We start from the raw sequence: 72,089 nt of genomic DNA on the forward strand, positions 1-72,089 counted from the left end.
AGACAAGTATATTACTAATAAAATGAATATTACAACAACAATACACTTCTTTTGTAGACCTCTGTAAAATCTGGCAACACTTCGTTATCTTGGAAATTGAACAAGATTGAATGAATAACTCTAGCTCAAGGCCCCAATTTGTAGAGATTTGTGAGGATGAATACCACCATAGTATCACCAAACAATAGGCTACAAAAAACACATTGAAAAAATCACATGTATCTCCTTGAAATGAGTAAAAAACACCCCAAAGTAGCCTCTGATAGATTCTCTTACAACTATCATAAGGCATATCTCATGCATGGACACCTACGTAAGGATTCTATCATAAATATCAATAATGAATGTCATAACTATCATATATGCTCTTACAACCCCTTACAAGTGTCCAACCACCTCAAAATAGAAGCTTCCATAAGGTGTCACCTAGCTATTTTGTCCTTTTTCCTGAAGACAAATGGTAAAAGTAACTTTGTTGTTACATGGTCTCTTTCACCACCATTGGTTAAATGGTTTAATATCTTATAGGTAGATTACAAAAGATATTAAAAAATAATAAATTAGAGAATTTACAAGGTTGAAAACACCTAAATCCTAACAATAATTTTATTAAGTTGTGCTACATTTGCAAGTTCAACGATTCGCAGTCAGTTCATTTTTTTTGTTGCAACTCTTTCTTTCTCACATCATATATGTCTCTAATGTTTTGAGGAACATATTAATTAAAGGTATAATGATAATTTATTAAGGGTAGTGATTCGTTATTATTTGACCAAACGACTTCACTCTTTTAATTTTTTGAGGCAGTGATTTATTTCCAGTAATACCTACAATATAAAGGTGATAGATTACATGTGATGCGATATATTTAGTTGAGTAGTATTTTTCTTATGTACAATCCAAGTTGGTAGTGATCATACATTATTATAATCCAATACTCTATTTGTGTCACATAATTGAGACCTTTCTTTTGGGTTGCATCACATATGTAGGGTGGTGCAAATTTTTTTTAACTTCGATTTGTGATTAGTTGCCATCATTGGGTAGTTTGCCAGTGTTGGTCAACAAAGTTACCACCTAACTCTATATTCTCTCAACCATGAAGGTGACAACTAAAACTAAGAGTTGAGCTAGGTGTAATTATATTTTACACCTACACTGCTTATTTTACAAGGTGTCATTACCTTCTAATAATATACAAAGGATAAATTTCATGCGTTCTTAAAACCAGAAAACAAAGAAGGAAGAGCTTTCAACCAGAAAGATTTAAAAGGTGAAAATCACAACAGGAATGTAACAAAATATAATACAAAATCTCAAAATACTATGGTTTATAATATCCCGAAAAATATCAACGGTCCATTTTTTCAAAGCCAAAAAATTCACAACAATGTGCACATAAAATTTTCATAAATCATCTAACAAATATCGAGAAAAGATAGTCCAAATAGTAGAGTTTTCAACATTGGAAGAATAATCAATCCATTAAATATAACTCAAAGTTTACGATCCATGAATCTACAATCAAATTTTCTTTCATCAACATTATTGGTGTAATTTATGTCTCATTTAATTACACTTTACTTGAGTTGACTTAGGACAATGTATTTCATAGTATTTTGCATATGAGACACTTAGGGAATTGCATATCTAGGGATATGGTTGTGGGAGAAATTCCATCTTTGGTGGGTGATCCACCTTTAGTGGAATTATCTATTGTTTCTCCTACTTACCCTTGCATCTCACTGGACCACATGTCATGATTGTGTGTTCTATGTTCCCTATGGCCTTGCCTTTATAAGCAGGCACATGTACATTGTACTTAGTTGGGTATTTTGCATCTTGATTAGAATAGAGTTTGTTCTTGTCTATTTTGTTCTCTCTTGATTTTGTGCTATTCATTGGCCTCTATATCTTGGGATGCTAAAGGCAAATTATTACATAAATCAAATAAAAAATAGTTAAGTATATGGAAAAACAACCAAAAGAAAAAAGAATCTTCTTCATAAGCATCTATCTAACATATATAGATATCTAATTCGTAGTTGTCTTGAAACTAATGGCCTCTTAAAGATGACCATTTCTAAAGCAACTAAAAAGTCATAACATAAATTAAAATAAGATAATGGTCCTCCAGAGCCAATAGTTTTTGGTGCCCAATCAGGAAAGAAATATAAAAGCATCAATAAAATAAGATTTAATTAATGTTGATATCTCCTCCATCTTCAACTCCACGTGGTGCCTCTTTCACAACACCATTCACGGGTGTTTCTTGTGTTGCTAAAGCCAAGATCTTTTCTCTATACACCCTATACTTTGAGATGATCGGTGTTACTAGCACTGGGATAACCTATGATATTAACCTCATATTATATTTACTTAACTTCTGATTCACTTCTCTAATTTTTGAATGAATAACATCAACTTCATTTTTAAATCTTGGGAGGTAAGATTTTAGGTTTTTAAGGTCTCCATTGTCTTTTAATTTACCCTCTCTACAGATAGTTCCTCATTTAAAAATGTCTTGAAACTCTGGGCTACATCGAAGCTCTTATGGAGCTTATTTCCATCTTCTTCAAATATGTTTATATCTAGAGTAGATAGGTTATGCTTTAAATCCTTGATATCTTGTCGAGACTATGCCAGGGCTGACTTTGTTTGGGTGTCTAGTTCATTGATTATAGATAGTTTCCACTCCAAAATATCCACCCATGTGGAAGATTCATTCTCATTCTAAAAGATGATTATTCTTTCATCAATTAAAAGAGATGGAAGAAACTTTCAAACTTCTTGTAATTCATGAAGGATCATAGATAGATAATTTTTCTCCCTTTTCACATTTTGCAATTCATTTTTCCAAATTTTCATATTCTCTGATAGTAGAGCATATTATCTCATAGATTTCTCTATGCACATTATTTCATGAACCATAAGCTTACTGACCCAATTATCACTGCCAAGGTGATAAATTGACTCCTTTTGATTTGTTCCATTTATTAAGGTCCAATCCTTTGATGGGAACACTTACAATTTGATTCACGGACTAATCATTTATTTACAAAATGGACTAAACAAAGAAAGTTAAAGTGCTCACCTATCTTTGCAACACCAAGTTCCTTTACAACTTGAGTTTGAATCTTTTTGACAATGCACCCACAAATACTTTTGCATGATAGATGTCCCCTTCAATAGTATTTGGCCCTATATCCACCCTACTTAAGATAAATTCTAGCTTTGTGACTTCATGTTCATGCTTATCTCTCATAGGGTTGAAATTTCCAGAGTTTGTGACTAGAGATAGGGTTGAAAATCATTCTAGACATTCTTATGGCCTTCTTAGGCTTGGGGCTATCCTACAATAGCTTATCCACCATGTCCACATCTATATCTAACATTTACATATACCTCTTTTTCTTCTCTACAACCTTCTTTAGGCGCGGGGGTGAAGTAACAATGAATGAACTGGGGACATTGGCTATTACATTATTGCATGGTAGAGTTGAATAACCAATAGAATAAAAATCACCAAAGTATGGAAAAATCAAAGATATCAAATAATGTGTTGGCAATATTATTTCCACCAATTTGGTTGAAGATAAAATAATCATTTTCTTGGGAGTGCCCACAATAGTTATCAGGTTATCAGGTGTTGGAGAAATAGGAACAAAAGCTTCTTTGTCTGCCTTTCCCTTAGAGGACGTCGGTGCATCTTCCTTGCACATGGATTTAAACTTCACATTGTCTCTTGGTTTCTCTCCATCTCCTCTAGACTGAGAATTACTTCTTTGAGAAATAGGAGTTAAGGCAATTGGAGCCTTAAAGACAACATGATTTTGAGATGCACTTTGTTCAGGGCTTGGTGCCCTCTTTGATATAGAGGAACCAACACATTCTTTTGTTTTATTCTCAATCCGCCTCTTCATTCTTTCCACCACATGTGAGGTTATGTCTTCTCTATCCATGGTCGCTTTATCTGGACAAGAGAGCCATGTGAGGATCCCAAGAGCAATATTCTGATAAATTTCATCAACCATTTCTGAACCATCATTGACAAAAATTTTAGGAATGTGAAGAGGCAAATTAAAATCCCTAACTTGATCTAGGGTCAATCTCATGTAGTCTCTTTTTTGGACCTCCTTGACATGTAGGAAATCTTCCTAGTAGTCTTATAATCGTGGATGATGCAGGTATGTCTATGCTTAATGAAAATAAGCTCGAACATAACCCTTACTATCATAGTAAGGCCTCTACAATAGAAACTAAAAATTCAATTTCAATAAAAAAAATTATACCACCTTGGCAACCTCATTGCTTCTACAAGTGAAATCCAACAAGGAAATGGGAAATCAGTATCCTTTTTTCTTCATGTGTTCCACATATTTGACATTTATCTTTGTCATCCGGTAGCATAGTTCTAGGAGCACAATATAATTAGAAGCATATTTAGGCAACTTACACGGGGCATTTTCAAAACCCTCAATTCTCAAATAGGAGAAACTGTCAAATTGAATGAAATAGCTGCCATACTAAGCCACCAGGGTTGCAGGTTCTGAAGAAAATCTCTTTTCCGATGACCCTTCAATCTTCTTAATTACTACCCACTAAAGGTGTTATTGAAACAAAGATAATCCTCCATCCCTGCCCTCTTCTATAACTATGGGAAGTACTCATACGCATGTGTATCTACCGTTGAAGTCTAGGATTTGTAAGCCAAGCTAGGATACTTTTCTACTAGCAAGGATATATATCAATAACGAGTATATATGAAAAGACTCCTCCTGGCAATAGATGACTAGCTATTCCTGCAAATTATGACTTATTAGCCTTGTCCAGTTGATGTATAGATTATCACCACAAATAACTATCATGAATTGGCACATCTAGTAAGGGAAATCATCTGACTTTGTGATTCACACAAAACGGTGCAAAAGGGCTATTGCATTAGAAATTTCATCTTTAAAATGGTTCCTTTTGAGAAGTGAAAGGAGATTAGACTTGCCCTTCCTCTTAACTTTTAGCCAATGAGTTGCAATTCAACTCATGCACCATTCTCTTTTGCCAGAAAAACAATCCCACCCAGACTTTATAGATACATCCACAAATTGCTCTCATTCAGGAAGCTTGAGCACTTGGGACACAACTTTAGGATTAATTTTGGCAAATATTGAGCTCTGGAAGTTCAAATTTTATGGTACTCAAAGTGGTAATGGTTAACATAGGAAATAATTAATTTAGGACAGGGAACAATATGTGGAAAAGCATCGGCTTCAAGGAGACCACTTTCTACGACTTTCTTTGCAACAAGAGAGGTAGACTCTTCCCTCATTCTCTTAAGAATATCATGAAGAATGACATCACTTAAATTTGTGTCTGACACATCATCTAGATCATTCTTGATATTGGGTGAAATTGAGGGGGTTAGGGTTCAAAATTGGTGGTATAAAAAGTAACTTATTAAAGATTATAATTTCAGTTGGCAAAGGGTAGCTATATACCAGAATTCCACCAAATAGACTCACGAGGAAAATCCTAATTAGCTACACAAACTAGCTTCTTGAAAGAGATCCACTTCTAATACAAAAGAGAGAGGAAAAGGAAATATAAATTTTGCCTAACTTGTTCTAGTGAGTGCTTGAAACTTCTCTCTGCTAGCTACTCAAAATGAAATGATTTTTTTAAAAGTGAAATCACCCTTGTTTAAAGAGAAGCATCAAATTCATTTAATTTTAGTGGAAAGAGTACATCTCATTCTCTTTCAAAAATGGTGTTACATACTTGCATATCTTTTGCTACTTTACTAATCATTAATTCATCGTACTTGATGGGAAGTTGGAATGATTGCTCAGAGGATGAGCAAAATCTTAAGTTGGGATGTTGGTAACTATTTGAAATTTTGAACCATGACTATCAGAGGGGTATTGGGGTTCAAACATCTTTTTATTGGTTGACTACAAGTATAACACCAATATGGGTGATCAATTAACAAGACATATGAAAGAGTAGTTAGATGATCAACAAATTTAGGAACTTATGAACCAAGTGTGAACGAAATACGAAAGTTAAAAACTTGTACATGTGGCTGATATAAAGACTTCTTTAACACACATGACTAACAATAAGGAATTAAGTGCATAGAATGGTTGGGAAATCAAAGGTTCTATGAACTTTGGCATAGTAAACACTAGGTTCAAAATATTAAAGGTTTGTCGATAGGGTACAAAACTTGGGTTCCAAAGAGGACATAAAAAATTTAAAAAATATTGGGTAACAACCACCTCAATATCGTTGGTGACTTATGGTGGAGCATTTTTTTGTCTTGCATCTTCTCTTGGCTATGACTCTAGAAAATTTGAACCTACTTATTTTTTACTTGCAATACCATACCCTACTAGTTGAGAATTACATTAGATATCTAGTTGCAACATTATTTTTCCTTGGCAGTATATATTTTGTTTATGGCTGGGAATTCATGGTGGACTAGTTTTGATGACATCCTAATGGGTGGAGAGATTTAACATCAATAACTTACAACATTGGTCAATCGACATCGACCTCACTTGCAAGCCTTGCTTATGAGCCATTATCGTCATATCAGGTTGCTTCATTATCTAGGATGGACATCTTTAGTATTTTAGATTTTTGGTTTGAGGATGGCTTCATTATAGGTATATTAGATTTGGTTTGTTAGTCTTTTCCTTCAAATTTGGAGGCTACATTTGAGGGGTTCTCTCTCATCCTTGATGACAACCATTGCACTTATGTTGACTCATCATCTTCACCTTTGTCTTTGGAGCTTGTTCTATATCAATTTATGTATTGTTCTAGTTTATCACTTTCTTTTTTGTTTGGCCATGTACTTGATTGGATTGTAGCATCATCATCTTTCATGGACAAGAAGACACATGAGCAGTTTTCATAGACATCATCATACATTTGGATTTCACTTCCTACCAATTCCTATCTAGAATGGAAAGTATACCTACATCTATACATGGTTTTGTTTCTTGCTAAGGGGAGACAAGTGATGTTGAACACGCACCAGATGCTGAGAGGGGGGTGAATTAGCATAAATAAAAATTCCAAATAGTAAACTTATATTAACCAGTTGATCTCAGATTCATATAACAAAGAGTTTAAATAGGAACATAAATCATCCACACAAGAACACCAGAATTTTGTATATGGAAAAACTGAATTGGAGAAAACCATAGTGGGAGTTAACCCAAAAGATAATCCACTATATAAAAAATGATTACAAATAGTAGAGCTCACTACACCAAACTTGCACACCAAGGATAACTACTCATGGGGAAATATACAAAAAGGGACTTGCAAACTTGAAGCTAATTGCACTTAGGGAAAGATACATAATTACAATATCAAATAAAACTGTATGAACAAGAGCATCTTTGTATGCAAACTACTGCTACTGTTTAAAGCATAAAATCTATTCTAGCCGAAATATTTAGACCACCAAATTTTTTGGATCACTGCAACTATATTCACTCTTACTTCTGAACTAAAATACCTTTATATAGACTTCCTTGCATCAAGTCGCAATCATATTCATATTCACATCTTCATCATATTTTTATCACACACAAACATATATATTCTTTTCAACAAATTATCATATATATACCAAGTCAAAACAATTATCTTCACAAAGTTGGCCATAAGAATATTATAATGTGTATGCATGCTCCTAACCCAAAATATACAACTAGACTAAAAAATATGAAACATATTGCAGTTGATCCAAAAACAAAAAGCTCTGAACTAAAAGTATATAGCTAGGCCAATAGTCGGTACATGGAAAATCCTTCCGGTAAACTCTGACTATGTAATCAAAACATAAAACACTTTTAGATCAACACACAAACATTTCAGACACAACTTTGGACCCCAAATACTGCTTCACCCAAAACATGATGCTTCTGGTAAACTTCTGGATTTCGAACTACTTTCAGAACAAAAGGGTTGACATCAATGACAAGACAAAGGTACATGTGCAACAATCTCTTGTTGGTAATTGACACTCATTTTGTGGATTCTAGTGTGTGGATAATGGATTAGGGTTGTTATTGATGACAACTCTCCTTGGAAATTCTATCCGGTAGTTATGGATTTTGGTAACCGATAGTGGAAGTGGTCCGGTAATCTATCACTAATATTTTAGGACAAGCAGAGAACTTTTTGGTCTGGAATATTTCTGGTGATTGCATTGGTGAGATTTGTGCATGGGATGATCGGGTCGACATGTAGAAATCATTTTGACTTTATTTGGTTGATCCGCATATGTTTTAGAGATCCAGTCTAAGCCAACACTTGGTTACACGCTGCATTGCATATTATGGTTGGCTGACTTGATGAATGTTGTATGTTGTATGTTGTGGTTGCGGATATATAGGACTGATGTGGGAGATCATTTTGTAGTATGGTATGAGTGAGTAGTGATCGAGAAACCTTTTTGGCACGGTTTCATGTGCACATTCTTGATCCAGCAGCTGATTGAGAAGAAGAACAAAGCATAGTTGCAGAGGTGTTATAGTCAGAATTTTTGCACTTAACTGGAACTTATCCAGGCATTGTTTGATGCTATTTTGGAGTTAAATCATTGTAGTTATCATTTTATATGATCTGTAAGTCAGTGAGACTTCCATATTGTAATTGAACCTTTGGTTCTAGGTAGTGTGCCGGAATGCATGTGCATTCCCCTTTTCTAATATTTATGTACTTCTAATCACAGTATATGAATATTGTGGGTTCCAATCCCACCGTAGTTTTTCTCTTTCCAAGTTTCCACGTAAAAATCCTGGTGTTATGATTCTATGGTTGATTATCTTGTGTTTTTGCATTTGCTTCTGGTGGTTTGAGAATAAGTTTTAAAGTTTATTAATTGGTAGAATACTGATTCATGCCCCCCCTCTCAGTGTTCCTTGATTCCAATAATTGTTGAGATATATTCTTATGTTTTCAGTTCTTTCATCATAGTTTTGGACAACTTGAAGAATGGGTGGGATACCCACTTAGGATTTTTGAAGATCGTTTTTGTAGATATCTTCAAGTATGTATAATATCTGGTATATATCCTTGTATATAAGTTTTTGAGTAGCACCCCATCTTTGGAATTGTTGTCAAAGGGGGAGCCTTATAAATTTTTGATCTGGCATGTTGACTCAACACTAAGTCATTTTTATGAGTGTTGTCATCAATGCCAAAGGGGGAGATTGTTGGCAATTGACACTCATCCGATGGATTCTAGTGCATGGATAATGGATTAGGGTTGTCATTGATGGTAACTCTCCTCAAAAATTCTATCTTGTAGTTATGGATTTTGGTAATCGGTAGTGGAAGTGGTCCAATAATCTACAAGCGGTATTTCAGGATAAGCAGAGCACTTTTTGGTCTAGAATCTTAACGGTGATTGCGGTGGTGAGATTTGTGCATGGGATTATAGGGCCAACATGTAAAAATCATTTTGACTTTATTTGGTTGATCCACATATGTTTTAGAGATCCAATCTAAGCCAACACCCAATTACACGCTACATTGCATACTATGGTTGGTCGACTTGATGAATGTCGTATGTTGTGATTGTAGATATATGACCAATGTAGGAGATCATTTTGTAGTATAGTTTGAGTGAGTAGTGATCGAGAAAAAATTTTGGTGCAGTTTCACATGCACATTCTTGATCCGGTAGCTGACTAAGAAGAAGATCAGAGCAGAGTTGCAGAGGTGTTACAGTCAAACTTTTTACACATAACTAGAACTCATGCAAGCATTCTTTGATGCTATTTTGGAGTTCAATCATTGTAGTTATCATTGTATATGATCTGTAAGTTAGTGAGACTTCCATGTTGTAATTGAATCTTTAGTTCTAGGAAGTATGCTTGAATGCATGTGCATTCCCCTTTTATAATATTTATGTACTCCTAATCGTAGTATATGAATATTGTGGGTTCCAATCCCACTGTGGTTTTTCCCTTTTCGGGTTTCCACGTAAAAATCCCAGTGTTATGATTTGTTGTTGATTATCTTGTGTTTCTACATTTAACTTTCTTGCATTTGCTTCTAGTGGTCTGAGAATAAGTTTGAAAGTTTATTAACTGGTAGAACACTGATTCACCCCCCCTCTCAGTGTTCCTTGATTCCAACATCTCCCCCTTTGTCCTTGATGACAACACATGCCAAAACAGTCTTTCCAAAATGGTTACAAAAAATAAAACTTAAACTTGCCTTTCTGTACAACCCATTTATCTCTTCCCCTTTGCCATCAAAGACAAAGGATGCAAGAAAATATCCCTAATAAAATAACTCATATATGCAAGAAAAGTTGAAAGCAGAAGAAATCAAGCACCTTGAAACACCGGAGCAATGACTCCACCATGAAATGATTGTAATTGTTGTAAAACAATATTCCAATCTATATCAATGGAGTCAATAACTATGATTTGACTTTCCAATTCTAAAATACATTTTTAGTTTCTTCACGGCTCAGAGGAGAGGACACGGTATCATACAATTTCTCACATTCTTCATCACCTTTAGCATGCCAGATATGTGAATCTCTATAGTATCACACAAACTATCAAAATCTTTCTTCATAGATTCATCCTTAACATTCCAAATCTCTAAGTCCTTGTTCAAATGGGAAATCTTCATTCTTTCAAACGCATCCTCATGTGACCAGGGGTCAAAACTCTTTGAGATGTCTAGGATAACACCTTCAATATCTGAAATTGTTTTATGAACATCTGCAGTGGCCTTCAACCAAGACAAATAGAATCTAAAAAGTCTCAATATCATGGTCAATACTCACATCAAGAGAGATTACCTTTCCTTTCAACTGAAGATGAGATTCAATACACTTAGCTTGTAAATATTGCAACCTATCAAACATAAATTTTTTCTCAACTGACTCAGAAAATCCTCTTTCAAAATCTACAACACATGATTTTAGCTTGTTAAAGGCATTTCTTATATGTTCTTCATCATTCCAAGGTTCAACTTTGACTTTTGGAAGTTTCTTATGGAGAAACATCAACATACCTTCAACTAAGTCTCTTGAATCATAACTCTTTTTCCTAGTCTCAGACAATAAAGAATTTCCAAGTAACAACATTTGTTGTAGGGATAACAAATTAATATCCAACTTACCTTGCAAAACAGGAAATTGTCACAACTCAGATGAAATATTGAAAATAGGAGCAGATAGTACAACCGTAGTCTTTACAAACTCAACTCTTCTAACTTCTTCTTCATGCTTATCTTCACCATCTACTTTAACATTTTCTCCTTCAGACACACTCCCATAAGATTGCAACAAGGAATCTAACACATTGCTTCCTTGCAAATCTTCCAAGTCTTCAAATACATTTTCGGGTTCTTGCTCAAACTTCTTCTCTTTTGCCTTTTCAACTTCCGAATTAGAAAAATCAACAATATTTGGAACTGATTTTTGTTCATCCACAAGCACATTTGCCACAGGCAGATTTTCTCTAGATACCAAAGCAACACAACTACTACTAGGTTCACTCAAATCCATTTGCTTAGAGGTCTTCTCTGACTAAGAAAAAAGAGAGAGAACAACCTTTTCTGCAAATTCCTCTGCAATATCATCTGTGTGTTTCCTTATCCTTTTAATATCATCTGGATCATCAGCCATAATCAGGTTGACTCTTTCCTTGGTGTGGAACCAAATGTTCAGCGCTTGCTAAACTTGCAATCTGGCTTTCTTGCTCAAGGGACTACATACTCTATCCATTGCAACAATTCTGATATCTGACTCTCTGTTTATTGCATCTTGTCTCTTTTTCACTAAGATTTCATAAATCTTATACGAGATTTCATCTTTGATCTCATTTAATGTTTTATCAAACAAAATATTATATCTGATTATAACTTTTTGCCTGATGTCTTTATTTACAGGATCAACTTCATCATAATTTTCTAAAATATAATTCAAAGAATGACTGCCAACAATGGCACTAAGAAAAATTTCTAACTTCAGAACTTCTACCTTAGGATTCTCCTTTCGCTACAAACTTCCCTTTCTCTTCACCGAAGGAAGATTATTTCTTCTTCTTCTTGAATGAAGGCTTCTTCACAGGGGCTACTTCGAGCTTTGATTTTCTAAGTCTCATAATAAACTTTTCTTTTTCAACTTCTTCATCGGTGCTTTCAACATATTCTTCTTCTTTTCTCTAGGCTCTAGTCTTTCTGTTGGGCTTCCTCTTCTTTTCTATAGTAACAACTTCACTCTGCACACTTCCACAATAGACTTAACCAGAGAAGGTAATGGTGCACACTTAGATGACCAGGGTGCATATTTTTGTGCAGGTTTTGTAAGCCCCATCTTTATAAATATTGCAAACATTCTCTTATTCAAATTCTTTGTGAATCTCTTTTCTCTCATTTTCTTCAATTTCTTCTACTGTCCCAAATCATTCTTCATTCAGATCTCTATCCAAATTCTTTACCTGTTCAATTTTTGCTATAGCCTCCTCATCTGAAACTTCATAAGGTAGTTCCGAAATCCACCCAACTCATGGTTCCACTACAAATATATAACAATTATCTTTTCTAACAATGAAAGTGAATGTATCTTTGCAACTATTCACTAGGTTTGATGAAAACCTGTATCTTTGTTGCATAGAAGATTGAAATTATTTAAACCAACCATATAAATCTCTTTGATATTTCTTGTTTTCCCACATGCATTGCCTTAGATAAGAACGCATTTGCATTCCTATTGGGGATGACTTCTCCCAAACAACATTGTCTCTATCAAGAAGTTTATTTAAGAACATGAAGGCTAAACAAATTATCAAAGACCCAAATTTGAATAGATATTTGTTCTTCCTTGTCTTGTCTAGATTGTCTATTAATTAATTCAAAATAAGTTCACACAAATCAAAAGACTCGTTACATACCTATGTAAGGGAAAAAGTGAGATTAAGTATGAAAACCCTAATCCCACTCTCATACACACTCATGGAATATGAAAGAGCCTAGGGAGATAATGCACGTCAGCTACTTCTTATGAGAAAGAGAGAGTCATGGATTACCCCTTAGGTTTTCTATTCTTTTGTTGTAAATGAGAGAGATGAATGATGCAAAATGCAATCTAACCTAGAAAGCAAGTAAGCAAACAAACACTAATCTAAGAATGCAGATCAAAGAACAACTGATACATTGCTGCAAAGTATAGATTAGAAGGAAAAATTAGAGGTGCACCTATTTCTAGAATCTAAGCAAAAATGTCTAGGACCAGGGTGCCATGCCACTGTCCTGATTCTGCAATTCTAGAGCTGAAACTGACAGGAGGGATTCTAAAGCTTGCAAACTGATGTTCTGCCAAGTCCTACTGATAGAGGGCAGAAAAATGGTGCCACACCATTGTCCTGGGTAGGACCAGGGTGCCATGCCCCTATCCCTAGGGTTTCTGCCAAGATCTGCAATCCAAAACTGTCCCTGTGTGCTCTTCTGGTCCTGAAACTTCCAGCGATGCTTGAATCTTAACCTGTACTTGGAGCTAAAAAGGAAGGTTTGGGGTGGCTATATAGTGTTTTACCTTAGTCAAACCCCCATGCTGATGATTCCCACCTCCATGAATTGCCAATAATATACTAAAAATGTGTGTGCAAGAAGCTTGTGTGTGTGCAAGATCCTAAGACTGAAAGTAAACAACCTAGAACAACCCTAAAGAGTAAACCCTAATTACTTATGATTGAGAAAGTAAATGCTCTAAATCCACAATGAAAAGGAATCTAAAGCATGAATATGAATCAAATTGAAGCTTATGCAAAGACATGAAAACAACATGAAACCATACCCAACCCCAAGGGAGAGGTACAAGCCAATCGTCAGTCAGTGATCTCCTATTGTTCTTCTACATCTTCAAAAGCCCCCAATTCATAAAATTATACTTGATGAATGTTTGATGGATGAGTGTTGAATTTTTTTGAAGACTTCAAAGATCTGCTCTTTCACTAAAAAGAAGGCTCCTTATGCTCCAAAAACCTACTCCTAGATTCTTAGAAGAAGACCCCTTCAAATGAAGAAAGAGAGCTCTTAAGTATGAAACCCTAGATCTTAATTTCATGTTTAGGACAACCTAGGATTTGAATTTACTGCTGATATTTTAGGGTTAAGCATTATTATATCGTAGGATTGTGCTCCCGAAATTTCAGGGAAAAAGCTGCGGACCATGTGCATTCCTACCACAGTCTGACCAAATTTTTAGGGCCGTTACATATGATGATATTAGAGTGCATCCCAAAGTTACAGCTGATTTAGAGATGTTTTGATATATGAAATCGGACCTAAATGGTCAAAATAGGACATAATTAGGGTTTATGATCAAATGATTCATTAGAGGAATAAAATGAAAAGGGGCACACTTAGGGTAAAGGGCCCAACTTTATGATATGTAAAGTGATGAGATATGACCTTAGATTTAATTTAATTAATTAATTAAATGCTTAAAGAGGAATTAGAAATACAAGATGCAAGACACACTAAGGGGGGTGCTAACCTAAGTGTGAAATTGTACCATCCTAGAGAGGGTGTACAATTTACGACACTACATTTAGCCCCCACTTTAGCAGTCATATGACACTACATGCATATGCAAGCTAAAGCATAGAAAAGTAAACATTATTTCAAAAAGGATATCCATAAGTTGTCAGACAAAGATCCCGACGGTATCTGTAGTACATGGTTAGGAACCACACCCTACAAAACCACATGTTAGATCACAAAATCACCTAATTCTTACTAAGGAAGGTGATGAAATTGTTAGGATTGATGATAGTCCCAAAGATATTGAGAGGGGGGGTGAATTAGTATCTAACCGGTTAACAAAATTTTTGACCTTATTAAATATTTTGCATTCCAAAACAGTGTACCGGTAAACAAGAATTAATGCAGTAAATAAGAATAGTAAAGACAACATAGAAAGCACACCATAACACAAGATGTTTAATGAGGAAACCCGGTGTGGGAAAAACCTCGGTGGGATTTGTGACCCACAATATTCACTCACTGACCAATGAATGGATATTACTTACAAGAGGAGCCTGCACATGCAGGAAGGCCAACTACCTAAAGCTCACTGCTCAATTACAAAAGGAAGTCCCACTGACTTACAAAATGGATTATGAAAATCCAATATAATGTACTACTACAAAACAACATTTGCAATGCCAGATTCAGTATCGGTGTAAGCTCATACAATAACCATAAATCCTTCTGCAAAATCTACCTTAATATTCGCTCTACATATCCATCATATCTATCCTCTATGTTGTCGCACAAAATGATCTACGAGATCTCATACTTATATATGAGTCTTATTACAATATACCATGTCGGCTTACAAAAGATATTACATTAAAATACAATATACAATAATCAAAATCCTGTCGGCTGAGATGTTGGTAAATATTATTGTTGATGTCAGTGAACTATATGCCAGTGTAGAGTCTATCGGTGCTGGTGCTTGTCGATGCCATAGGATTGCAAGGTTGCCATCAATGACAACACCTTCAATCACCTTTAACTACCATTAGAGTGTGCAATGCCAACAATCTCCCCCTTTGGCATTGATGGCAACACTCATGAGAAAAATCCAAAAAGTGTCCCCAAAATTGAAGTCCAAAAATCTTACCAAAACTGTGTGCTCCCCCTGAGCAGATGATCTCTTCTGATGACCATTTTTCTCTTTCCTACTACTCCCCCTTTGACATAAATGACAAAGGTTGTCAAAATTGTCAAATGAGTGCAGTTATCAGCTAAAACCTTGTAATCGGTTGGTTACAATTTGGAATAGGTCTGCTAATACCAAATTCAGGCTTTGAGTGAACCCTTTGCTATCCTTTAATGTTTCCTCTATTCTATGAATAGTACTGGTGAGGTGATGCATTTTCTCTTCTGGTGTCTTCTGTCCTTGAATAAGTGCCTTAGAGATCACTTTCCTTAGAGAAATGAGGATATCCAATTTTGGACTGAGTCATCATTTAAGATCTTTTGCTTTGCCCTTTAACCTTTCCTTTTCCTTCTCTAACTTCTCAAGTTTCTCTTCAAATTCAGCAATTTCCTGCTCAATAACTAATATTAGTTCAGGTGAGCCAATGATATTATTAGCTATGTTATCAATTTCCTTTTGCACTTTATGGATTTCTTTATCGATATCCACTGTCAAAAGATTAGTCTTACAAGTGTCTATGTACAGTTCCTTGAACTCCATAATTGTTTTGTTCAGTGCCTGTAAGAGGGTGTCAATATGTTTCATGCACTTCTTTATCGTTTCTCCAAACAATTTCTCCTTTTCCTTGTCCATTTTCTCCTTAAATGTCACTTCATTTATTTGGTCCACAGTCAGTATATTGTTGGTGATGTATTTAGACAATGTGTCTAATTGACTCAAATAATCCTTATTATCTACATTACACTTGGGTGCAATCAATTTAAGAATAGGAATGGTATCATCTATAGCCTTATAAGCCAATGCATTACAATCTGTAATTTTCTTAATAGAATCTAAAAGCACTTCAGTCACATTTGTTGGTCTGAATTCTGTCATGGAAGTACCAGATGACTATCCAACTACCTTAACAATCTCCATGTTTCTGGTGGTAGTAACAACTTTGCTTGTCTTGACCTCTGGTAGGTCAGTTTCTGTTTGCATTTCAACTAGCAAATGTTTAGGTTTCTCAGTATTTGTCAGTGGCACTGTCTCTGTATGAACCTATTTCTCAGCTTGTGTCTCGGTTTGTTTCAATGTGCTCTCTTTTGCCAGTTTTTTTTATTGTTCTTTAATGGTATCCACTGTCGGTTTCTCTGTCTGTACCTTTGCACTGTCCACTACCACTATCTCAATTGGTTTCTCTGAATTCTCTGCAGCCAGTTTCTCTATCTCTGATGGTTTTTTAGTGCTTGCATTGACAATACTGTTAGTAACCATTTCACTAACCCCAATCTGAATGTTATCAGCTAGTGTTTCAACTTCAACATTTTCAGCTTGTGTTCCATCATTGTCATCCAGTTGCTCAGTACCAACATCTTTCTTTTTTTCCTCAGTACTTTCTTTATCAACTACAATATTGACCTCTTTAGTGTCTATGTTCATTGTGTACAAAATTTTAGACTCGGGATTTGTATCCTCATGTGGAGTCTCCACATTCTCAGTAGTTGGTGTACTGTCAGTTAGTATTGGTGGAGTAACTAAAGGTGGTGGAAGGTTATCTGCCACTTTTATATTAGGTAGTCCACCTACCTTGCCTTTTCCTTTGTCCTTATCCTTTTGGTATACCTTGAATGTTTTAGGTATGTTCAGTTCTTCTTGTTTCTCTTTCTCAACAAAGAAAATATCCTATTTGTATGTTGTCTCTTCTGAGATTTCATTAACCCTTCCGACCATTAGACTTACATGCCAGTGTCCACTTGAAAAGATTGTTATGTTAGCTTCATTGATCAATTCATCAATTTCCTCAACTAATTTTATATGGTGAACAACTAGAAGTTTCTCAATCTTGATTTTCTTGTCTAGCTCGATAATGGCTAACCTTTTAGCATCTAGTTGCATATATAGATCACTAGGCAAATCATCTACAACCTCTATTAAAACTTTCTTATAAATATCAAAGTGTAAGATGATACTGTTTTCTATGCTTTCTTTCTCCTCATTTGTAAAAGTATCATACAATTTACTTACATTTGATAAGTTACCATCATCTGTTATCTCATTCAGTAGGTTGTCAAGTGGTGGAATGACCTGTTTTTGCTTTCTCTTTCTAGGTGTCATCTTCTTAGTTGGTGGCCTCACTGCTTGTTGCTTCTACCTTGTTGTCATGGTTTTCTTGGGAGGAGGAGAGGGTACCAGTGAGGGTTTTCTCTTCCTATCAACTCTTTTAAACTCAGTAGGAATTTCACTGTCAGAGGATGTACCAACTGGTGAGAGATGAGCCTCTGGTTGTAATCCTTCTAAGTCACTTTCCTTGATACTAGTGATATTCATTACATTTTCTTTTATTTCTTTAACCTGCTTAGATACACTCCTTATATATTTTTCTCTTCTCTTCCTTTGTTTCAATGTTTGTACATCACTTTCTATTGATTGTGCATTTCCAAAAACCTTTTCTTTCGGTTCTCTAGGGGTTGCTAATAGGGCTTTGGCATATGTTTCAATTATGTTCACATCAGCATCATATCCGTCACCCAAACAGTTCTAGGAAGAACTGCCTCCATCCAAATTTCATCCTTCTTAATCACAAAACAAATTTCTTTCTCATACTTGTCGACAATACTTTGAGGTAACCTTTCCCTAGTCTTCATTTTTGCTTTAAATGCATGGAAATACTCTGTTATTTTGTTTTCCTTATCTGTCCCCATACTAGTGAATATATCTAATAGTGGCTTTCCTACAGGTATATCATAACCAAAGTCTTTCTTGCCTATTCTGGGAACCTCTTTTGTAAGATATAGCATTAACCATACAAGAAGATTGCCAAATCTGAAAGTACCTTTCTTATCTCCTTTTATTTTCTTCAGATTGTCAATCAACTCATCTTTCAACCATTCACATATATCTATCTTAGCATCATTGCTGACCATATCATATGCACTTTTAATAAATAGACTAGAAACTGAGTTCAGTCGGTTAGCATGTGTGGTTTTATATCCTAAGATCACGCTTATGAATCTAACATTCTCATCCTTTACATCATTAACTCTTAGGGATCTGCTGTCATAGGTTGCACCAGTTAAAGTCATCACTGTGTTATTAGGAACCTTCTTAGTTTTATCTAGCCTGCTACCAGTAGATGGTAAGCCAGTCACTACCCTAACTACTTCTCTAGTGATTTTATGAATAGAGTCAAGCCAAAATAATTCACCATGAACTCTGCTAAGGACAATCCTTACAGCTTCCTTAGGAAATTCCAGGATGTCAAGGATTTCCACAAAACCTAGGGTCTCTATAACCTTATGCTTGGGTTTAACAGTTCCATTCTCATCACAGATAACATTCGAGGTGAAACATGGTATCATGTTTTCCACATCAAATTGGGATACAGATTTTGATGAAGCAAGTTCACGATAAGGCTTTATTACTCATCTAAGCATGTTATGGAATTAATGTGGAGCAAGAGGGTGAACTCATGATTCCAATAGTACCGACGGTGCGAGAATCAGAGCTTTCTAGCTCAAGATATGATAGATTGAAGAAAAAGTGCAAAAATTAGGGTTTTAACTTAAAAACATAAAGTCAAAAAAGTGCATAACACATAAATATGAAAGTAACACCTTCATTTGTCACTTTCTAACTTTTTGGCACTATTCACTGCAGAGGATCCCACATAAAAGTCATCATGACTTGACGCTAACCTGAGCGACCTACACTGATGGAGATCCTGCACCAGTCCGTACTCGTCGACTAACCGCTCGATGAGGTGAGTTGACCTTTCGTTGACCGCATTTGAATTTTTCATGTTTTCATAGTTTTTAGAATTGATGATGGCATCGCCAAGTCTGGGTCGAGGCCCCCTCTTTGGGCACCTAGGGGTCCTAGGGCACCATGGTCCTCTTAAGGCACCATGGTCCCCTTAGGGCGCCATGGTCCCCTTAGGGCTCCATGGTCCCCTCTAGGCACCATGGTCCCAGTAAGGCGCCCTGGTCCCTGCTCGAGGTAACCAACAACAACACAGGATCAGGCGATGAATGTTAGAACTGATAGAATGATTGCATTGAATAGATGATAATGATGATTGATCAATTACTTATGATAGATTGCTTTGTGTTTTGCAGACACTATCGTACATCCGTGAGCATACCACCGATCTCACCTTTTAGAGCCTTCAGGAGTATATCCCAAGGCTAACAGTGGGAGAGAGGGATTTGTTACATTCAGTGGGCTTGTGGGATGCGACGACCATATCAGCCATCTGACTCCATTCCGCGATGCTGATGGAACTGATGGAGAGGTGGGATGTAGACACCTCGACATTCTCATTACATGTGGGGGAGATGACAGTCACCCTTGAGGATGTTTATCACATTTCGTGCCCTCCCATTAGGGGAGAGACTATGAGATATCAATCCGATCGGACAAATGAGGATAATAGGAAAGAGTAGGTATATGTTGTGAGGAGAGTGATACGCAATGAGACAAGGGGTCGTATCATGGTCAGCTAGCTCCTACACCCGACCGAAGAGGTTCCATTAGTGAGGCAACTCATGATTGCAACCCTTGCACTAGTCGTGTGCCCTAATGGGTACGACACACATATGCATGGAGGACTCATCTACGCTATTAGAGTGATGGAGAGAAATAGGAGAGTATACTCTTGGGGTGGGATCATTCTTGCGTATCTCTATCATGACCTTGAGGAGTATGTGTTCGGATAGGGATGCAACCTTATGACATGCACACTACTACAAGTGTGGATGTCTGAGCATATTACTTGCACTAGGCCTGGTGGAGCCCCCATAGAGCTAGTCCCAGAGTAGCCTAGGTATTTGCTTATCATCTTACCCACAAGTGGCGATTCAGTGATCTCCTACATTGGAGATTTAGCTTAGATAGATTGATAGCGGGTGGAGTCGTATGGAGACCCAACCTTAGGATGTACATGTGGGTGGGGATACACAGACAGATGTTCAACATGTAGAGGAACCATTTACTAGAGGGACGGTACAACCACATAGTTGTTCCCTTCTACTTCGGCTAAGTTTGGCGACACTTTGGGTTCGAGCAGTGTGTGCCTACTGATGTGCCTGTTTACATCTAGCACTCATGTGTGATGTCAAGGGTAGGAGCCATTCCTAGACCTACGAGTGATGAGATTGACATCATAGATTCAGACGGGTCAGATCAGGACATAGCGACAAATTATAGAGGACTCTGACACCCATCAGTGGTACATCACATGGTGGGGGAGGACATACCCTGGAGACATCTTCCTGGAAGACTTCCCTAGAGGGAACCCCAAACCATGGAGATAGTCAAGCGACAGAGAGGGATCTCATACATCTAAGGAGGGCTCAGACGATTAGGTTGACGACATAGGAGATCAGGAGGTAGGTGAAAATGGAGATGATCCTGATACCAGAGAGGGAGATAAAAATAGAGATGATGAGGAGGAGGGAGAGGAGGAGAAGGATGAGGAGGAGGAGGAGGAGGAGGAGGACAAGTTTGATGCAGTTCCTCATCACTTTGGGGAGGATACCATATCCCTAGATCCACTGAGTCTCCCACTGCAAGCGGAGAGGGGCCCTATAAGGGGTCTCGATCCTAGTCCCCATCAACCCACACCTACTATACAGAGATAGTATGAGCACGAAGAGCCTAGTGGGTCCTAGTCTCAGGCGGTTGGTGTCCACGATCCCTACTGGTGGGAGGGAGATCCAGGTAAGGTATCATGTTATTGATTAACTTATGTATCTTACTTTCTTTAGATTTGATGATATAGAATGTTACTGATGAAAAATTTCTCTCAATCTTGCAGCTACCGTCCAGGAGTGGCATTCTCTCATTTAGAATGCAGTGATAGACCTTATGGTGACTACGCACATTCCTAGTTCTTCACAAATGTTGCACAGATCCCAGAGGAGTGCAGAGTGACACAAGGCATTTTTCTCTCCTATTCGAATGGAGGTGGAGGTCCTACGAGATAGATTACGACAGATAGAGCGTGACCTGGCAGCGTCACAGACAGAGGCATCCACATACTGTGGGTTCATGATGGAGAGGGATCACAGGAGCTCATCACAAAGTCACTAACGGTCTGTATCACGATACACCCCCATAGGGCCACTTCCACAACCAGATCAGGAGGGGGCATCTAGCAATCATCCTCTCACTACTAGTCCTAGGATATGATCTCGATGTATTGATGTATATATGATACTCATGGATATGATTTTAATGCTTCAACAATTTATATATTGCTTAGATTAGAAGTAACATATTGAGTGATGAATATGTATGTCTAATTTAATTTCCATGTGATTAATTTCTCAATTCTTCATGATTAAATTGATACATGTGTGATTTAATTAAATAACTAAGTATTTAATCAAATGCTACTTTGATGATATAAAAGAAGAATGTATTAAGCCTAAGAACTATATGACCAATATGATTTAATTAACTTTAACTAAACACAACATGATATAATTCTACTTAACACATAAGAAATTGTATAATATGCTAGCATATATGAAATGTAAATCTATTACAATTTACATAAAAGAATCAAAGACAAACAATAAAGTAATGAATACATGCTTGCCAAGAATGAAGTAATGTAGACCAAAAAATATAATATCATTTAACCTAACATACTTTAATGAAGACATGCTAACATATTAGTCCATTTGGAAGAAAAAGATATAGAGAGAGACCAGAAAGTAAACTACAAAGAGAGAGAGAGAGAGAGAGAGAGAGAGAGAGAGAGAGAGAGAGCTAGGTATAGTATCTATTAAGGTGTATAGCATTTATGGGTTCCTTGAGAGGTGTACCTTCCACATCTGCTATCCTATAAGGACCTGATCCATAGACCGTGACAACAATGTATGGTCCAAGACAATTAGGGTTGAATTTTCCATTCTCCTTAGGTAAGGCATCCACGTTGCACAGATTCTCGTAAAGGACTAAATCACCTATCAAGAAGGAATGATGAATAACCTTATCATTGTAGCTTCGTTGCACTTTTATGATATGCTTGAATATGATAGGGAAATTACACACCATTCATCGAGCATCTCAAGTTGTTGAAGTCTTTGCTCTCTATAGGAATCATCGTCTACTATACCCCTAAGAGAAACTCTCAAAGAAGGAATTTCTAATTCCAAAGGCATAATGGCATCAGCACCATAAACAAGATTATAAGGAGTACAACCCATAGCAACATGTACACTAGTGTGTTAAGCCCACAGAGAATAGGTTAATTGAGTATGCCAATCCTTACCATGCTTGTTTACAGTCTTTCAAAGAATTTGTTCATTTATCATATTAGAAGACTCGTCTTGACCATTTGATTGAGGATAATAACGTGTAGAAAATTTATGAAGAATATGATATTTCTCGAGAAACTTCTTCACATCCTTATTTTTAAATGACATTCCATTATATGAAACTAAGGCGGAAGGTATCTCAGATCGAGAAATAATGTTTTCCAAAATGAATTGACAAATTACTTCAGTGGTAGTGGATTAAAGAGGAATGGCTTCCACCCACTTCGTAAAGTAATCAGCAGTAGTTGTGATGAAGTTATGTCCTTGAGACGAAGGAGGAGATATTTTACCAACAAGATCCAAACCCCATGTAGAAAAGGGCCGAGATGCTACTTGTGATCGAAGTTCTTGGGTAGGGGTATGGATCAAATTGCTATGTTGCTAATACTAATGACATCATTTAACAAACACAAAGGAATCATTTTCCATGGTTTTCCAATAATATCCCATTTAGAGCAATCTCTGAACTAAAGATCTACCCCCAAAATACCCCCCACAAGCACCTGAATGTGCTTCCTCAAGAGTAATAGGAATCTCAGCCTTGTTTAAGCATTGAAGGAGATGACCATTATAACCCCTCCTATAAAGAACACTAGAAAGGATAATGTATCTAGCAGCCAATTTGCGAATCCTGTCCCTAGTATTTTTATTCACAGAGTCAGGAAAGGTACCATCACTCAAATATCTCATGATATGTGAGTACCATTCATCAGAACCTATAATGCAACAATATGCTACATCACTAGGATTATTACAAATAGCTGGGGTAGTGAGGTTGTAAATAGTGAATTAAATATTTACCAAGGGGTTCTCTAGAGACACAAGAGAGGCAACACATGCCATCGCATCAGTATGTCGATTATCTCTTCGAGGAACAGGCTCCACAATATAAGAATCAAATTTCTGTAACAAGGATAAAGCTAGATCTTTATATTGTGATAATTTGTCTTGCTTATCTTGATAAACTCCTATCACTTGTCTTATGATTAGTTGAGAATCTCCATAAATATATAGATGTTTTACATTCAACACCAAGGCTTCTTTAATTCCAGCTATAAGAGCCTCATACTCAACAATGTTGTTGGTAAATAAGAAATTGAGTCGATATGATAAAGAAATAGGCTTCTTTTTAGGAGAAATTAAGACCACCCCTGCCCCTGATCTTGTATGACACTTAAAGCCATCAAAGTACAATTCCCAAGTCTCATCAACCTCAATGGAAAGAATGTATTCATCGGGAAAGGACTCTGTATTAGGTAGGGAGAAGGGAGAAGGAGCATCAACTAAGTGATCAGTCAACGTTTGACCCTTTATTGCCTTTTGTGAGACAAACTTAAGGTCAAACTTGGTCAACATCATAACCCACTTAGCTAAGCGTTCAGAAAGGTTAGTTTTGGAGAAAAGATGTTTAAGAGGATTTAATTTAATGATATCATGGATCTCATCATTCAAGAGATAATGCCTCAACTTTTGGGTTGCAAAGACTAAAGCAAGGCATTGTCTTTCTATTGCAGAATATTGGACTTTGTAATAGAGTAGAGTGCGGCTTATGTAATAAACTGGGCATTCTCTACCATCCTTATCACATTGCTCCAATAAGGTTGCAAGAGCTTGAGTGGAAGCAATGGTGTACAGAAGAAAAGGCTTAGTAGGATCAACAAACTGAAGAATAGGAGGATTGGCCAAATAGGTTTTTAGGTCTTCAAATGCTTGATGATAATCCTCATTCCATTGGAAAGTGATATTCTTTTTAAGCAATTTTGTGAAGGGGAAGGTGTGATCCGTAAGTTGAGAGATGAACCTATGAATAGTTTGGATCTTTCCTTGTAAAATTTTTAGTTGGGAAGCATTCTTAGGAGGTGGCATGTTAACAATAGCATCTATCTTCTTTGTATCCACCTCAACACCACGATGTGAAACTAGGAATCCTAATAGCTTTCCACTATCCACACCAAAAACATATTTTTGGGGATTCAAACGCGTGTTATACTTACGAATTCTCTCAAATATTTGACGAAGGATCTTAACATGATCTGTACGAAGAATGGATTTGGCTAAGATGTCATCAACGTAATCTTCTAAGGTTTTTTGCATATAGTCATGGAAGATGAGAGTCATAGCATGCTGACAAGTTGCGCCTGCATTTTTCAATCCCAAAGGCATCACAATCCAACATAACGTACCCCAAGGGGTGGTGAAAGTAGTCTTATATTGATCTTGAGGATTAAAGAAGATTTGATTATATCCCAAGAAACTATCCATAAAGGATAATAAAGCATGCCTTGCTACCGAATCCAATATCATGTCGATATTCAAGAGGGGAAAGTCATCCTTTAAAGAGGCCTTGTTTAAATCTCAAAAATCAATTGACATCCTAATCTTGTTTTTATCTTTAGCCACAACCACAATGTTTGAAATCCATGGGGAATAATCAATAGGGCGAATGAATCCAACATCCAACAGTTTTTCAATCTCATCTTTAACAAGTAATGCCATTTTAGGGTGAATCTTTCGAATCTTTTGCTTCACAGGTTTATCATCGGGAAGTAGGACAATATTATGAGTGACAATCTTAGGATCTACGCCAAATATGTCAGAATATATCCAAGCAAAGGTCTCAGGGAATTCATGTAACAACTTAGCATATTATTTTTGCTCTTCCTCGTCAACATATTTCTCTATCTTGATGATGTTATCTTCAACACAAGGATCCATCTTGATATCAATGTTGTCATTTATTAGGAGATTGCTTTGTTGAGGAGCATATTTTAAATTGAGGAAATTGTTTAATTATCTCATTGTTATCTCTTTCTTTCCCAAAGTAGGCCTCCGCATTTAGGCAATCGGGAAAACTGCAATTATGGTGATAACGAGGAAGGTTGTCATAAGCTCCCAAAAATACAGCTAAGGAATCATCGATAGAAAAAACATCCAAAGAAAAGACACAAGAAGGGTCACACTAAATATATTCTAGATACTTTAATGAGAGAGAAGTAGAAATGACATTAACACTAATAGATGGTCTCTTAGAGGCTTTAGCACGCTTGAAAGAATCATAACCAAGCCCAAATGTCATATCATGAAAGTTGTTTTCCAAGGGAACCTTAATCCATTTTTCTTGAGCACCACATCCATTTCCATTATACCCACACCTAGCTAGGATTTGAAAACCAAGACCATAAAGGTTAGTCATTTCCGAAGAAGGAGGATTTTCAAATAGTGAAGGATCAAAATCCTCTAGGCCAGAAACTAATGGAGATGAAGTCTGAGAAGCCGCCACAAAGTTATTACTCAATGGCTCAGATAAAGTAGATTTCTTTTTAGATTCTTCTTCTTTCTTCTTTTCAACCTTAGGTTCTCTAGGGAGAATTTTGTATTCCCCTACAAAAGTAGGATTGAAATCAAGGGATCCCCAATCATCTTCTGAAAGAATCTTTTTAGGAGAGAAAGTGCTCTCCATCATAGAGTCAGGTTGAGAAGACTCTTCCTCATGAACCTTAGGTTCGCTTGAGGAAGTATTAGGAATCGATCCAAATATAGGAGACAGGTTCGATGAATTGGTTGCACTAATCAAAGTAGAAGCTTTAGAGGAATTGTCTAAGATAGTTGGGGAAGAATTTATTGAAAAGGGTTTAGAACTAATGTTTGTAAACAAGCTTGGAATCTTGTGTCACCTAACAAGGTGTATGTTGTATTGTTATAGATGAACTTGATTTGCCTATGCAATGTAGAGGGAACAAATTGCATGCTATGAATCCAAGGTCTCCCTAGCAACAAGTTGTATGTCAAATCTCTAGACATAACATGGATAGGAGTAGGTAAAGTAACAGGACCTACCTTAACAGGCAAGGTGATGATACCTGGTGAAGGTTTAGCAACATTATTGAATCTATAGATGGTGAGGGAATCAAGCTTAATAAGAGATGTATCAATATTGATCTTATGCAACAAGTTAATGCTACAAACATTAAGGCCAAAACCATTGTCCACTAGTGTTCGTCTTATCGCACTATCATTTATGATAACCACAATCATTAAAGGATCAAATTGTTGTTGAATTTCACTAGAGGGCAGCTCATCTTGTGTAAACACAATTTGTGAGCCTTAGGTGTTGTAATAGAGTTAATCAAGGAAGCAATATTGTTGGATGTCACCATGGGTGGGACATTCAATGTTTTCAAAGCATCTTGTAGCATTACATGATGAGTCGAGGAAGTTTGAAGCAAATCCCAAAGGGATATCTTACCAAGAGTAGCTTTAAGTTGTTCGACAAGATCATATTCCTTACCAAGGGTTTGTGAAATGTGAGGTGCTTGAGGAAGAATGAGTTGAGGTAGAGGAATCAGAACAACCGGAGGAGGGTTAGGTTGCCTATTGTTTCTCATGTTATAGGTATGGGCAACTGCATTATAACTCTCCTTAGTTAGTTGTCTACCATAGCTATAAGGACTCTTAGTGGGATTCCTTCCTTGAATTGTAATGATAGGTTTGTTTGGAGTACTAAAGGAATCATGACTATATCCACCTTGAACGGTGAAAAGAGGTTGATTAGGAAGAGGCAAAATTGGAGAAGGACAAACACCTTGGACAACAAAAAGAGGTTTGTTATGTTCATTCACATTGATCATATTGATTAACCTTTGAGATGCATTGTTCTTGTTTGAAAGTTTAGGCAAATACATAAAGTCATTAAGGGCATCATCCAATAAAGCATGATCATAGTGATTGAAAGGCTTATTTTTGGACTCAAAATGAGACATAACATCATAGAGGGAATCATGGGAGTGAACTGTGTTTCTATATCTAGTGGAGGAGTTGATAGGAATGTACCCATGAGAGAAATCATTCAACTTATCTTTTTCATCACCATGAAATGGCATAGTAACAAGGTTCATTAATTTATGATAAAATGAGGGTTTAGAAGGCTTAGGGTTCAAAAAATCATCTAGAGATTCATCTAATTCATCCTTACTAAACTCATAGTCAACAAAATTACATACATCATCAAAAGAATGAACATCTTGCAAATAAAAATCTGACATTTTGGAATGAAAATTGCATGAAACTTAAACACACAATGCAAGGAAAATGAAAGAAGCCTATCTTCTTTTTTTTTGTTTTGAAAGAAAATGAAATAAACTTGATCTAGATCTAACAATACAATATAATGAAAATGAAATTGGATTCATGTCAGGCTCACCAAAGATGTGTAGGGGGGAAAGTGAGATTAAGTATGGAAACCCTAATCCCACTCTCATACACACTCATGTAATATAAAAGATCTTAGGGAGATAACGCACGTTGGCTACTTCTTATGAGAAAGAGAGAGTCGTGGATTACCCCTTAGGTTTTCTATTCCTTTGTTTTAAATGAGAGATAGGAATGATGCAAAATTCAATCTAACCTAGAAAGCAAGTAAGAAAAAAAACACTAATCTGAGAATGCAGATCAGAGAACAACTGATACAATGTTGCAAAGTATAGATCGGGAGGAAAAATGAGAGGTGCACCTGTGTCTGGAATCTGAGCAAAAATGTTCGGGACCAGGGTGCCATGACACTATCTTGATAATACAATTCTGAAGTTGAAACTGACAGGAGGGATTCTGAAGCCTGCAAACTGTTGTTCTGCCAAGTCTTGGTGACAGAGGGCAGGACAATGGCGCGACGCCACTATCTTGGGTAGGACCAGGGTGCCACACCCCTGTCCCCCTAAGGTTTCTGCCAAAATCGGCAACCTAGAACTATCCATGTGTGCTCTTCTGGTCCCGAAACTTCGAGCGACGCTCGGATCCAAACCTATACCTTGAAATGGAGGGTTTAGGGTGGCTATATAGGGTTTTGCCTTAGTCAAACCCCTATGTTGGTGATTTACACCTCCATGAATAGTCGATAATGTACTAAAAATGTGTGTGCAAGAACCTTGTGTGTGTGCAAGATCTTAAGAATGAAAGTAAACAACCTAGAGCAACCCTAAAGAGTTAACCCTAATTGCATATAATTGACAAAGTAAATGCTCTAAATCCACAATGCAAAGTGATCTAAATCATGAATATGAATCAAAATAAATCTTATGCAAAGACATGAAAACAACATGAAACCATACCCAACCCCAAGGGAGAGGTACAAGCCAATCGTGAGTAGGTGATCTCCTATTGTTCTACATCTTCAAAAGCCCCCAATTGATAAAATGATACTTGATGAATGTTTGATGGATGAGTGTTGAATGTTGTTGAAGACTTCAAAGATCTACTCTTTTGCTGCAAAGAAGGCTCTTTATGCTCCAAAAACCTGCTCCTAGATTCTTAGAAGAAGACCCCTTAAAATGAAGAAAGAGAGCTCTTAAGTATGAAACCCTAGATCTTAATTTCATGTTTAGACCGACCTAGGATTTTAATTTATCACTGATATTTTGGGGTTAAGCATTATTATATCATAGGATTGTTCTCCCAAAATTTCGGGGAAAAACTGCAGACCGTGTGCATTCCCGCCACGATCCGACCAACTTTTCACCAAATTTTCGGGGCCATTAAATATGATGATATTAGAGCACATCCCAAAGTTATAGCTGATTTTGAGATGTTTTGATATGGGAAATCAAGCCTAAACGGTCAAAATAGGACATAATTAGTGATGACTAAATGATTCATTGGAGGAATAAAATGAAAAGGGGCACACTTAGAGTAAAGGGCCCAACTTTATGATATGTAAAGTGATGAGACATGACCTTAGATTTAATTAAATTAATTAATTAAATGCTTAAAGGAGAATTAGAAATGCAAGATGCAAGACACACTAAGGCGGGTGCTAACCTAGGTGTGAAATTGTACCACCCTAGCAAGGGTGTACAATTTACAACACTACAATACCATAATCCTAAAAACTGTATAAATGGCCATCGTCGTGGCTGTACTTTTTTTATTCTGAAAGTAAATTTTGTAAGCCAAGTATTTCATTGCAAGCTCTACCCCAATGTCTTTTATATTTTCTACAATCATCGCTCTTCCATCACACTAGATCTTGTCAAAGTGGTAACTATATCATTCTTGACAGATTGCTTCATTAGAACCTCTCCCCTTAACAAAGATTGATTAGGGTTCAAAGGGCCTCTTTCGCGATTTGGTAGGGTTTGTCAAGGTACATAGTATCTCCATGAATTTGACTCGGGATTATTCTAATCCACTCAAGTTCATCAAAAAAGTCATGAAAAAATCTCGAAATGTCCAATCCAGAGTAAGATTTTTATAATCTCTCTTTAGGGTTACACTATTTTCCTCAGTCACTTTCTCCCACAAGTCATTTAATTTCAAATGACTTACCTCTTCCATCCCAGCATGAATGTAGGCATGCACTTCCTCAATATATAAATAGTGACCATGAACCCTCAAAAACACTCCATCTTTATCAGTCAACATTGCGACAAGAGGATATGGCTTCAACATAGGCTGGGGTTTCAAGGCTAGGTCAACAACAACTAGAATCGACATGCCATAGATAAAGGGTTTCTTAGCACAACACACTGAGCTCTTCTTTGCACTACAAATCTCCAAGCTTCATTTTCGCAAGTGATCAAAACAATTGAGTGACTTCTCGATATATTTTCTTCCAGACGAATGACATTAATGACAAGCGTACTTTCCAAAAAATACTATTTTTCCTGCTTTTTTGGTAGCACCCAAAAACACTCTAAAGCACCAAAAAACCTTCTTCTAACCTACTACACCAAATTTGAGGGGGTATAATATTTTCTTTCATCTCTCCCCCTTAGTCCAACATACAAGCTTATTTCGAGAGGGAGCAACACCATCAGTTGGTGCCAGTACAACCCATGTATTCTTCTCAATCTTTTCATCAAATTTCTTTACTCGCATCTTCTTCATCTTTTCCTTCTCAAGGTTAACATCCACTTTCCTTGTTGGTCTAGAAGACATATTGAATTTGCTTCTACAATCTCTTGCCACATGTCCTACTTTACTGCAACTGTAATAGACTAGATCCCTCTGTTGATAACTTCCATATCTTCTGGTATTTTCAGATCTATTAGATGTTCTACACTCGAATGCTTTATGTCCATATTTATTGCAGGAGTAACATTTTCCATGAAATGATTGTCCAAAATTTGTATTCCTGTATCCATTCCAAGTCATCCTAGTTCTACACACATTTTCTTTATGCCCAATCTTGTCGCATGAATAACATCTTATCACATTCGACTGACTCCTTACTTGACTTCTACACTCACTAGCTTGATATCCATATTCATTGCAAGTGAAACAATAAGCCTTTAAAGTATACCTATTAGAAACTAGAGGAGACTTCCGGACATTCAGAACTAGAGGATCATTGATCTTCTCTTTCCCTTTAGAGCACTCCCCTTTTTCATATCCCAAGCCTTCTTTGTCTTTTCTTTGTTTTTTAGCATTAAGCACAACATCAAGAACTTCGCTTCCTCCTTTCAACTTTAGCCCTTTTTCAATCTGTTCCTTTGCTTCCTTCAACTCCTTTATCAGCTTACGCACCTCTTTCTCAAGCTTAGTACAATCGTCTGTTTTACCATTTAGATTTGTGTCAAGATCACCCATCTGCTTTGTTTCCTCACCCAACAAATTTCTTAGGTGAGCAACCTTGTCTTTAACTTTCTTCAACTTAAATCTTCTTTCATCCAGATCTGCAAAAGAAGATCTTAATTCTCCTTCCGTGTCAACTACCCCTTCACTTTCATAGTTTCTATGTTCCATCGCATCCATATCATTTAGTTCTTCTTCAAACATAGTGTTCAATACTCTGGATCTACCTCGAGCGGTTAAGCTTACTCAAGAAGAACCTGCTCTGATACCAATTGTTGAACACACATTGAATGCTGAGAGGGGGGTGAATCAACATAAATTAAAATTCTAGACAACAAACTTATATTAACCAGTTGATTTCAGATTCATATAAAAAAGATTTTAAATAAGAACATAAATCATCCACACAAGAACACCATAATTTTATACATGAAAAACCTGAACTGGGAAAACCCACGGTGGGAGTTAACCCACAAGATAATCCACTATATAAAAAACAATTACAAAAAGTAGAGCTCACTGCTCTAGACTTGCACACAAAGGCTAACTGCTCATGGGGCAAGATACAAAAATGGACTTGCAAACTTGAAGCTAACTGGACTCAAGGCAAGATACAAAATTACAATATCAAAGAAAACTGTGTGAACAAGAGCATCTTTGTATGCAGATTACAGTTACTGTTTAAAGCACAAACTTTGTTCTCATTGCAATATTCAGACCATTAGACTTTCTGGATCACTACAACTATATTCTCTTACTTTTGCACTAAAATACCTTTATACAGACTTCCTTGCATCAAGTCACACTCATATTCATATTCACATCTTCATCATATCTCTATCGCGCACACACACATATTATTTTCAAAAAATCATTATATATATACCAAGCCGAAACAATTATCTTCACAAAGTCCGTCATAAGAAGATTATAACGTGTATGCATGCTCCTAACCCAAAATATACAACCAGACCCAAAAATATGAAACTTATTGCACTTGATCCAATCTCAAAAAGCTCCAAACTAAAAGTAAATAGCTAGACCGATGGCCGGTACATGGAAAATCCTTCCGATAAACTTTGAGGATGTAATCAAAATATAAAACACTTCCAGATCAACACACAAACATTCTACACACAACTTTCAGAACCAAAATACTGCTTCACCCAAAAAACTGCTTCCGGTAAACTTTCGGATTTAAGACTACTTCCATAACAAAGGGGTTGGCATTGATGACAAGACAAAGTTATAGGTGCAACAGTTGGTTTGCAAGAATTGGATCTTGTTTTGTGCTCAAACACTTATCATTCTTGTAGGAGATTATTCACTATGAGGGGCTACATAGTCTCTCTCTTTCCCTCTTATGAGGGGCAATAAATTATATTTTTGTGATGGATGTAATTCTTGGGGGTATTGATGTTGATACCTCCATACATCACTTCATTCCTCACTTGTGCGTGATTTTCATATCTTTTTTTGGAAATGATTTTTGTCCTATGAGGTTTTCTCATTTTCTCTGTTTGTAAGAGATTAGTTGCATGATTAGATGTAAAATAGGCACCTAACATGGTCTAGTTGTCAGGACCCATCATCATATCATATTGGATTTTGCATAATAATATTCTCCCTAAGTTGCACTTGAGGGGGGTTTTGGTGTGAATAAGGTCATATCCTAACTAGTTCCTAATTAACATGTATTTATGCACGTCAAGTTTACTTACGATAGCTTAGTTGTCACATGGAACTCTCATTTAATATTGTCCATGTTAGTTATCTTAAGTGTCATTCTAGATAGAGATAAGTCATAGCTCATTATTTAATATTAGTTTTATAATGCATCATGCATTTAATTTTGTATCAAGGGTAGTTGTAACTACTTCATCATCTCTTTCCTATATAAGAAAAGGCTCATTTGTATATTGTATCATATCAATTCATATCAATTTCATCTTATATCATTTCAATCTCCATTGTTCATTCTTGTTCATATTCTCTTGTGGTTGGTTTGTTTTTTGGTCAATCCCTTAAAGTGTGGCCAACTCTGTGATAGACTCTTAATCTTTTTCAACAAAAACTGCTAGTTTCAACATGTTTAATTACTTAAATTAATCGAAGTCATTTGATTAATTTAGTATATTTAGTTGACTACTTATTTCACAAAAGAATAAAATAAATTTAATTTAGTTATTTTGAAGCAATTAGATTGGATTTGTTTGTTTTCATCAAATTAATTGACTATGTAAAGCATTGAAAAATTCACAGGCATTACAAATTCAAGAAAACCAAACAAAAGCAAATACTAGATTGGAAACCAATCAAACAACTAAAAGACATTTGAATGCTCAACAATCTAAATAAAAGTATAATGAAACTTCAACCATAAAACGTGCACTCCATCTATATTGGATCTTGTTCAATTTTGAAAAGAGAGTTATAGAAGCAAGCTCTTCATATTCCCATTACTCTTCTTCTAGACTATATCAACATGTTAGATGATCAATTGAGAGAAGTAACAATCTCAACAAATTGAAAAATTGTACCATCACCCATAATAAAAATCTCACATAGCCACCTTCTATTGTCATGTCCACAAGAAATTCAATATCGACTAGATCAATGATCACTTGTCCACCTAGAGCTTCACTACACTTGCTCTTACCTCACCCTCAACCACAAATATCCTAGTCATCTATCCACACAAACAATCTGTTGTGCTAATTCTCATGTGTATAATAGCAAGCTTGATGAACACTTGTTGCATATCAAGTACAAATGGAGCACACATTTGTTCTAGTTGCTCAAATTTCTAGATTCTAAAAAATGTAGTTTCTATCATAGTTAATTCTTTTATTTCTAGATTGACATGTATGTGGATTTATTTTTGCATGTAGTGAGGATAAAATGTCAAGAGAAAAAGTGCATACTTCACTTTTTCACCTCCATGCTTATGCCATTGCATGGAAGAATTTGATGCATAATTCTAGCACACTTTTTGACTCTTTTGGCACACTCACTAAGTCAAAACATAAATCCAACACTTTTTTATACCAAATAATTCCACTCAAAATGATCTTGACCCATTTCTCATAACATTACTTGTCTTGGACTGGATCACACATACAATTCTATCCTCTAGACTTGATCATTAGTGCAATCTTGCCATCTATTTCAAAAATCTAAAATACCCACATTTAAATGCGGGATATTGTCCCAATTTGTTTGGATTATCAAATTGAGTGTAGAAAAATAGTAATTCGTATTCACGTATTCAACCACACACTTAGTCTTAGTTGCATGAATTAGACTTACAATTGCATGAAGACATCTATCTTAAACATTCTTTTCTTTTTCATTATTATTAAATCAATAGGATCAAACTACTAGCAAGAAAGTTGAATGCTCTTCCCTCTATCATAAAAAATCTTGATGATGATTCATAGCACCACACAATCATCTTGACATAGATATCATTCAAGCAATCATTCTCTATAAATACTTAATATGAAATTTTGTCATTCTCTATAAATACTTAATATGAAATTCTTTAGGGGACAAAATTTCACCTCTTAAATCAAATCACAATGTTGTCTCATCCTTGTCACCTCAAATCATAATGTCTTAGTTAACACAAAATTCTAGTTGTTTATCTAAAACCATATCTCAATTTTCTCTTTTGCCACATCATGCACCTTTAATCCATCTTAATCTATCTCAATTTATACTTAGTTTTTAGAGCATTAGTTTACGACAAATTATGGATTTTGAGGAGACCTAATTTCTTCACCACATAGTTAATAAAAGTCCTAATTCAATCACTTAATCATACAAACAAAAAGTAACTTAAAAGTCTACAACTTATTTTGTGGGGCAAAGTTGTTTATAGTTAAAAATTTAATCATAATAGTTCCTCGTGTAAAATTTACTTAGGCATGTAGCATTTGAAACGAAGAACGTGCCTAGATTTCATATAAATGTGCTTATAGTCTAATTGAAGACCAACTTACATCATCTTTGGTGTGAAACATGATGTGAAACAAGTAAATGAAAGATGCCAAAAGAAGAATGGAAAGAGAGCATGTGTCTTTGACCCAAAAGAATCAAAGAACTTTATTTCTAAACATAAAAATTACGATAACATTTGACCAAATTCATAAATATTTTAACAATAATTTCTTTTCAAATTTGATTATTGAAAAAAATTCAGAAAACATGAAAATTTAACAAAATAAAATTTAGAATTCAATAAAACAACTAAAGTAACTAGGGTCAACTGCCCTTAAATGAAATTTGATCTTGTGATCATAAAAACCTTATAATCTAATATGTGCCTTTTCTTGAAAGCGACAAAACTGCTATAATTGCTGTCATTGTGTGCCCATATTATATTTTAAAGACCACAAAAATAATATTAACATATTGGTCTTGTATACAAATGCAAAGATGCTTTAGCGTGTCCAAACAGGACCTTTGCTTGTAAACATCATACACAAAGTCCAACTTACAAGAGAAGAACACTTTGATCTCTCCAAAGGGAGACATGTTTCTTTTTTCTGAAATATACAGCGTAAGCATTATTTATCAACATTTCTTTATGTTTTTGGTATACGTAATGCTTATAAAACTAGCTTTATAAGAATGAAAATGTCACAAAAACATAGCAGCCTTAATAAATTTATTATGTTCACACAAGATTTGTGGCAATGTGCAAAGAAAATAATTCAAATATAAATATTTTAGAAAAAAGGGTAGCATGGGATTTACACCACTGGCTTGGTTCAAATGTACTGTTAAAATAACTTCCTTTGGTGATTCTATTATTTCCTTCTTATTGCATTAACCATTTTTTACCTTCAATTAAGAAAACTCAAGATTCTATTGAAAGATCACGCTACACCAGTTTCCTGTTGACAAAGATTTATCACCAATGGTTCACAAACATACCAGTTTAAACTTCTGGTATATCAAAAATAAATCAGCTTCAAAATTACACTCTGAAACAGAAAAAAAGAAATCAGTTTGAGTAGGTCATCTGCACAGACATAGACATAGTTTGCAAACTGTGTGACTATTCCGAGTTGTTGAATACTCTGTTTTTTTGTTGCACGATTTTTTACAAGTTTAACTTGCAAGTTTTTACAGTTGCCAGAAAAATGAGATTAAGTTTAATTGGTTGAAATATTGGGTTCTCAAAAAAAAAAAGAAACACTAGTTAAAGCGCATTTTCACACTTTTTTTTCACTATAAAACCAGGCATTTTCTCTTTCCAGATGTCAATTTTTAATTTAATACATTTTGTAATTGAATTTTGCAAAAAAAAAAAGGTTTTTCTAAAAAAATTTAATTTTTAGTGTTTTTTAAGTTGCCAAGTTGAAAATTTTGGACTTGCAGAGTACTCTCTGAGTCCGAGTCTACGAACTATGTGCACAAATATCCTTCACAAATATGGCTAGTCAAGTTACTCTCCATTAAAACCAACAAAGTTTATATGAACAATATATTTATGTAAAGGCCACCATTGTGTAAATAAGCCCAACTAGCACACACAATAGCTATCATGTAGACAGCCAAAATATCGTACAGAAGGTTTTACAACATTTTGTTGAGCTTCAATAAACAATACTAGATAGAAGAATGAGCAATAATACATGCTTTAGAAAAAATATTGAGCTTGACACGAAATACCAGTCAAATTTTTTACATTGATCTGTAAGAAAATTTCTTATGAGAAGTCCACAATGATTGCAATTAGAAATTACTGTTTAGAGTACGAATTTGAACTTAGATGCAATAAAAAGCCTACTGCAGCAAGACTAATCTCTCAGAAATAAAAATTACTAGCCTCGACAATACCTAAACCTTACCAAATGAACCATTAGATGTCTTCTCATCCTCACAAGCCACATGATGTACAGGGATTGTACAATGTGGCTGCAGGCTAAGAGAGGAAAAATGCATTTACACACTTCCTAGATATTATCATAAATCTACTGTAACGCCTGACTTACAAAATCTCAATCACTAGGAAAATGATGATGGTCTTCGGCAGGAAGCACAGAATAATTTTCCCACGCTCCTGCACTTACATGCCAGATAAGCCTGCAGCATAGAATACCTAGCAATATTAGTTGGAGAGTAGCTTTAAAATTGTTCAGTGTTCAACTATTGTTTCTGTTTAAAAATACAAAAAAATAAATTACACTATATATTTTTTCAAAAGACTTCCACATTCAAAATAGTGGAAGTAAATTATCTAATTTTCAATTAAGTCAAACTTGGAAAGTCATTATAAATTTATACCTTTTGATACTTTCTACCATATAGCGTGACCCATTGTGGCAAAATTTGTAGTAAAACGTACACAACAAGACTATCATCATAGTATCTGTGAGAGTTAAGTAGCTCATGGTCCAATAAACATGTGACAGTTCTTATAATGTGCATTGAACTGAAAACGTAATGTTACTATTAATTTTTCAAGTACTCGAGCAATGAATCAAACTCCAAAACAAACATTTCTAAAGTTGTCAAAATTACAAACAATTCAACTTATAAACTACGAAGTGTGTTTCATTGATCTCAATCTATAACCAGAGTTGGATACTGAAAATATATCGCTCCCACCACTCGAGCATGTACAGTCCAAAGGTCACATTATATAGGTAAATCTTCCTTTGGATCCGTGTTCCAATACTGCCTAAATATAAACTCCACATTGGTATTGAACCTTGTGACCTTCCACCTGAGCATACAATTCAAAATTAAAGATCAGTGTTATAATTCTCACAAGATGGTGTGGAACAGTAAATATGAACCAACATATTCATATAATCTTGCAGTCTCATCCAAGCATATTGGTGGTAAAGCTTGCTAAACAGGAAATTCCATTCATACATATTCGTTAAAACTCACAAATCACAACCAGCCTTAAAACAAATCATGGCTAGCACAATTCATTCAGGACCATGATTTGGGTCATGAGTAGACAATCAGAAGGTTGGCGAAGGAAACATCCTCATAAATTTAAAATAGGAATGACCCAATTGGCATCATGTTATTGTATAATTAGTATACAAACAAATCCTAGGCCAACTTGAGTATGTAATGCAAGCAAGGAAGTATACTGGAAACTGAAGTTCAGAGTCTTGTTTCACAAGAGGGTTCTTTCCCCAATCTACCATGATGAAACGGGGATGATCATTAAACTGTACATTAGCAAGATATATGATAAGGTGGAATGGAGCCTCATCAGAAAGGTAACATAACAGAAGGGCCTGGGTTGCATCTCTAATCCCAAATATTTGGTGCTTGTCAGTGGAAGTTCTGCATGATTTTTAAGGTCTCGAAAGGATCAGATGGCATTATCCATATCCGTCATATACTTGTCAGAATGATTGAGGTGCTAGGAAGAGCTATCCAAGCAGCCAATGGTCACTGGAGTTGAAAGGTCTGGTAGTTACCTCAAGTTTCAATCCACAATCCATTTCCAATTTGTGGATGATAATATTCTATTTGAATGATTATCCATGACAGAGGTAACCACAATTGAAAATATCTTTTCATCATATATTAAAGCTTCTCAACAAACAATCAAGAAGAGGAAATCACAGATATTCTTTTGAAAAATGGGCAGATGGATGCAGTGAGCATTGGCAGATGTGTTGGGTTTTGAGATTGGTACACTCCCAAGTATCTTGGTTCCTGCAGATCTGTAAACCCTATGGTACATTAAAGAAATCACCAATATGAATCCTTTCATTAATGCTTTTGTCATCCACAAGTATTATGCTTAATTGTGTTGATTTTATGATCAGACTGATAACAAAGAACATAAAACAATAAACACAATACATATAACACAGTAGTACCCTGGGAAAACCTCCCTCTTGGAGGTGAAAAACCCAGCAACAATTATCTCAGTTTATATTAGATCAAACACAGTAGCACAATTACAACATTCCCATGCTAGGGCAGACTTATCTGAAATGCTATGAACTTGACAATCCTTCAAATGCAGATCGCTGTCACTGTAACTTCATTCGGCAGCACTGAAGGATGTTCGCTCAGCTTGGAATACAAGTTCGCCAGCCTTTAGACAGATTCAGTAACCCTCGGTGATTTGCTGATTGCAGAGATAGGAAATTTGCTGATTGTATTGATGATAGAATGATCACAAATCATCTTGTATATATATGAATTAATGCCTCCAATAGATCATAGTCGGCCTTGTAGTTTTGGCGCCAAGAATAGGATCAGACCTTTAATTACAAGTTACATATAGGTCGGCCCTAATTACAAGTTACATAATTGCACAAGGGGTTTGCCCATTTAGGGTCAGACCTAAATGCTTTACAAGTTACACAAATTACATGCTGCCGCCCATGATTACATAAATAACTTAAACTAGAATCCAATTCTAGCTACATATTTCAACACTCCCTCTTAGCTAGAGAGGATTTTATGAATAATCAAGTCACATAGAGGCTACCACCATGGCTACTCCCATGGATGAAACACATGATACGTTCACCATAGCTACTCCAGAGGGTAAACGAACTCATCATGGAATTTCTTCCATGATACCCACCATACCTACTCGCAGAGGGTGGGACCACCATGCCTACTCGCAAAGGGTGGAATTTCTTCCATGATACCCACCATACCTACTCGCAGAGGATGGGACCACCATGCCTATTCGCGGAAGGTGGAATTTCTTCAATGATGCCCACCATACCTACTTGCAAAGGGTGGGTCCACCATGCCTACTCGCAAAGGGTGGAACGAGGGCTTTCACCTCAAACTTCTCCCAGAGAAGAATGCATCACCACCATGCCTACTCGCAGAGGGTGGATCCACCATACCTACTCGCAGAGGGTGGAACAAAAACTATTACACAAAAGATGAGTCTTCCTCTGAAGCTGAAAGAAACTGGCTCCCTCTGAGCCTAACAAGCTCCCTCTAAATGTTATAGCCTTCTTTTTCCGAGAAAATATCTTCAACCACCAACTTAGTCTCATGGTAGCAAGTTGCATCTCCATTCTTCAGCCTGTGTGACTTTCCCACAGGATGTATCAAGCTCATCCACCCTAAAATGCAATCTCCGTCCTAAAAACATTCAAGAGAGGTTACCAATAGTTTAAGACTATCATACATGATTCACTATCCAATGAATTGATAACAGCATGAAAAATTCAAAAAATACTTATCTCTTTATAAGTTAGTTTTCAACATAACCATCCACTTAGATCACACTAAATCATCTGATGATGGTTGCGTGGCCTTCGGCCCTCGCAATCACTCAGAATCCATTCTCATCTATAAGCACTTCATAAATACCCTCACCACAGGAGTGTGAATTTAGTTTGAAGTCTGGACACTGCTCTGATCTCTCAGTCTGCAAAAAAAAAGGATACGGGATCTACCTTCAAGCTATTAGGCTTTATAGAAGGAACCCGCTCTGATACCATGTTGAGACAAGGACCAGCTAGGACTCGAACCTAGGACCTTCCATACATTGCTGGAGTGCTCTACCACTGAGCTATTGGCCCCTCTTGGACCAGTCCATCGTCGGTCCGGGGGTGGCTTATTTCCAACACCAACACCCCCCCTTAAGCCACACCTCTCGTGTGCTTGGGGCTCCTAGGCTAGACCTAGCTCTGATACCATGTTGATTTTATGATCAGACTGATAACAAAGAACATAAAACAATAAACGCAATACACATAACACAGTAGTACCCTGGGAAAACCTCCCTCTTGGAGGTGAAAAACCCAGCAACAATTATCTCAGTTTATATTAGATCAAACACAGTAACACAATTACAACATTCCCATGCTAGGGCAGACTTATCTGAAATGCTATGACCTTGACAATCCTTCAAATGCAGATCGCTGTCACTATAACTTCATTCGGCAGCACTAAAGGATGTTCGCTCAGCTTGGAATACAAGTTTGCCAGCCTTTAGACAGATTCAGGAACCCTCGGTGATTTGCTGATTGCAGAGATAGGAAATTCACTGATTGTATTGATGATAGAATGATCACAAATCTTCTTGTATATATATGAATTAATGCCTCCAATAGATCATAGTCGGCCTTGTAGTTTTGGTGCCAAGAATAGGATCAGACCTTTAATTACAAGTTACATATAGGTCAGCCCTAATTACAAGTTACATAATTGCACAAGGGGTTCACCCATTTAGGGTCAGACCTAAATGCTTTACAAGTTACACAAATTACATGTTGCCGCCCATGATTACATCAATAACTTAAACTAGAATCCAATTCTAGCTGCATATTTCAACAAATTGAGCACCATAAAAGGCTACAAATAATGATGTTACAACTCTATGACTGATCCCAAAACATCATACGCCCATTTATGGAGAACAAGCATAACCACCTTTACTTGCTCTAACAAATGTTGCAATTCAGCAAGCTAAAAAAGAGTGAATGCAAACGGCAACGTGAGCGAAGATAACACAAGTGATTTACTCTAGATAAATCCAAAGTGGGTGAAAAATCCAACAAGAATTTACTATCAAGATTTGTCTTACAAGCTATGCCCTTCATGAGGGCCACTGAGAACACCATTTAGCATCCTTAATTTGCCCCTAACCTAGTGATCTCATATAATCACACAACTCAAATTATGATGTTACAACTCTGTTATTGATTTCCAAAAACATCGTACACCCATTAAGGCGAACAAACATGCCCACCTTTACTTGCTCTGACATATGTTGTATAGTACCAGGCTAAAAGTGAGTGAATGCAAACAACAACATGAGCAAAGATAACATCATCCTAGAAAACCCCAAATTGGGTGAAAAATCCAGCAAGAATCTTGTATCAAAATTTGTCTTACAAGTTGATCCGTTCATGAAGGTTACCAAAATCACCAATTAGCATCCCTAACTTGTTCCTAACCCAGTGATCTCATATAATCACACAATCTCAAGAAATATGGCAACAGACTTATACTTAACATGGATTAGTGCCTTTTTATGTGAATTCTATCTCTCTTATCACCTAAGAAAGTACATCTATTTGTAGGGCCTTCAATATCTCCATAGGTGTACATGATTCAAAGGAGCGTAGTTATGCTAGAGGCGGAATACATGATTCAAAATGAGGCAATGGAATGCCTTCTGTGAAAAATCTATTACAGTTACTGATTATTATCCTCCTATCTTTGATAGATTATTTGAGCTACAAATATTGGAAAATAACACAACTGCAATTTCACAAACTCATAAAAAATGTGCAACACAATGAACACAATATTTTCGGACAATTGTCCTTGGAAAAACCCCTAAGGGAAAACCAGTACTGCGGATGAGAACTATATTAAAACTTCAGCAAATTAAGAGATACAAATACTGCTCGCCTGTTACTGGCAGAGCTTCGACGACCTCCCAATTTCTCCTACTGAGATTCCACCCCGCTACTATACAACGCTATCACTGCGCCCTTGCTAACACTACAAGTTCTTCACACAATTCATTCATTCATTCATTGTTTTCCAAATGCCCCCTGACCCCCTTATATACTACTCTCGTTGGAAAACCAACAGCCGAGATTAATTCTCAATCAACGGCTGAGATTAAAACAACTAAACAACCCTAACCAAATTGGTTGCTAGAAGTTTCTAAAAAGAGTCAAATAATTAATAAGAATTGTTTGAACTCTAACTACATTTGTTAGCAAACAATTATTTACTAATTATTTAGCAAATGGACAAACAGCTGTCCAAGCTAACAAACTAACAAACTAACACCTTCCATGTAGAATGATAGAAGGTGAATTGTCTGACTCTCCACACAAGCCTTAAATTTTTCTGTTGCAAATGGGTTAATGGGACAATTTCATCTGTGGCCAAAGCTGTCAGCTACATCTTCCTCACATGATGACTTTTTTTGTAGCCAAACATGTAGGATAAGTTTTATGGGGTCAATCATCAGCAAACCCCTTCCTCTGTTTTGCCTGTTCCTCATCAGATTCTACCAAAGCGTCTGCTCATAGTGTAAGTGATCTCTGCATCAACTGATTTTATCTAAACGTTGTTGGATCATACCATCCCATCTAAAAAGCTTTTGGTCCCACAAAATCTTACAAATACATTAAATTCCACAAACAAGGATCCAATATTCAGCTTTGAAAATGGCCACCAATATATTTCTCTGCTAGAAGAGAACAGAAAAACAATCTAGTCTGTACAACTTTGCACTTCTGTCTTCAGATCTTTGACAGGCTGATGAGTGGCCACAGTCAAACTAACCTTTGATGGCACTTGGACCTGGGCATTGCCTCAAGAGATCAAATTTGTGATTGCTGACTGACTGTGCAAGTGTCATTCAGATTTCTTAATCCTCCAATGAAAAGGCACCCCCCAAAAATTCTGTACGGTCACTTTGGATAGATAGAAATGGATGTTTCTTTAGAGACTGGGAACAAACATGGGAAATGGTCATGTTGAGAGCAAAAACTGCTATTTTCCAAACAAGAAATTCATTGGCAAGAAATAGCATTGATAAGTTGTTTAGACTTTAGAGCAGATAAAAAGATGCTTAAAAGACATCCCCTTCTGATTAAGGACCATGCCCAAAAGAAAAGAGAAATAATGTCAAATGGTCTCCTCCCACTATTGACCGTCCAACCTTAGTTTGATGGAGCCTTAAAAGGGAGTCTGGAATTAGCCAAGGTTGGATGTATACTTAGATGTCATTTTGGACTGTGTTGTTGCCTGCTCAATTACAATGCCAAGGGGAACCAACAAACAATTTGCTGGAGAGATCTTAGCAACTATGGTCCTGACTCAAGCCTACAATGGAAGTTTGATGAAGAAATTTTCTCAGCTTGTTGTTGCCCATCAATGACTTGACTTGGTTTAAGCCAAGTTTAGCTTTTGTCTGCTATTATTCTTTTCAGTCACCAACAATTAGAGTGTAACTCACTAGTCAATAGTGCTTTTATTCTGTGCAAAAATAGGACCATGCCTGCAATGTAAGCAAAGATAATTTTTTGTAGAGATACCTTGTTTTTGCTGACAGGAATTCTGCCATCATGTGCGAGTGCCAAAATAAATAAAAATTTAAAACCACCAAATAAACATAGAATTCATTTCCTACTTCAAAATATCTCTACTTGAATTTGAGATTCTACTGTAAATCAATTGAATTCACGCAGATGAAACCAAACAACAAACATATGAGAGGAAAAAAGGATGCCGATAGGTCCAAAAAGATAATATCTGAGAAAGTTTGTTGGAATCTTTTAAGGTCTGAAATACTACCAGTGCAGGATGCTTCATGCAGCAACTTCTAAAAGGAAAAGGTGCTTAACGGACAAATGTCAATCTGTTTTCAAATAGTTGTCAAAACGTTGAAAACAATTAAAAAATCATTTTCAACATCGAGCACATTGGGCATTACATGGCAAAATCATACACATTTTGGCTATATTCTTAGATATTGGTTGGTACTGAAATCCATGAATAATAGCAATAATAATAGCTGGCTTGCATTCTCCCTCTCATCCCTCTCAGGCTTCTGCAATAAGGCTAGGGATCATGGGGATTCCTCCTCATAAGTCCCCTGCACAGTCAACTTCCGGTAGCTTCTGTAATATGCAGGCTTCCTCTCAGATGTCTCTTTCAACTATCACTTATCACAGCTATAGAGAAAGTGGAGGAGGACCATTTTCCACTACTATGCTCTGGACGTCTGATGTTTCTTTCTGTATCATGGAGGTCCTCAGGAGGTCTGAAACAAAAGGCAAGGAAAGGACAGCCAAGATAAACAGTTTTTTTTTGTTTTTTTTTTCAAAAAAAGTAAATTCTATAGCCAAATCAATGGGTTATCTTTATGAATATTTAAGGTCCTCAGAGAAGCTAATAAGACCGCAGACAGAATGAATGGTTTTGAGAAACACGACTCATTTTGAATGGTTTTGTGAAACACGACAGGTGGACTCATTTTAGGCTGGAAAAAACTGGGTTATAGATAAAAGCAAAAATTTTATGCTTTCAAATCAATAGAAATTGAATCACAAAAAAGTCTTAACTTCTAATTTATAGATAAAACCATACTATTTATTTAACGGATAACAACAGAATTGTTTTGGAATGAAATAAAACGCAAAGAAAATAATCAGGCCGCATACACATTCCCCAAAAGAATCACTGAAACCGTGGTAAGTGACTTACTTCAAGATTCTGAAAAAAATGTGTTTATGCTGCCAACGATCCCGTTGATAAAAAAATGGGCAGAATTTATAGGAAAAGCATTACGAAACCCTAACAAAGCAGAGATTTTACAAATATGAGACGAACCAAAACCAATCTCCTACAGATGCTGCTTCAATCTATTGACAATTAAGGAAATGTGGATCTAAAATTATCTGGGTTTTAGAGCTAATCGATTCTTGGGGTCGAGACAAGATTTTTGCAGCCTTAAATTGAAATGCTACAAAAAAAAAATTAATCGCAGTCAGTAGGTGTCCGTTTAACACAGTAGCGCGTGAGAAAAACTTAATTCCCCGCAAAGACTTAACCAGCTAATAGATTTAATCTAATCCTTTACAATTTATCTTGTCTACGTTATAATTAAAAAGATCTAAATAGGGTCATCAATTCTAATCCCTAATAAGAGTTTTAGACATACATTACCTGTAGGCTGTAGCGCAATTTCCCTGCAGACAGGATGCTGTAGATTTGTTCAAGAAGATTGCTTTCTAATTAGCAAATAGACTTTTCTGTGCAAACAATTCAGTCCGGATATTTTGTCTCGCAACGCCGGCATGAAATGTCTCCCGCTGCCGGGGAATTTATCAGCCGCTAGCTAAGTAGGTTGGTTTGAACAATTCATATATAGTTTGGGGACTAAATTTGATGGTCGTTTTGAGGTTTTAAAAAAATTACAATTAGTATATATATCTTAAAAATAATCTATATATTAGTATATATATAAAATAATATATAATATGTAGAGAAATACTTTTTTAGGTGTTTATATAATTTTTATATGAAAAAATGATTAAAAAATAAGTACCTTTAAAAAGATATATTTCAATATAATTTATATATATTATTAAATATATATGTTAATGTAGGGTTAGGGTTAATATTAGGGATAAAGTTAGGGTTAGGGATGGGGTTAAGATTAGGGATAGAGTTAGGGTAGAGTAAGAGACAGCATTAGGATTGGGGTTAGACTAAGACAAGGGTTAGGACTAGAGAAAAAGATAGAAATAGGGTTAGGGGGTATGGTTGGAGTTAGACGTAGGGTTAGGGTTAAGCTAGAGAGTAGGGATAGGTTAGGAGTAGAAATTATTTGAATGATCTAGATAATTGAATTCTTTTGATTTTCTTTTATCATAATTTTTTTTTGACTTTGTTTAAAACTTTTTATTTCATTTATTTTTTCAAAACTATCTCAACTTACAACTTACAAGTAATAAAGCCTATTTCTAGATTTAATTTATGATATACAAAATCAACTACCTTCTTGAAAACTTATACACCTCCATCTTCTAGATAATTGAATTTATCAAGATGATGTTGAAAGATATCATTTAGGAGTGTTCTTAATAAGAGAACAAACAATTTCTTGTAGGCCAAACCCCTCTGGCAATTGAATCATATGAGCACGAGTGATATATGTTTTTTAATACCTCTCCATGGCGGGCGAAAGTGGACTTCTTAGACTTTGACTGCACATTGCAATTCCCCCCTTTTAATTTCACATTTCCTTCCTCTCCTCACAACAATTGTTATTACTGCGATGAAGAGGCCTCCTGTAATACTGCGCAAATTTCAGGAATCCGACCTGGACGATTTCATGGAGTGGGCGACGGACGAGGAGGTGTATCGTTTCTCCATGCGGGAAACTTTTAAATCCAGGGAAGAGGCGGAAATCTACATTAAAAAGAAAAGCGTGGAGCGCCCCTGGTGGAAGGCCATTTGCTTGGAGGGCAGGGTTGTGGGCGCCATTAACCTGAAAAGAGTAATCGGCGATTCCTCGTGTAGGGCGGAGATCGGATACTGCTTGGCGCGCAGGTGGTGGGGGAAGGGCGTGGCCGCTGAAGCCGTTAAGTTGTGCGTGTCTAGGGCTTTTACTGACATCCCTGGTCTGGAGCGAATCGAAGGCCTGGTGGAGTCCGAAAACGTGGCGTCTCAGAGTGTCCTGGAGAAGGCTGGATTTGTCAAGGAAGGACTGCTCTGCAAATATTTTACCTTCAAGGGGAAAACCAGGGACTTCTATAGCTACTGCTTTCTTTCTCAAGATTTGCCCCAATGTGTTTAATTGGTGGTCTGTAGCTGTGCAGTTAGTCCACAAAGCAGAGCATTATGTCAATTTAACTATTTATTAAAGTTATGTCACTTCTATGAACTTCCTATTAATATTTTGGATTATACTATTAGATAGTAGAGCAAAGGATAGGAGCACACTCATTAAATGTTGTGTGATTTATCATTTGTGCATCTGCACATAACTAGCACTTTAAGTGGTAAGAGGCCGAGAGTGGACTTTTATAGAGAATGTGAAGCTGTTCATTGAATGGTTTTATTATATCAAGAAAAACGGTCTTTTAATAAAGTAAGTAATTTTTATAATTAGGGTGTGTTTTCATGAGGGGGCTTAAACTTCTACTTTCATGGAGCAAGAGGTCCCATGAAACAAAAAAATTTATTTCAGCGGATGAAATTGGGGTGAGGCCAGAAATGGAATCGGCTATTCTCCACATAAAATGGCATGACCATGGCATGTGGGAGATCACATGACGTGGCATAGGGGCCCATAGAGAAGTGTCATGTAGTGTCGATTGAATGACGTGGCATGGGATCCACGAAGAAGGTCACGGGGTGTCGACGGCGACGGAAAAGGATTTTGAATTACATGACGGAAATAGCATTGAAATTCGCTAACGGGCTAATGAAGGGCCACAACCATTCCACGAAACCAATGTTGGTTTGCATGTATTCCACTTGGTCAGCAATTTCAAAGCAGAATGAAGCTTTTAGCTTCGAGTTGTTTGTCGCCGAAGAGTCTTTAGATAGTCGGAGCTGGTAAATTTCTCTCCAGGCAGTTGGAGATTCTTTTCGAATTTTCGCAGTCTTTAGGCATGTGATAATTTCGTAATCTTTCGCACTCTGCAAAAAAAGCGCGGTAATACTGCAAATTATTTTTTTATCATTCCTTTTTTTTTCCGGAAATGCATAGGCATACAAACCGGTTTATGTAAGTTTGGGATTGTTTTTTGTCGTTCACAGTGCATGGAAGCAAAGGTGGCAATGACGCTTTGGAGGTGTAGTCGTCGTTGTTTTCAAGCGAGCTCGAACCATACAGGTAGGGTATATTTTTACCAAAATTTGTTTGTTGATTTGTCATGCTGGTAGGGATTGTGGGTGGAAGAGGAATGTTCGTCAACGCATCCAACTGTAACCCTGGTGTCGTAATATTTTTTTATATATGAATGAGGGTTTGCTCATTGTGTGTCTCATTTTTGTGTGCATTTTGGCAATGCATTCGGGACTGGGATTGCTAAGGCATACGCAAGTTTTTTGTATTCAGTGTGGGTTGTAAAAAAATCATGAGGGTTTCTGTAATGCCCTTCCCGCGGGTCTAGGGTTTGCTCTTTCTGTATGTCTTTTTTGCATTGATTTGGACTGCCCGACGAGACTGGGTATGCTAAAGTAGACAAAAGTTTTTTTGAGAGGAGAGTAAAAAAATTGGAAATTTCAAATTTTGCCTAGTATGTATGTTTGTTTCACGAATACGTATTTTTTGATCACCTGTCGGGACTGGGAATGTTAAAAAGCACAAAATGATACACAAGGTAAAATCAAAACACAATAAATAAAACTATGGTTTTCCACACACAATTGGGAATGTTAAAAAACACGAGTGTTTTTCACACGTGATCTGATCATGTGACAAACACGATGCATTTTAATTGTTTATGTCGACGGAAGAGCATTGTGGACAACACATCAAAAAAGGTGTCGTTTTTACAAAAACCCTGGTTGCCACATCAATTTTAGATAGAAGTATCTTTAAAATTTGCATCTGTAAATAAAGTTGGAAGATAAATATGTTAGGGTTTTTAACTCACTATCTTTACTAGAAGAAATCTTTGTGATGTACATTGCAATCCAATGTTCCTCTAGCACGCAGTCAGAAAAAACCCTTTCATTGTTGCCACATCGAACTTCCAATGCACCAAACCCTCTGTGTGTTTGCTCGAAATTAGATATGCAAACTTTGTTCCTAACATAAGTTGCTTTGACAAAACTTTTGTAAATTCTACTATCAGATGCGAAATAGGTGACGTTTTTTAATATTCCTGGTTGCCACATCATCACTTTTCTCGGTCATTGTTTTCTTTTCTCGGCAGCGTCTTCGTCGTCGCAAATATCCACACTAGAACCATCCATTTCAAAACGTGTATTATCTCACTGGGCTGATCTATTTACACCTAGGGCAGAAAATAGGTTATTTTCAATGGTACTTCAGGCGGTTGCAAAAACGAATGTTTATCTTATGTACAGGGTTGAAAAAATGCCTCTTTTGTTCTTCATTGGAGGAGCCCTCCAAATCCAGTGTTTTTTTGGGCAAAATGGTACATCCCAATTACATTTTTGACTGTTGCAACCGTTCCAAACCCCTGCAGTTATTCCAAAATTGCACTTGGAATTGCCCTATTTCTGTTTGACTGTTGAAACCTCTGCAAAACCGCTATGTTTTTCTCCAAACTGGCACTTGCTTGCATTGAAATCCCCAGTGGTATCTGGAATCAGCGAATGGGCTAATGAAAAGCCACGAGGAAAAGAGTTGGTTTGCATGTATTCCAGCCAGTCAGGGATTACTTTCAGAACGAAGCTTATAGCTCGGAGTGGTTTGTGGCTGGAGGGTCTTTAGACAGTCGGAGTTGGCAAATTTCTCTCTAGGCAGTTGGAGATTCTTTTCGAATTTTTGCAGTCTTTAGGCATATGAGAATTTTGTAATCTTTCACAGTCTGCAGAAAAGCGTGGTAATACTGCAAATTATCGTTTAATCATTTTATTTTTTTCGTAAATGCATAGGCTTGGCTAGGTTTATGTAAGTTTGTGATTGTTTTTTGTCGTTCACAGTGCAACGCTCCATGTTGGGCCCACACAACTCCATGTATGTATGTTGAATGTCCATGCTCCAGTATGGTGTGCTATTTATGTGGAGAATAATTGTTTTCATTAACTGCGTATCTGTCATTAAGGCTTGTTGATGTCTTTTGTGAACAACTATAGCTTGCTTGTCTTCAACCAATGATTGTTGACTTTCCATATTTGTGTCCAAAGTTTCTAAATCATACCCAACTCTACTAATTGGTATGTCTCTGCAACTTCTTTTTTGATGTTTTTTTGTTTTTTGTTTTAAGAACCATTTCACCATTTAATTTCAAGTGCTTTTTAAAAAAAATGGTGTGTGTGAAAAACGCCTATTTCATCATTTCGTTGTTATGACTTTTCAATACACGGTTTTTTTCTTTTTCCCTAAATGGCACGAGCCAGTGTTAAATCCATAGTGTATTCTACACCCCAATGTTGTTCCATTGCACTAATCTGATATTATCACTATTTCAAGCAGGAGATATCTCCACTTCCATTCCAAGAAGTGGATTATCTCACAGGGTCGATCTATATGAACCCACGACAGAAAAGTGTGTTATTTGCAATGGTACTTCAGGCAATTGCAAAAACGAATGTTTATCTTATGTACAGTGTTAAAAAAATGCCTTTTCTGTGCTTCAACAGAGGAGCACTCCAAATCCAGTCTATTTTTTTGCCAAAATGGCACATCCCAATTACATTTTTTATTGTTGCAACCATTGCAAACTCCCACGTTTATTCCAAAATTGCATTTGCAAAAAGCGCTATTTCCTTTTGAATGTTGAAACCGCTCCAAACCCTATGTGTTTTTCTCCAAATTGGCACTTGCTTGCGTTGAAATCCCTAGTGGATTCCAGTGGCCACAACTGTGCCATTGTGCTACTCTGATATTAGGATCGTTTGGAGTAGGAGATGTGTCTACTTTTGTTTCACAAAGTGTATTATCTTAGTGGCCAAATGTATTTGCACCCATGGAGGAAACCTATGTTATTTGCAACCCATTTGGAAAACTAAAAATTATTCTCATTATCAGATTGGAATTGAATTTCCCAATCACACCATTGGTGTTGCTTGATTTTTGGACAAAGGAACTCTAAATTCATTATTTGTAATTTTCAGTCTCTGGTAGCAGCCCCAAATTCCTTATCAATAGTTGGTCATGTAAGAATAGTAAGTGGTTGTGTTTTGAATCTAAATGTTTGGCAGGTATTATGCTATTGACATTTAAAAAATTTTGAAAACTTTACAGTGGAGTTATTGTTTGGTAGCTTGACTACGATTGTTTTCAATGCACGTTGACAATGACAGTAAAACTAATTTGGAATTGCATACAATTGAGTTGTGTGAATCGCAAATAGTGGGCCCATACTGCATGTACGGTGTGCTATTTTACGTGGACAATATGTTGGTATTATGGATGACTTCGTCATGTGTTGCATTGGTTTTTTCATTGATGTCAACACTTATCTTCTTGGAGGTCTACATTGTTGATTTGGCACTATGGTTATATTGGTTTGTGAACCGACACATTGTGGTCCCAACATGGATATTGGCTTATGCACAGTCACCGATACATGCTTCACCGACAGGTTATATGGTTCACCGACAGTGATGATGACTTGTTATCATCTAGAGAACATTTGGTTATGTCGAAGACATGGATTGGATGTTTGGATTGGGTGTTTTGCTTATTGGTCTAATCGAGTTCACATATTTGCCTTTATCGGCAGATAGGTCTAGGTTATGGACTGGTACATGATATCTATTCTAGATCAACACGACGCGTTTTGGAAATGGTTTATTGATTGGATAATGTGTAAATGTATTGAACTGACATATTGTATTGCATCAAGACTTATTTGTAATTGATTTAATTGTAATATATTTAGTGAGCCGACCTCATGTTAAGGTCTTAGGTTTTGTATAAATAAATGTAAGATCTTATTGAAGATTGGATATTATTATGAGTGTGTGCGAATATTGAAGATCATTGAAGAGCGAAAATAAGCAGATCCTTGTGCGAATCACACAAACATTATCTGAAGGTTGAAGGAAAGGTTATGACGGTGTTTGGCACTCATGGTCAGAGCTTAAACCGGTACTGAATCCAACATTGCAGATGTTATTTTGAGTAGTACATTGTTATTGGATTTAACCATCCAATTGTAGTAAGTGTGACTCCTATTGTGTGATTGAGCAGTGAGCTCTAGGCGGTTGGCCTTTCTGCATGTGTAGACCCCATTTGTATACACTTACTATCTGGAGTAGTATCATTTGATTGTGGGTAAGGTTTCCCACTGTGGTTTTTCCCCTTACAAGGTTTCCACATCAAAATCTTTGTGTCATGTGTTGTGGATGTTGTTTCTCTTTCTGTTTCATGCATTAAGTTATACTGGCACTGCTATAACAATTAATCTATTTTACCGGCATTAAAGTTTGTTTTACCGGCACTGAGTTTCAAGTTGGAATAATTTGTTTTGGGTTATAATTTATATAGAACTGGTTTACAATTGATTCACCCCCCCCCCTCTCAGTTGTCCTTCCTGATTCCTAACACAATAGCCGCTTCCATTTTGTACACAATATTGTGTGAACACTATTATGTACACACTATTTTGCGTACAAAATAGCCCCTACTATTTGGGATTGACAGAGCTCCATTTGATGCAATTTGAGATGAACTTTACTGTCATTGTCAAAATGCATTCAAAACAATCACAATCAAGCTACGAGTGTTTTTCTCACTGCACGAAAGAGGGAGGTTGGATTCGGTGATGGTTAGCATAGAATTCAACATAGAAAAACCAGTGAGTAAGGAGCCCATATTTTGATGTTGCAATATTAGTTATTTGTTGAATTTTTTTACGTTTTCGACATCTCAAAGGGCATATTTGGGTGAAACAAAGTCTGCGTTATAATTTCGACCAAAAATGTAGAGGGTTTTGTGCATTGGAAGTCAATGAGGTGACTGCGTGAAAGAGAATATACAAAGTAGTGTGTACACAAAAAAAATTGAATTTCTTGTGTGAATCCCAAATAGTGGGGACTGTCAAAAGGTCCTCCACTACTTTTTCTCCTCTAGGTTGGAAACTCCAACTTCTCTTTGATGCAGTCGCTTCATTGAACTTCCAATGCACAACACCCTTTGCATTTTTGTTCGAAATCAGATAGGCATGGGCTATTCTAGACATAAAAGGAAGCGCCTATTCTCCACATAAAATAGCATGTCATACTGAGAATGGGCATCGAGTCATACATAGGTGGACTCTCGTGGGCCCCGCGCGGAGCCCTTTCTGTTCCAGCGTGGACATTTGCAACAATTCTAGTGTGGACATTTGTGACGGTGAAGACGCTGCCGAGAAAAGAAAACGACGACCAAGAAAAGTGAAGTCAGTGTGGGACAGTGCAGGTCTTTTTGGCGGTAAACAGACGGTCGGTAGTTGGCGACCGTAGTTACTGCATGGTCAACGAGATGTTTTTGTTGGCAACTAGATGTGTGGTAAACATAGCATTTTCGTTAGATTGCAAGTAGGATATTTGGACGCCGTAAAAGAGAGGAGAGGTAGAGAGGCTGCTGTAGATACAAGATTGGGACTAAGATGTGGAATGTGAAGATTTTTGGACCCGGGATAACAACGGTTTTTTGCACTGGGCGAAAGTAGGTTGGAGAGGGTGAAGGAAGAATTCAAGAGCAAAAACTAGTAAGGTACGCATCGTTTCAATGTTTCAATTTTTTAGTTATTTGTGGAGTTTCTTTAAGGTAAAACAAAGTATGCAGATCTAATTTCGACCAAAAATGCAAAGGGTTATGTGTGTTGTAAGTCGATGAGGTGAGTGCGTGAAAAAGCAAATACAAAATAGTGTGCACAAAAAAAAAAATGAATTTCTTGTGTGAATCCCAAATAGTGGGGGCTATCAAAAGGTCCTCTAGTACTTTTTCTTCTCCATGCTGGAAACTCCAAGTGCTCTTTCATGCAATCACTTCATTAAACTTCCATCACACAAAACCCTCTGCATTTTTATTCCAAATTAGATAGGCATGGCCTATTCTAGACATAAAATGGCACAACCATTGCACGTGCCTCTGATTAGTTTCCATAGCTAATCTCCCACATGCCATGGTCGTGCCATTTTGGCTATTGTCCACATAAAATGGCATGGCCATGGCATGTGGGAGATTAATTTCATCCCATTTTTTATGGACAATAGCAATATGGGCATGGGAATACATACATGGAGTTGTATTGCGCCCTGTGTGGAGCGTTGCAATTTGCAGCATGGAGGAGAAAAAGTAGAAGAGGACCTTTCGATGGTAGCATTTTCCGACAACTAGAAAGGAAAGACGTGAGGCGCTGTGCAATGGAAACTAATCTCCCACATGCCATGGTCGTGCCATTTTACGTGGAGAATAGCCCATGCCTAGGCAGTTACTGTAGCTAGGCTGGACATTTTGCCGCCAAAATTCCCGCGCACCATCTGACTGTCCTTCCTTTCCGGCCATCGAAAATGGCTGATGTCAAAAGGTTCTTGTGTTCTTTATGTCATCCACGTTGGAAAAGGAAGCTCCATGTGAGGCCCATGGAACTCCATGTATGCATGGTGGATGCCCATACTCTAGTACGACGTGGTATTTTATGTGGAGAACAACCGCTTCCATTTGAAAATGTTGTTGTTGAAAGGTCCTATACTACTTTTTCTCCTCCTTATTGCTCTCTCCCTAAAACATGTGGCATCCAAAAACAATGGCAGCCCATGTCTTAATGAACATGTTGTGTTTTCAACACAAAATAGGACGCATGGTATTTTTTTTTTTTTTTGAATTTTTTGGCTATGAAAGGGGTGGCTTTTGATTTGTTTGAAATGGTTCATTTTAGAAAGTGTTGGGGTTAATTTTTGGGGGTCTAATTATTTGTGAACATCCTCTTCTCCACAGTTCTAGCAGAATGGCAAATTGACACATAATGTTGGTTGATATATACTACTATTGTTAGTGATAGGTTGAGTTTGAAGTTAAACTGCCTTATTACAATTGAACATGTTAATTCTCTATCCACTTGGGCATGTTTGTTGTGCCATTAAATTGTGTTCAATATTTTTGAATATAGATGAAAAGTAATGTTTGTTGTGGCACATGTGTTTAATTTCAAATTTAATCTATCACTAACAATTGTTGTTTTTCTGCAGGTCGCTGGTTCGATAGCATAATGCTTTCCTATTCATTGGGGACTGCCTTTTATTTATTGTTTTAGTAGTTTGTGGAATAGAAAGGTACACCATATATATTTCTTCGTGTTACATTTATGCATGTTGTGTCATGTAATTTATTTTCCACAAACTTTCACATGTCTCATTTTTTCCACCACTAACTTCTATGGTATGGGAGAAGCTTCCTTTCGTACGATAGATCTCATGAGAAGAAGAATCGTTGTCTTCTTCCAACCAATACGAGCTTACTGAGGGTTCTATTGAAGACGAAGATGTATCTTCCGAGGATGCACCTGATAATGGTGATTATACACGAGGATGGTCGACAAGGACATGTATTGGTTGTATTGTATTCATGTTTTGCATTGATTTCAATGTGATTGATGTCATATGGAATATGAGATTTTATGTGTTCATGAAATGTGACTTTTGAAAGTGCAAATGTGGGACAGGGGTCGACTGAATATAGAACTAGATGCAAGGGTAGCAGGATTTTGTATTTTTGTCTGTATGGTACATGTGGTGAGGTTGGAGGGATGCGATTTTGCGATTTGTGGGCTTTTAACGTGCATAGATTGTTCAAGCACAATCTTGATTTGATTCAGCCACATATGTGTCAATGTTCTTTGAGTTCGAAACATCATAGGTCTCATTTTCCTGAGAAACTTAAACTATATTCTTAAAAGGAGGGCAACCAATGTTGAATACCAGCTGAGAATTCAGGAAAGAGCACAACGACGACGTGTAGTTGACCAGGTTTTCTTGGCCTATGGTGTGACCACGTATGAGGACCTGCCAAAGGCGGGAAGGAAAGAAGTAAAAGCAAGCATGAACAAGTACAACTCTAAAGAAAATTAGGAGGTGAGAAGACAGAAGATATTAAGGTTGTTGCGTTGAAAAAATTGAAACATGTGGTAAGTTGCAAACACGCCATTTTTGTGATTGTTTTTAATCTTTTATTTTTTTTTTCATTTTTTCATTTTTTGGTTATATTTAGTAATTCAATTTGAATAGATACTGTTGAATGACTTCATACTCTACTTCAGAACGATCCTGACGAATTTGGAAGGGAAGGCAATTGTGACCCTAGAAAATCGCATGAGGACCATGTGGGGCAGTCGTGTGATGAGGAGCCCATTTTGGAGCAAAGGAAGAAGAAAAGAGTGAAGGTAAATTGATTTAATTCTATAACATGGATAACTAACATATTTATGAATCTCACAATTGACTTCTAATGCTTGTATTCACATAGGTTCCTTCTACAACAGTCGGTAGTTCGCACAAGCATGTCAGTGTTGTATCGGGTCACAATGAGTAGCATAGGGAGGAGGGTAGGAAGAAGAAAAAAGAGAAGGTAAATTGTTGCATTATATTCACATCTCATATGGCTAATGAATCGATAGCTTACACTCTTGCTTGTATTTTGATAGGGTGCTCTTGAAACACTGTCTGGTTCACATGAGCATGGTGCTCTTCAATCGGGAGGTGAAAATTGCGATAAGGAGGGGAAAATGATGGAAAAAAAATCGAAGGTATATTGTTGCACATCATTCATATTTAGCATGAGTAATCAATGATATCTTACATTCATTGTCCCTTTTGTCAGGCTTCATCTGAAGCAGTGTATTTCTTGCATGAGCATGACGTTGTTCATACAGAAGGTGACAAGCAGCATAAGGAGGAAAAAAAGGAAGAAGAAAAAAGAGAAGGTATATTGTTGCATTACATCCATATATTGTGTGCTTAATCAACTAGTATCTTACATTCATCCTCTCATTTCACAAGCTGCATCTGAAGTGTTTGGCTCGCACGAGGATGGTGTTGTTCAATTGGGAGGTCACAAGTAGCAGTAGGAGGAAGAAAGGAAGAAGAAAAAGGACAAGGTAAATTCTTGTTTTACATCCATATCTAGTGTGCATAACCAATTGATAGCCAACATTGATTCTCCCACTTGATAGGTTGCATGTGAAGCTCCTTGCTTGGATGGGGATGATGTTGTTCAATTGGGAGGTCATAAGATGCACAAGGATGAAGAAAGGAAGAAGAAAAATGAGAAGGTATATTGTTGCATTACATCCATATATCGTGTGCATAATCAAATGATAGCTTACATTCATCCTCTCCTTTCGCAAAATGCATTTGTAGCATCTAGCTCACATGAGGATGGCATTGTTCAATTGGGAGCTCACAAGCAGCACAAGGAGGAAGAAAGGAAGAAGAAAAAGGAGAAGGTATATTATTGCATTACATCCATCTCTTGTGGATAATCAATTGATAGCTTACATGCACGCTCCCAAGTGACAGGCTTCATCTCAACTAGTACATTTCTTGAATGAGGATTGTGTTGATCAGTCAGTAGGTGATAAGCAACACACGGGGAAAGAAAGGAAGAAGAAAAAGGAGAAGGTATATTCTTGGGTTACACCCATATATCGTGTGTCTAATCAATTGATAGATTACATTCACCCTCCCATGTGATAGGCTTCATTGGGAGCAGTACATTTTTCACATGAGGATGGCACCCATCACTCAGGAGGTGATAAGCAGCTCAAGGTGGAAGAAAGGAAGAAGAAAAAGGAGAAGGTATATTCTTGGGTTACACCCATACCTCGTGTGTTTAATCAATTGCTAGCTTACATTCGTGCTCCCATGTGACTGGCTTCATCAAAAGAAGTACATTTCTTGCACGAGGATGGCGTTGACCAGTCCGAAGGTGACAAGCAACACAAGGTGGAAGAAAGGAAGAAAAAAAAGGAGAAGGTATATTCCTGGGTTACATCCTTATCTCGAGTGTGTAATAAATTTGATAGCTTACATTCACACTTCCATGTGATAGGCTTCATCTGAAGCAGTACATTTCTCACATGAGGATGGCGTTGATCAGTTGAGAGGTGATAAGTAGGACAAGGTGGAAGAAAGGAAGAAGATAAAGGAGAAGGTATATTCTTGGGTTACATCCATATCTCGTGTGCCTAAGAAATCGATAGCTTACATTGACGCTCCCATTTGACAGGTTGCAACTGAAGCACCTCACTCGCATGACGATGGTGTTGTTGAAGGGGGAGGTGAAAAGTAGCATAAGGTAGAAAAAAAGAAGAAGAAAAAGGACAAGGTATATTCTTTCTTTTCATTATTCAACATTCATATTACTATGGTGGATCTTTTTAGTTGTTATTGTTGTCAATGAGCTTTGGCAGAATGAGTTAGTTCATAACCAATGTTCATGTCACCTTTGAAAGCCCACAATCCCAAGTGAAGTAATTTTGTTAATTATGACTCAACTGCAGCTTGACTATTTAGGTGTCATTTGAAATTCATGTGTGCATTTAGTTTTGTGTATGTACGGGCAATGTGTTTACGTAGTCACCATCCAATTTTTTTGGCCAACTTGCTCTATGCCTTGACTTTTACGTTTGTATGGGCAATGTTTTTACATATGCACAATTGGCCTCTATCTTTTCCCAACTTTATGTTATTGTCTTTGATGATTGTGGATTTGTCTCTGTTTGATGGATGATTAATTGCTTTCAGCCTTGCATACAAAAGGCTAACCTCTTCAATTGCCTTTTCTACGTATAGAACCATTGGTTTTTGTAATCAATCTCAACAACCAAATCCTGATCGTCTTTGATCACAATATCCCCGATATTATGTTATGCACCATTACTAACAACATTCATGACTTTGTAACAAAGAGCCTTTGAAGCAGCGCATAGTGCATCTGAGCATTATGATCTTGATGAGAATAGTGAACATGACGAAGGTGGGACTTATGATGTCGGGGATCATGTTGAGCTTCGATTGAAGGGAGTTCTAGTTGGAAAAGGCATAGTGGCTGGCGTGGGAAGTGGTACACTTTTCCACAATACTGCACTCCCCCCGGGAACTATGAAAGTCTGTGTTGTTGGGGTGCTTGACCCAGATGTCAAGTTGCCTTATGCACATCTATTCTTTGATGTATTGATCTATTTAAAAGATTCATTTGAGATATGGAACATCTCAGACTTGGCCTGACCTGCCTCTTTGGCACAAATCAATGATGCCAAAAGTTACTTTCCTGAGGTTCATGTCACAATTTCCTTCACATCCCTCACATAAAATTACATCGAAATCCATTGTGTTTTGCAAATTTTAGAAATCGTATGGAATGTCATTTTATGTGGAGATTAGATGCTTTTGTTCCTATTGTGATTTCGTAACTCATATGTTTTTTTTGTGGTTTGTTGCAGGATGCACACCTCACCATTGACGATGCGATGGATGAACCCCTGTCGTCCCCCACCACAAAGAAATCACCCGTGGAGCTGCCTGTGGTAGGTCTCATAGTTTCCTTTATATCCATTGTACCAGCATATTTATTGTGCATGATGTTGTTGTAATGGCGCAACTCATCTGTTTTCTCTATGGTTTCATGCAGGATGAACACCTCGTGAATACCAACACGATGGAATTGACCGTGGAGCATCCTCTGGTACGTCTCATTCTTTTCTTTATATTTACTATACTAGCATATTTTTTGACCAAGATATTCTTATGATGAGAGGCATCTACAATGACATCAAGATGTCTGCAAACAATAATCCATTTTTGAAACAATTTGACATATTTATTGCACATGTTCCTATTTTATTGGCACCACTCATCTATACTCTTTGTGGGTTCGTGCAGGAAGATGACCTCCACTATGTTGAGATGAAGAGAGTGCCCATGAAGCAGCCTGCCATTGTAAGGCGGTCAAGTGCAAGGCTTTGATCCCTTGGTATCACGCCTCTCAAGATACACAATAACCCTAAAAAAAGAAGTAGATTCTACGAAGGCATTTCCTTAGTTGCACAAACTAGATAGCAGAGGAGATGATGAATATATTTGTTGGCATTTTGAGTTTGTTGGTATTTTTCATAGAGATTGCATTAATGATATGTTGTCATTGATGTCAATTGAACCGATAATAGTATTCATGTTATTGCTGATATTGTTGTTTTTGATATTGGCTATTAACCGATAAGAAAAGCTTTGTGGAAGATGTTGTAAACTGGTATGTAAAGTTAGTAAGTTGAACCGATGAACTAGTGTAAAGGGTTAAACCTTTCTATGTAATGTAACCGGTAAACCCTATCAGCTGTTAAAACCTAACCGATCAAGTTTGATGGTTTATTATCTGATAAGCGGTAATGATGGAGACACGTGTGATCATTGAATGAGGATATGTTCAAATTGTTTTGGCATGTTTTTTTTTGTCTAGGGAAGGAGCAAAGTGGATTGCATCTAATGCATAATGTGTGACGAGTTACAAAGTCCAATGAAGCGGTGATCATGGAGCGGTTGGAATTTTCTTGAAGAATGTGAAGAGATTGTCACGATTTCTAACGGTCAAGATTGTACCGACTTGTTTGCAATCTTGATGATGAGAATTAGGTTTTTGTTGTGTTACCAACCTAATTGATTTCTATTTAAGGTCAATGAAGTTGTTTGTAAGGTTGTTGGCAAGATTGGTAGAAAACCTGTTGAGTGTGTAGTTGCCTAACCAGGGAATGGATCTGCAGTTTGAGTGAAGGTAGATTGAAGCTTAGAAGGATCTGATCAAGCAAATATAGTGCTACTCAGACAGATCAAGAAAACCTGTTGTTTTCTAACAATTACAATAGAAGTGAAATCCCTTAACTAGGTAAGCTCTAACAAGCTTGGTTACTCATTAAATCCTCTAACAAGGTGGTCCATTAGCTTGGATTCTTAAATCCTCCAATGAGGCTACTCTTAACAGGGTATTGTGCTTTTCATCAAGGGATATTTGTAAATCCCTTAACCGGGTGATTCCTATCCAGAATTAGTTCTTAATAGGACTTATTGTAAATCTTTAATAAGCTTGGCTCCTAATAGGGAGAACTTCAGAAGAGTTCAGATAGCTATCCTTGTGAGTTCCATCTCACCGTTGTTTCTACCTATTTGGGTTTTCCACGTATAAACATTTGTGTCAAGTGGTGAATGCTTTTGTGGTTGTGATCTTATTTTTTGATGTGGTTAATTTCTGATAAGGCATGTTATGTAGAAGCATTGAGAGATGAATATGTTGAGTTATGATTAAGCTTTGTTGATGTTTACAAGATTGAAGTTGTTTACTGTTAAAATTGTCATAATAGTTAAATCGATTGATGTTAAGAATTCTTATGAATATTGATCTTGACTGAGATATGTTTAATTTGTTTGACTAAGTTTGAGTTTGGGAACTTTGTATCAGTTTTTCAATATACTGATTCACCCCCCCCACCCCCCCTCTCAGTATTCTACTGGATACTTATTCTCTCATCATACCATCAATTGGTATCAAAGCAACTCAGGTCCTCTTAATCTAAAAGCCTAATAGCTTGAGGAAAAGATCTTGTAGATCATGATGAAGAAAGAAGGTCCGAAGTTCAACAAAGATAACTATAGAATATGGAGTGACAAAATGAAGATTTACATTAAGATTCTTGGTAGTCCGTATTGGGATCATATAGAAAATAAGTATACTACACCTACTGGACCCCTGACTGATGATCAGAAGAAAGATTAGCAAGAAAATCACTAGGCATTAGAAGCTATTATCAGTTCCATGTCTGATGTTGAATATGTAGATGTCCATGGTCTTGAAACTGCATATGAAGTATGGAATAACTTAGAAGAGATTTATAGCGGTGATGAACATGTTAATATTGCCAAAGAGGAGAGTTTAAGAGGAAAGTTTGACGACATGAGAATGTCTGAAGGTGAGAATATCCAGCAGTACAGTCAAAGGATTAAAGAGATAGTTGGTGAGATAAAGAGTGTAGGAGGGAAAGTGGAAGATGTCACAGTAATCAGTAAGGTACTGAGAACCCTGCTACTGGTCTATGCTATCTGAGTTGCAGCTATTCAAGAGTTGAAATCCATTGACAAGACAAAGGTAACTCTTGACTCTATTATTGGCAAACTTTCTACTTTTTAACTAAATGGGTATGATGGTAGTGTACAGAAATCAGAATATGCATTTAGAGCTTCTATCTCTAACCCATCTGAGAGAATAAGTAGAGATACCGACCATAACTATGAATCTAGATCCAACAGAGACGCTGAAGATGAAGACAACTTAGTGGAACTTGAAGCATTGTTGGCAAAACAACTGCCTAGAGGCACTGGTAAATATAGAGGTAAGCTACCTTTAAAATGTTTTGCATGCAACAAGATTGGTCATATAGCAACAAATTGCCCTAATGGTGAAAATGAATACAAGAGAGACAAATTTAAGAAGTACAAGGGTAAAGGCAAGAGAGATTGTCTTGTAGCTATTGAAAGTGGTATTACTGATGAAGAATCTGATGATGATGCTAGTGAAGATATTGTGTTTGTAGCTATTAAGGAAGAAATGTCTAATCAGAAGGCACTAGTATCCAAAATGGATAACTCTGATGATTGGATCATTGATAGTGGTTGTTCACATCACATGACCGGTGATCAGAGCAAATTTCTTTCCCTGAAGGAATTTGATAGCAGTGTTGTCAGATTTGGCAATGACTCACCCTGTATGGTTAAAGGTAAGGGAGTTATTTCTCTTAATGGGAAGAGCAGTGCTGACGATGTCTATTGGGTTGAAGGCCTAAAGCACAATCTTTTAAGTGTGGCACAACTTAATGACAGAGGATACCCACTGGAGTTTAAAAATGGAATGTGCAAAATCTTTGACAACAAAGGTGAATTGATTGCAACCGGGAAACAGACCAGAGGTAATCTATTTAATCTCAATCCTAAAGTTAGCAACTGTTTGATTGCAAAAATATATGATAGCTGGCTTTGGTATAGGATATTTTGTCATATAAATTTTGACAATATTGTTAAAGTAAGCAAGTCTAAGACAGTAAGAGGTCTACCTCAGCTAGACAAACTAGTTAATGCTCTTTGTAAAGAATGTCAACTAGGAAATATGACTTCTTCAACTTTTAAGAGTAAGTCCTTGTTAGCAGAGCAATTGTTAGATTTGGTTCATATAGATCTATGTGGACCAATAAGAACAAGAAGCATTCAAGGTGATAGATACTTCATGATCTTCACTGATGATTGTTCAAGGATGATGTGGGTCACATTCTTGAAGGATAAGAATGAAGCTTTTGGTAAATTCAAGGCATTTAGAGCCTTAGCTGAGAAAGAGAGTGGCAAAAAGATAAAATGTCTAAGAACATATCAAGGTGGTGAATTCACTTCTACAGAGTTCACTAAATATTGTGATGATAATGGTATCATGCAGCAACTTTCTGCACCAAGGACACCACAACAAAATGGTATAGCAGAGAGAAACAACCGGTCAGTGGTTGAAGTTGCTAGGACTATGTTGATACAAGGAGGTGTATCAAAAACATTTTGGAAAGAAGCTATAAGTACATATATCTACACAATGAACAGAGTTCTGGTGAAAAGAGGTAAGGACAAGACCCCATATGAGTACTGGTATGGGAGATCACCTGATGTTAGCTATTTTAAGATATTTGGATGCAAATGTTTTATAAAAAGAGGTGATTACATAAGCAAGTTTGAAGCTAAGAGTGATGAAGGCATATTTCTTGGCTATTCCACCAAGAGTAAGGCCTATAAATGTTTCAACAACCGGACACATAAAATTGTTGAAAGTGTTGATGTTCGTGTAGATGAATGTCCTGAAATTTTAGAAGGAACCAATTCTAAGAAGAAGGATGAAGATCCTTGCATTTTGCTTTTGGAACTTGAAACTGTTAAATTAGAAACCGGTAAAACAAATCCTGATGTACTTGTTCAACCGGAACAAATAAATTCAGAGGAAGATGATAATGAAGAAGCTGAACCTGAAGAGAATGATCATGTTATTCCTAGGTATGTGAGACTGAATCATAGTCCTGAACAGATAATTGGGGATAAGGATGTCAGTGTACTAACTAGAAGGAGAATAAGCGAGAGCTCTTGCATGATCTCCACCTTTGAACCTAGAAGTGCTACAGAGGCATTTGGTGATGATCATTGGGTGAAAGCTATGGAGGAGGAATTGGATCAAATTGAGAAGAACAACACTTGGACCCTGGTACCCTGACTGGTAAACAAGAATGTTATAGGTACTAAATGGGTGTTCAGAAAAAAATTAAATAAAGATGGTGTTGTAATTCATAATAAGGCAAGATTAGTATGCAAAGGTTATGCGCAAGAAGAAGGAGAAGATTATGGAGAAACTTTTGCACCAGTAGCAAGACTGGAAGGTGTCAGAACATTACTTGCATTTGCAACTCATAAGAAGTTCAAGGTATACCAGATGGATGTTAAGTCTACATTCTTGAATGGGATATTGGAAGAAGAGGTTTATATATAGCAGCCTGATGGTTATGCATTGACAGATAAGGAAGACTTGGTATGCAAATTGCATAAAGCCTTGTATGGATTAAAGCACACACCTAGAGCATGGTATGAATGACTTCATACTCATCTGATAAAGATAGGCTTTGCTAGAACCAATGATGACAACAACATTTATCTCAAGTTTGAAGGAGATGAAATACTAGTCTATGAAGTATTTGTAGATGACATTATATTTGGAGGTAATGATGACATGAGTAATTATTTTGCAGATGAAATGAAGAATGAATTTGAGATGTCATTAGTAGGGGAAATAAAAATTTCATAGGTTTACAGATACAACAAATGAAGAATGGTATTTTCATTACTCAATCCAAGTATGCAAAAGAGGTTCTGAAGACTTTCGATATGAGTGACTATAAACCAGTTGGAACCCCAATGGTTACAGGTTGTAAATTGTCCAAGGAAGATGTATCTAAGTCTGTAGATGAAAAGGAATACAGGTCAATGAATCATGATTGGGAAATTACACTATGTTGTTCACAGTCGACCGGATATTTCCCATATAGTTAGTACTGTTGCTAGATTTCAAAAGAATCCAAAGGAGGCACATCTGATGGAAACCAAGAGAATTTTTAGATATCTGAAAGGTACTGTTGACTATGGGTTATGGTATCCACATGGTGGAAATTTTAATTTGAAAGCATACACAGATGTTGATTAGGCAGGAAATATTGATGACCGGAAGAGTACTACCGATGGAACATTCTTTCTAGGAGCAAGGCTAGTTTCATGGAGTAGTAAAAAGAAGAGCTGCACTTCACAATCTACTGTTGAAGCTGAGTATATAGCAGCTTATATGAATTGCACACAAGCTATGTGGATGATTCACATTTTGGAAGGTTTGAAGATGGAAATCTCATAGCCAATAAAGATTTTGTGTGATAATACAAGTGCAATAAGCATTTATAAAAAATCCTGTTTTGCATGCAAGGACTAAGCACATTGAATTGAATTATCACTTCTTGAGGGAAAAAGTTCAATGTAAAGATGTTATCTTGGAGCATGTTTCTACCAAGGAGCAGCTTGCAGATATCTTTACCAAACCTCTGCCTAAGACCACTTTCAAGTATCTTAGAAGTCAATTGGGGGTTATCCCTCTTCATGAAGTTAGTTGAGCATGATGTTGATTGCATTAGTCCCTGAACCACTTGCAAAATTTTACATGGATTGATGAAGAGGTGGATGTATTCCACAGGGGGAGCATCAAGTTGCAGAATAATGTTGATGCACAGTGAGAGAAGAATTACATGTTTTACTTTCACTTTGGCATTGCTGTCAAAGGGGGAAAAGAACTATGTGATTAGGGAGAAGAATTATGTGATTGAGGCAAAGAATTATGTGTCTGATTGGGTGAACCAACGACAGGTTGAAGACAGATAGAGCAAGGTGAATACTTGGTAATGAAAACTAGGATTCCTATTCACCAATCTCAGGAGCAATCAAAGACGTTGATATTTGTACTGCCATCAATGCCAAAGGGGGAGATTGTTGGCATTTTGCATAGAGATTGCATTAATGATATGTTGTCATTAATGTCAATTAAATCGGTAATGGTATTCATGTTATTACTGATATTGTTGTTTTTTATATTGGCTAGTAATCAGTAAGAAGAGCTTTGTGGAAGATGTTATAAACTGGTATGTAAAGTTAGTAAGTTGAACCGGTGAATCGGTGTAAAGGGTTAAACCTTTCTATGTAATGTAACCGGTAAACCCTATCAGCTGTTAAACCCTAACCGATCAAGTTTGATGGTTTATTATCTAATAAGTGGTAATGATGGAGACACATGTGATAATTGAATGAGGATATGTTCAAATTGTTTTAGCGCATTTGTTTTTGTCTAGGGAAGGAGCAAAGTGGATTGCATCTAATGCACAATGCGTGATGAGTTACAAATTCCGATGAAGCGATGATCATGGAGCGGTTGGAATTTTCTTGAAGAATGTGAAGAGATTGTCATGATTTCTAATGGTCAAGATTGTACCGACTTGTTTGCAATCTTGATGATGAGAATTAGGTTTTTGTTGTGTTACCGACCTAATTGATTTCTATTTAAGGTCGATGAAGTTGTTGGAAAGATTGGTAGAAAACCTATTGAGTGTGTAGTTGCCTAACTAGGGAATGGATCTACACTTTGAGTGAAGGTAGATTGAAGCTTAGAAGGATCTGATCAAGCAAATGTAGTGCTACTCAGACAGATCAAGAAAACCTGTTGTTTTCTAACAATTACAACAGAAGTGAAATCCCTTAACCGGGTAAGTTCTAACAAGCTTGGTCACTCATTAAATCCTCTAACAAGATGGTCTATTAGCTTGGATTCTTAAATCCTCTAGTGAGGTTACTCCTAACAGGGTATTGTGCTTTTCATCAAGGTATATTTGTAAATCCCTTAACCGGGTGATTCCTAACTGGAATTAGTTCTTAACAGGACTTATTGTAAAGCTTTAACATGCTTGGCTCCTAATAGGATGAACTTCAGAAGAGTTCATATAGCTATCCTTATGAGTCCCATCTCACCGTGGTTTTTACCTATTTAGGTTTTCCATGTATAAACATTTATGTCAAGTGGTGAATGCTTTTGTGGTTGTGATTTTATTTGTTGATGTGGCTAATTCCTGTTAAGGCATGTTATGTAGAAGCATTGAGAGATGAATATGTTGAGTTATGATTAAGCTTTGTTGATGTTTACAAGATTGAATTTGTTTAGTATTAAAATTGTCATAACAGTTAAACTGGTTGATGTCAAGAATTCTTATGAATATTGATCTTGACTAAGATATGTTTACTTTGTTTGACTAAGTTTGGGTTTGGGAACTTTGTATCAGTTTTTCAATATACCGATTCACCCCTCCCCCTCTCAGTATTCTACCGGATACTTATTCTTTCATCATACCATCAATATTATTTTATTGTGTACCCCTCAATGCTTCATTTTCCACTTGTGGACACCATCCGCTTACTTATGTTGAACAATTTGTTTAAGTTTGTATGTCTGATAACTTTGGTTTTATATGTGAACATTTTTTTTCACATATTGTTGGTTGACCATTTTTGGACACCGTTTTCTTAATTCAATTGAACATTGCATAATTCATTGCATTACGACGAATGCTATTCTTTATTTGGCCTAATTGGAGAATTATTAAAGACATGGTGCCTCTAGCTTGGGAATAATGCGATTTGTATCTCACTTGCATGCAAGTTGTTTGGTTATATGAGGCTTACGTTTTTTTTTATTATAGGAAAATTAGGTTTTGAAGGGACCCCAAAACCCTTTACAAAGGAACCATAAAAGATAAAAGCATTAAGAAACTAAACGGGACAAACAACAAAAAAACCAACAAAGTGTTGGGCAAAAGCCAACACAAAGTCTAACACTACCAGCAACAACTAGCAAAAATAGAAAAAAGATAAATTACATTATGTTTTTTAAGGGCATTAGCCGATTTCTTGCTAATCCCTTGCATTTATTTGATATTCTCTCTGAGAATTGAGATTTCCTTTGAAGAAGACAAGGCAACCTTTTTCAAGCTCACCCTGGTCCTTTTAGCTACACCTCCAGGAGCACTATACACATTCCCAGCCTCAGTAGCAACCTCTTCAGCATCAAGGTCCACAATAGACTTGGTAGGGCTGGGACCATCAAGGTATTTGGCTATTTCCTCCATGTTCTTGGTCGCAGAGTTGACGATCTCCAGAATCAAAATCAGGAAGTTCTTCATGGCAGTCTTCCCTTCCTCCAGCTTGCTGATCTGAACTTCTAGCTTCTCCACCTTTTTGTCCATTTCCGTTTTCAATTGCTCCAGGTTGCTTTCTCCTTTCCATCCTTACTCTTCCTGATGTTTATCCTTTTTTTTCCATTCTATTAGTTCTTTCATAAACCCATCTATTGAAACCCAGACGAGCATCAGACTGATTCTTAAGCTTATCCAGGATAAGCATACCAGTATTCATCTCATCACTAGCTCTATCCTTTTCCATGCTCATATCCTCCTTATCCTTGTTCAACTCTATTTCCATTTCCTTGTCCTCCTATTTTTTCTGGTTATCTGGCTCCTCCATGGGCTAGTTGTTGAGATCACCAGGGTTCACACTGTGGGTAGGTTCCTCCTTATTACCCTCATCCTCTTCATGTTTTTCCTTCTCATTACCACTGTCCATTCCGGATGTTTCCTTGACCGAGTTGTCCTAATCAGAATCTTCCTCTTCTCCTCCTTCCTCTTCCCCCACTTCCTCATCTTTCCAGCTCTCCTCCCTGTCAGTATCATCAGTCTCCATATCACTACCTTCTTTTCCCGTATACTCAGGATCAACCTCCACATCCTTATGTTTATGGCTCAAATTCGTGTCCTCCACATTTTTCTCCGCAAAGGCTTTTTTAGCCTTTTTACTCTGTTTCTGCTCATCCTTGTTGGGCCCAGAATCCTCACTTTTCCTCTTGCCTTTGCCTGGGGACACCGACAACCTTTTGTTTTCTTGAATCACCAAAATCTTACAATGCTCATAAATGAGCAAAATAAGACCATAATGTAGCATAAGAGAAGAGGGGTTCTTACTGTGCTTGTTCAATGAGTGCGACAGGGACCTGAAAAGGTAATAAGAAAGAGACACCCTTTTCTCATGCCTAAAGTGGTTCATAAGCACAAAGTGATAGGTATGGACCCTAGTGAAGTGGCCCTCCATAGTGATATACTCCATAATGGCATTAAGCACAAAACCCCAATTTTTTTTAATGTTAGACGCTTCATAATACCCCCAGACGCTTTGCCTAATTTAACTCTCTCCTTATCTTTGCCAGAAAGAGATTCACAACATTATTGAAGACTTTCAGGTCCCTAAAGAAATTGAGGCCAACATAGGGCATACCTGTGGCCATAGAGATGAGGTCCGCGTCCAGCTTGAATTTGACACCATGGATTTTGAAAGTGCCATTTTTCCAGTTTTCAGTCACTCTAGTAACCGCCAAGTTAACTCTGCTTTTGTCATAATCCACCAGTTTTTCCATGAACAACGTCATAAAAACCTTCTCCAGCTTTGTCTAGACCTTGGGCATCTCCCTCCATTTAGAAAGGTTATCGGGTTCCTCTCTTCTTAGGTCACCTCCCATTCTTGAATTCATTCTGCAATTTTTCTGCTTCAGCAAATTCGAAGCGAGCTTCCAGATGACACTCAAACACTTGAAAATAAGCACCCACAAAGCATGCAAATTTTTAATATTCTTATTTAAAACTTTGCCCTTCTAACAAGCTATCATCTCCTTTTTAAAGTTTTGATGTTTAATCATTAATATAACCATGATTAAAATGCAATCTTTTTTTCCCTGTAATTTTGTCCTTTCTAATGAGGTCTTTAATATTGAAATCAATATTATCTTCACCATTCCATATGCTTTGTTTTTTGGATATAACACCAAGGTTAGCAAGACCGTCCGCGATGACATTTTTTTCCCTAAAAGCATGCTCAATAATAACAGATTTAAAACTAGTAATAATTTATCTGGCCTTAAAAATATTTTCGATAGACCACGAAGGCTCAGCTTCACCCTTTAGGAATTTAATAATATTAAGAGAATCTCCCTCCAACCATAATTTGTCATGATTGAGATTTTTAGCAATAATCAAAGTATTAAGGGCAGCCGAAGCTTCAACATAATGGCTCGTTTGGTTACCCAAAGGACCAGCAACAACCATAAGACAAACTCCAGTAAAATTCCTGACAATACCCCCATATCCAGTATTGCCTGGATTTCCCTTAGATGCCCCATCGAAATTGGCCTTGATCCATCCCTGGGGAGGAAATCTCCAGAAAAGATCATCTCTACCTTTATCCTTGCTATTTCTGCTATTGGAAAGGTTCCATCTTTCATTAAAATATTCTTTAGCAGATAATCCAATATCAATGCCATATAAGCAATCATAGATCCCTCTATAAATTTTATCCACCACACTTTAGGGTTCGCACTTTTTTCCCTAAAAATCCTGTTGTTACGCTCCTTCCAAATGTTCCAGTGACAATGGGGAGAATAAGTTTCCAGAGCTCAATATTCTTAGAATTAGAGCTAGGGAAAAACCATTGCTGCTAGAACTCTTCCAGTGAGTTTGGGAAAACCCATCTCAACTTCCACTTATTAAGAATTATATTCCAAATTTCCTGACTGAAAGTGCACTGGTAGAGGATATGGCAGGCAGACTCCTCCTCCCTGCAGCAAAGAGAGCACCTGTTAGGAAAAACAAATCCACACTTATGGAAATTATCAAGGGTTAGCACCTTATTTTGGATAAAGATCCAAAAGAAGATATTAATTTTGGGAGTCAAATTCTTCATCCACACTTTCGCCCATAGAGGAATCTCATCCGAAACTTTGTAATGTATAGAGACAGCTGAAGAAACAAAATATCGCCCATCATAAGTTTCCTTCCAAATCATACAATCCTCAAAATGCTCCATGAAGATTTTGGAAGAGAGCAAGGTCTCCAAAAATCTTAGGCCCGGACAAACCTGGCTAAACTTAATCCACTTAGCATTTCTCCAGTAGTCCCTAACAAGGTCTCCATACTTGCTTTTAAACCAGTCTTTCCATTCATTAAGAATGGGGATTTCCTCCAGCAGTTTATCCATTAGCCATCTGTCCTCCCAGAATCTGATAATTCTCCCATTACCCAATTTCCACTTTCTTCCAGCAGCAACCTAGACTTTAGCCGTTTGAACAACATTCCAAATAGCAGAGCCATCCACAAGGAAGGAATTATCCATAAATTCTTCATTAG

General features: G+C 36.8%; 3 protein-coding genes across 7 annotated transcripts; 1 reads left to right on the forward strand and 2 right to left on the reverse strand.

Moving 5' to 3' along the window:
* Positions 1-30,771: 30,771 nt before the first annotated feature.
* LOC131037578 (uncharacterized) lies at positions 30,772-31,758 on the reverse strand. The gene has a single exon (XM_057969773.1). The coding sequence runs from the start codon at positions 31,756-31,758 to the stop codon at positions 30,772-30,774; it is 987 nt and encodes a 328-aa protein (XP_057825756.1).
* A 5,508-nt stretch (positions 31,759-37,266) lies between these two features.
* Positions 37,267-46,444, reverse strand: LOC131037535 (uncharacterized). 5 transcript variants are annotated; one of them, XM_057969714.2, is made up of 5 exons: positions 46,252-46,444; positions 45,984-46,048; positions 38,189-38,326; positions 37,885-37,969; positions 37,267-37,683 (listed from the first exon to the last, which is right to left on the reverse strand). In XM_057969714.2, exons 3-5 carry the CDS (start codon positions 38,298-38,300, stop codon positions 37,599-37,601), a joined length of 282 nt encoding a protein of 93 aa, XP_057825697.1. In that variant the 5' UTR covers positions 38,301-38,326; positions 45,984-46,048; positions 46,252-46,444; the 3' UTR covers positions 37,267-37,598. The 5 variants fall into 5 exon arrangements, with proteins under 5 accessions (XP_057825697.1, XP_057825699.1, XP_057825696.1 ...); XM_057969716.2 differs by having other exon boundaries at positions 46,247-46,444; XM_057969713.2 differs by lacking the exon at positions 45,984-46,048 and having other exon boundaries at positions 46,247-46,444.
* A 746-nt stretch (positions 46,445-47,190) lies between these two features.
* LOC131037464 (uncharacterized) lies at positions 47,191-47,999 on the forward strand. The gene has a single exon (XM_057969601.2). The coding sequence runs from the start codon at positions 47,366-47,368 to the stop codon at positions 47,885-47,887; it is 522 nt and encodes a 173-aa protein (XP_057825584.1). The 5' UTR covers positions 47,191-47,365; the 3' UTR covers positions 47,888-47,999.
* The last annotated feature ends 24,090 nt before the right edge of the window (positions 48,000-72,089 follow it).

Source organism: Cryptomeria japonica, chromosome 6, assembly GCF_030272615.1.
Source record: "Cryptomeria japonica chromosome 6, Sugi_1.0, whole genome shotgun sequence".
NCBI lineage: Eukaryota > Viridiplantae > Streptophyta > Pinopsida > Cupressales > Cupressaceae > Cryptomeria > Cryptomeria japonica.

Excerpts from the sequence above, each read along its gene's own strand:
- LOC131037464 (XM_057969601.2), top strand. The coding sequence starts at position 47,366 with ATGAAGAGGCCTCCTGTAATACTGCGCAAATTTCAGGAATCCGACCTG.
- LOC131037535 (XM_057969714.2), bottom strand. The coding sequence starts at position 38,300 with ATGTGGAGTTTATATTTAGGCAGTATTGGAACACGGATCCAAAGGAAG. Across the intron at positions 37,970-38,188 it reads GTGGGAGCGATATATTTTCA|ATACTATGATGATAGTCTTG; the intron begins GTATCCAACTCT and ends TAACTCTCACAG. Across the intron at positions 37,684-37,884 it reads ATGGTAGAAAGTATCAAAAG|GCTTATCTGGCATGTAAGTG; the intron begins GTATAAATTTAT and ends TCTATGCTGCAG.
- LOC131037578 (XM_057969773.1), bottom strand. The coding sequence starts at position 31,758 with ATGGAACATAGAAACTATGAAAGTGAAGGGGTAGTTGACACGGAAGGA.